Below are 60,948 nucleotides of genomic sequence, written 5' to 3'. Positions count from 1 at the left end.
AATAAATAAAGCAACTAGAGCCTACTCAAACATCACATCTTCTGTCAAGATGGACTGCAGATACATATTTAACAGTCCATGAGGTGGGTGACACATGATGTTTATTTGAATAGACTCATTGCTTTCCTGCAATGAAATCAATTACTTTTAATTTATAAAACAACAAAGAAGACACTACACACTTTCAGTTCCTCCCCTCTTATTTGCCCGTAATCTTACAAATTTCACTTCCCACAGCGATCTTGCTAAATTATCCGAGTTTTCTGATCTTGAGCTTGTTTTCTCATCTTCTCGTTCTTCCAGCACTGAAGTGGTCCTAAGAAAACATTTTCATGATTACGTTTATGTACAGTCAGTTGAGTGCCTGTTTTAGATTACAGGTGCCAAAAATTGTTGTAACTTTGGGTTTCTCTAGACAAATAAATAATATTCTTCTCTAATTTAAACATTCACTTCCCAAGCAATTACTGTTGCAGGCTGAAGGCCTTCTGGGTATTAAAAAGAACTACAAAAGCTAAATAAGCCAGCTATATGGTCTCTGTAGGAATTTGTTTAACTTTGGTAGGAAAATCTAAAATGATATTCTGGTCTCCCTAGCAGTTAGCACATGTGTGCCAGTTGCTAAATAAAGTAGAACAACAGTTATACTAGCTCGTGACTATAAACTTAAAACAAAACTTCAAGCTTATTGATATCCTTCTTACAGTGAATAAACATTGAAAGTTGTTGTATAGCTTCTCACTTTGCTACTTCTAATATTTTTGTTCAAAATACTCAAGTTAAAGCAAGAAGTATTTACAAGCAAGCTCCTTAGGTCTCTAACTGAAACTCCATATACTTCCAGACAATTTATTCTATCCATACTGTGTTTGGTCTGCATTTCCAGATTGAAATATTAGACGCTGTCAATTCTGACAAAATGAATAAATGTGAATGGCTATCTTTGCTGCTTCTTAGAAATGAATCTGTATAAATATAGTTTTAGATGGGTAGCCATGCTGGTCTGGAGTAGAACAGCAAGATTTGAGTCCAGTAGCACCTTGAAGACCAACAACATTTTATGGGATATAAAGCTTTTGAGAGTCAAAGGTACTATCTGATGAACGGAGCTTTGTCTCTTGAAAGCTTATACCCATAAAATCTTGCTGATCTTCAAGGTGCTACTAGTCTTGAATTTTGCTGTATAGATACAAGAAAACATAATGGCTCTGTGTTCAATATATATTTAAAAGGGGACAAGAAAAACAGAAGGGAAAATTTGTGTGTAAGCACATACACCTGCAAGTAAGATATACTGAGATACAAACATTTCAATAGAAATAAGTCAACATAGTGATGCTTACAATCAGGTTGAAAAACAGGGGGGAAAACTAACAAAACCAATGTTGCATCATAAGGTTTTAACTAGATAATTGTCCTGCTTCTGAATTATGTTAGCTGTTAGAATCAGTGTATCAATACAAGATATGCTTTCAGGATACCGAACTAAGAAAGTAATTTATATATTGATTAAATAATACAGGCATGGTATGAAAAATATCTTTACACCTATTTCCTTAAACCTCAAGGAAGCCACAAATAATTCATATTATCAGCCAGAAGCCCCAAAGGGGAAAGTAAGGAAAATTGTGAAAAAAGAAAAGTCATTTCAAGTAATAACTCATCTGGAGACCTCTGCAGGTCAGTTAATGAAATACAAGACTTCTTGAAAAACAGATCCTATCATATTTGCTTATTTGTTTGAAGAACATTAACATTCACTAATTTTTTTCAAAAATTATTTATCACTCTAACAACTATGCTATGATTTAATACCAGCTTTTTTAGCCCATAAATTTACATGCTGTGGCCTAATATTTTCTACATATTAACTCTGTAATCCTTAAAGCAATACTAAAACAGATGAGTAAAGGAGTTCTGAAATCATACCAGGGAAATTCTAACAGGGATGAAGGCTGGGGTGTGGGTGGGGGCAGAGTTAAACAGATCCTAGGACATTGGTTCACACCACAATGTCTCTGAAGGGGTATGTGTGAGGAAACCAGGCTGGCATTTAATAGGTGAGGCCCCCAACTTTCTCAAGCACTGTGAGCTGAACCATAACTGTGATTCTTGAACTGCTGATAGCCACACACCTATAAAACTACTTTGAGGTGTTTGTTTTTCTTCTTTGTCTGTAATCTGATTGAGTTGTTTAGCTGCTGTTCTTTTATGTTGGCGGTTATGTTTCCTGACAGTTGTTAACCATGCCTTGTAAATTACTTACCCTTTATTTCAGAAAGATTTCATCTGTGCTTGGCTTTATTATTGTTTTTCAAATTTTCTGTTACCATTTCATATTGTATCTACTTGATGAAAGTCCTAACTGTTGTTCGTTATTGTATTTTGCTCAGTGAAATGTACTAGCTGTTGATTATATTGTATTTTCACTTTCACTGTGTAATCTGCCTCAGATCTCAGTGAGAAAGGCAGACTATAAATATAATAATCATAATAATCATGATCATCATCATCATAATTCTATTTTAAATCTCCAGCTTAGGCTGTACATTGTAAACATATTTTAGTGTATGTTTTGCATTGCATTACACTTTAATATTTTATTGCATTTTTCTTTTCTTATGTTGTAATCCGTCCTGAGAGCCTTCAGGCTGAGGTAAAAATGGTTCGGTAAATAAGTTGCAAGCCTCCTCGAGAACCTCCCTTAAGTAACAGACGGGCTATGTTTTAAATAGTTGAAAGAAAGGCAACTTCTAGTTCCAGACCAATCGGGAGGAAGAAAACAAACGTCGCACTACACACTGGCAGTCGAGGGAAGACGAGTCGTTTGATCAGTTCAATTATTATAATCTTCTGCGTAATCCAACTTTAATTATACCGACAAACACCAAAAAAGCGATTACTAGCTGGGAGCGGGAGAATTTCTGACCAAATCAAATAACGAAGAACTAAGGGAGATCTTTGAAAGTAGGGGAGGGGTCAGTTTGCATTTCACTCGCATTTTTGACAGACCCGAATACCGGCCGCCATAATCTAACGCGGACCTTTGGACTTCGGACAGAGCAAGTGGCAGCACGAACCGAGACAGTTTGTTGAAATAAGTGCATAAAAGACACCTCGCATGCGCACTGTCTCCCGGGCCCGCGGAGAGGCTGTCCTGAAGGAGGGGACCCCGCGAGGAGGAAGCTCGTCGCGCGCAGAAACCGGGCGGGGCTTTGAGGGGAAAGGTCTGGACGGGAAAGTTTCGTTCTCCGTGTTGCGAGGAATGAGGTCGGTCGGCTGCGTGGGAAGGCGGCAGCGGAAAATGACCGCGATTCTGGGGCGGAGTATTTTTGGTGTAACAAACTGAAGGGGTGGTTGCTGTGGATGCTGGACGGAGGGGCGCGCCTGTACTTCGTGGAGTCGGGCGCTCGCTTCTCTCTGCGCTCCAGAACGGCCCTTTTGTGATTTGAGATGTTAACTTGCGCCCCCTTCAAGAGCCTCCTTGCAAGAGCCTTTATCCTGAGGCTTTGGAATTCTTTGTTTACAAGCAGCGACTGGGAGTTTTAAAACTGTATACTGATTGCGTCTTCACGTGGGTTAGGAGGCGCCCCTTAAGCGCTCTCATCTTGTGGTCGCTTAAAGACTAACTGGCCGTTACTCTAATAGCTTTTCTGTGGACGAGAACTCACTTCAGCTAGCATTCTCCTGAAATTGCAACTATTCTCCAAACTGTAGCGATCAGTTCTGAAAGATGTGAAAGCTTCAAAGGGCAGGCGCTTTGGGTTCACTGATGAACTCTCTTTATCCTCTCTGAATTTCACTCTCCCCAGGCACTGTCTCCAGATCTCCAGAAATCTTATAGTGAACTTGGCAACCTAATATAGTGGGTCCTTACTAGGGTTGCCAGCTCTGGGTTGAGAAATTCCTGGAGATTTGGGGGTGGAGCCTGGGTAGTGCAGGGTTTGTGGGGGGGAAGAGACCTCAGCTGGGTATAATGCCTTAGAGTCCTCTCTCCAAAGCAGTCATTTTCTTCAGGGGAACTGATCTTTGTCACCTGGAGATCAGTTGTAATTCCAGATCTCCAGCAACCACCTGGAGGTTGGCAAGCATGGTCCTTACTAGGCTTTGAATTATATATAGACCATGAATGAGGGAAATACAGGGTAAGATATAACTATTCCAATGCAATAGAATAGAGACCATTAATGATACAAGTAATTGACAGTTTGGCTAGTTTTGCTAAACTAATCAGCCTATGTTAATGGCTGATGGATCGCAAGTCCAAGATGCCAACTCATTACATCTTTGGGCTTCATGAAGTTGGAAGAGAAGAGCATAGATGACAAGATCTGGAGGGAAAATGATAGTAGATAACTGACAATCCATTAAATGAACATGAACTAGGCATGGTTGGATGGGCAATTTATAAACTCTTGAGATGTACAGCTATCTAAACAAGGTATGAATTCTGTACCTCCTTTTCATTTAAAATTATTGCCACCAGCTCCTGTGCTTCTCTCTCCCAGGGGAAGGGCTTGAACTTTCCTCATTACAGTGTTCCCACTGCTTTAAGAATGTTATTCATCGTCCAACTGACTTACATATAAAAAAGAAATTTGTTCCTCTAACAGGCTCTGCTGTAGACATATGATGTAATTAATGCAGGAATCAGATCCTCTTCTTGAAGATCTGCCACCTATTGGTTCTGTATGTAGGCTTTTCTTCAGGGCCTGGACTATGGAACTGGTGGATTTGTGTGTTTGAAAGTCAGTCTTTCCTTCTTTGTGCGGTTTAGGTTGTTCCCCTGACAAAGAGGTTATTTTGCTGCTGTGTGTGTTTGGTCTGTTACCTATCTGGAGTGTATGGCTTTTTGTAACCACTGAGTTATGACCTTAAATATTCTGGAAACAGTACCATGGGCTTTTTCTGGCAGCAGGTTTGTGCATTATGTGTGGGAGGGTATGTGAAATTCCATTAGGGTGGTAGTGCCATAATCACAGATTATGAATAGTGGTGGAGTTCTTAGAGACAGGTAGTGACATTTTTTCTACAGCTGTTATTGTGCATTTGACTTGGCCAGTGGGAGAGCAAAGAATTCTAACTAGAAACACAAATATTATGGCAGGCATTTAGCTGGATTGTAAGATTGTTCTGTTCCTAGTTTATATTCAGAATATATTGATTCAAAATTTAATGGCATTGTCTGATGCTTTAAAAACCGTTTGAGGTACTTGCCTCTATATTTAGAACGATTACATTTTCTAGATGAGTATTTGGTTCCTTGGTCTTGTGATATTTATTGGTTTAATTTTGTTAATTCCTCATTTTGTAGTCTATTAGGAGGTGGGGATGCATTTGTTAAAGTAATAAATATGTTGTCTCCTTCCAGGTTCACCCAACTCTCCAGATATCTATCATGTCCTTTGTCAGCATCCTGCTCCCCATTTTTTCTAACTTCCAAGAGCAAGTGTCAACAAAATGGCTTAGGCACAAAGGAAATATTGCGCCTATTGAGCTACCAGGATGTAGGAAACTCTGTCAGCACGGTTCCACATGACATGATACACAATTCCTCCATGAGTTGCAACATAAAAAACAGACATCAATATATAAAATCCTTTCCAGTATTAGATGGAAACATCCCTTCCTTGTATAGACATGTGTTGGATGGAAATACAAGCAACAGTGAGATCTGTATTCAGAGGTAACTCTTTTGTAATACCCTTATAAGATAATTTTGTATGTGTATATTATTATATTATAATTCTCTTTGGCTTCAAGGCAACCTTAACCAGTTTGTTAATCTGAAAGTTTTCTCAAGCAACTTTTGCTTCCAAAACAGTTTTGAGTTCTTGCATGTATACATCCTATGGAAGATGCTGTACTGTTTAAACGTTCTACATGTTTAGAATAAGTAAACATGAAAACTGTATTACAAGTTGCTTCTCTTACATTCTAATAGGCTTGTAATCATTCCTCAGCTTCTATGGCCATGGATTTTTATCTTCAGGGGATGGATAGATAGTAGACAAGTTACACAGGATTGTTGGATAATTTTCTTTTTCTTTTTAAATTTTATCTGTAAGTCTTTACAACTTCATGAAATTTGCCCTACACTTGATTGCAAACACAAAAACACACAAAAAAGGATAAGGTGAGTCATATCCTTCTAGAGCTTGCATGACGTTGTTTTAATTAATCATGATTCACTGACAAAGGCAAGAAAGTGACTCACTGCTTTTTATGGCTATGTGCTTAAGGACTAGAGAGCAGAAGCCCAAAGAACTTCAATCAGAACTACAAACATGAGCTAAAAGAACTCACGAAGGCAGTGTGCTGGCCCCCTCCCCATGCCCTTTCATTAATTCTTTCTGTTTAATTATTTTCATGCTATTTTTCAAGGGCAACATCTAAATATCAAACATAGTAATTTGAAAATTGTGATGTTGAGGCATTTCCAGTAATGCAAACAAAGCAGTTTCCTTTTTGGATCAGAGATTAGTATTTAAGGAAGGCAAAATTCTGTTGGTTTGTCTTTGCTCTATTTATTCAGAAATAAATGTGCTTAATGATAAAACTATTCTTTAAACAATGTCTAGTCATAGATCCAATTGAAACCAAGTTCTGTATGGAAATAAAGCACTTCGTGCTGTGAAGGCTTGATCATGTAATGTAATGGGCTGTATTCTACCACTCTGCTCAACAGTGCAGTGGTCCAGTGGAAGGAGCTTTCCTTCCACTCTTCTGCTGATCCTCTTGCATTAGAGGCAGGTGGTGCTGTTAGCTCAGCAGGTTTGTAGGACAGAACCTGTTGTTTTCCCAAATTCAACATGGTTAACCTAATGCACATAATCACTTGGGTCCAGCTTAAATTCATGGAACTATAAAATAGGCAAGCCATTTCTCTTTGTATATGGAAATTTGCAAAATTGCAACTAATATCTTAACCTCATTTTCCCCCAGCTAGTCTAACACATAGGTAATTATCATATGCAGAACATTAATTTGTTTTTTAAGGAGCTTAGATGGTTGTAAAAACAAGCTAGTTTTCCTTTGAGTTTTTGGTTTTCTTGTCAGATACTTGGAGTTGCTTGAGAAGGTCAATAAAGGAGGAGGAGAAAATGCGATATGTCGTCACACTCAAAGGAACAAGAAGCTGCTTGTTCGTGAACGCCTACGGATGCTTCTTGATGATGAATTTTTCTTTGAGTTGTCCCCTTTTGCTGGCCTCAATATGCCTTATGGTGATGTTCCTGCTGCAGGATGTCTCACTGGTAGGTTTTGTGTAAAGGAAAATTGCTATTTAATTGCTCCATAAACCAAAGACTTTATGCCTAGCTGTTCTTCAATTCAGACCAATCAATTTATTTATTTTATTGGATTCGGTTTCGTTTTCTCCGCCATGTCGGACGCTCCTCTTCGCTGGCTCGAGAGGAAGCGGCCGAGCACCCTGTCCGGGCGGCTGATCTGCGAAGATTAGCCCCCAAAACTCCCAGTGAGGGAGGCTGGGTCCGGGACGCTGCGGGAAGAGCCCCCTGGAATCAATGCGGGGGGTTAATTGCCCGTTTGTCCCTACGGAGGCCGGCGGACGTGCGCGGCGCCTCGAGTGCTGCCGGGCCATGAGAAACGGCAAAGAGCAGAATTAGGCGAGAGCCTACAAGTAAGCGAATTCCTTCTGTTATTACAAGCGTACGTGAAGGAGAGGTGAGATCTGAAGCCAAGAAGGCTCACTCTTCCCCTTTGCTGAGTCTCAAAATTTGGTTGGCGCCCCCCCCCCCCAAAATGGCAACAAAGAAACAAAGTCCTGCCCTTGGCAAGTCAGTTTCGGCTGCCTTAAAGGGAGAATCGTTGGAGGAAATTGTACGGAGGGCGGTTGGTGAAGCTATAAAACCCTTTGTTGACAAGCTGAATGAAACAGATCAAAGGGTGGGCTTAATTGAGAGCGAAGTGAAAACCATCAAGGAAGCAGCGGGGGGGGGGGCAGAGAAGTCTGCTCGGGAAAGTGCGTCACTCGTGAAGGCTACGAATAAAGAGCTTAAACTGGTGGAGAATCAGTTGATCGGGCTACAAGTGGAACGAACACAGACAATTTTGCGCCTCCAGAATGTGAAAGAGGAGGAAAACGAGGACTTACGGGGTCTTGTCTCGGAACTATTGGCGACACCCGCGAGGGCAACTAAAGAAGAAGTTAAAAGCGCCATTTTGGAAGCCCGTCGGGCTACTTCAAAGTATGCAATGAAGCGTCAGTTGCCGCGCGAGATCATCATCGATTTTTCATCTAAGAGGATCCGGGACACTATCCTATACAATTCATACAATGCGGATTTGGACTTCTTGGGCAACAAAATTAAGATATTGAAAGACGTCCCATTTCTAGTCCGGAAAAGACGTTTTAAGTATAAAAAGTTCGCAGCTCTTCTGAGAGAACGTGGAATAAAGTACAAATGGTTATTTCCGGAAGGAATCTGGTTCACCCATAAAGATCAAGCCTTTAAGATATTATCAGAAGATCAACTAAGGGATTTTGAGGACAGGAACCCAGAATTCCAGTGCACCAAGCAAGACGAAAAGGAGAAGTCTGAGGGGGAGGGGGAGGAAACGAGCAATGCGGCTGCAGTTGCGCAGAGAGAACTCCGTCCGGGACCCAGGAGGGGAAGAAAAATTTAACTTGAAATTAAATTGTAATTTGCATTTAGTAAGGTCAACCACTCCATCAATATAATATAAAGCTTTAACTTTTGAATAATGGCAGTATGAAGGGAAAACAGAAATGTAGTGTTTAGTGTTTAGTGTTTGTAGGGTACCTTCCCCTTTTTTCCACCCCTCCCTCCCTCTTCCTTTTGTCTTTCCTCTTTCCTATCCCTTGTGTTATTGTAGTCTTTTGTAGTTACTGTTTTGTAGGGTATGTATGTATGTAGTAGTTGTATGTTAGATATTGAAAATAAAAAATTATATAAAAAAAAAAAATTTATTTATTTTATTTACTTCAGTTATATCCCACATATCAATCAGCAGCTTGGCCTGTTAGTAATTCCTGTCTGATAGTAGATCAAATTCAGTTCCATACTATGGAAGGTGGAATGAGGGGAGAATTGAGCATTTTTGTTCCATACCATTTTGATATGCAAAAAACAAAAATGTATAGAACTGTGTTTGGTTTAGAACATTTTTAAAAAATCCTAAGAAGACTTGTAAAGCTGCATGTAAAAGTAATAGTTTAAGGTAATAGTGATAATCTATAGTATTATTTTCAGCTTTAAAACGTATATTCCTGTAATGTTTTATTTTGCATCTCATAACAATTTCTGAGGAAAGCTTACTGTCTTTTAACTAAATTAAGGGGAGTGACTGATATGCTCTAGAGGAGAGATGGAGAGAAGACAGCTGTAGACTTTTGATAAAAACTCTAGCATGTTTCTGTGTTTGTGTAATTTTCTGTCTGTCTTTAAGGTGTAATTACAAACTGTTTCCATGTGGATAGGTGAGATTGTTTTAAAACATTCTTATTTATCTTTGTAAGGTCATCTTTGCAGTAGTTTGGTTGCTCTACATTGCAGGACTTGGAAGAATCTGTGGAATTTGGTGTGTCTTCATAGCAAATGATGCAACAGTGAAAGGTGGAACCATTTATCCTGTATCTGTGAAGAAACAGCTACGAGCTCAAGAAATAGCAATGCAAAATAGACTTCCGTCCGTTTATCTCGTAGATAGTGGAGGTGCATTCTTGCCCCTTCAGGTAAAATACAGGTAGTATGGAATTTAGCTCCCTTTATTTCCACATATTTACTCACTGACTTGTTTTTGGTTTTTGGTTGGACTTTCCCCTTCTTGAACTCTCTAGGAAAATACTAGTTGAATAAACAACCTAACTTTAGGTGAGTTGCTAAGGCATTATCATAGTTGGAGAGCTGAATTAAGTACTAAAGTTAAGCACAGAATAAGATTTGTTTTGTGAAATATTGAAACAAACAAAAAGATACAATTATTTACAGGAAAAAATGTTTCCAACATTTAACTGGTGCACGGGGTGATGGTGAAGAGAACCTGAGAGGTGCAGACTGCATTTGAGTACAAGAGCTCTGGCACCTTTTTATTGAAATAAAGTTACTTGGAATGCCATCTTAATCAAAGTGAAAGCCTTTTAAGTTCATTGAGATCACTGATGGACTTAAAAGGGTGTAACTCTTTTTTAGGATTAAGCAGTCATTGACTTGAGGTATGATGTGGTACTCTTGAACAATCTTAATTCTTCGGGTGTTATCATTGTCAATAAACAGAACCAAAGAGCTGGTAGGACTGTTGCTTGGAAAGGATGAATATACCTAAGACACCAGTGCTATTTTGGTAGTGGGTGACTGTTAGTAGATTAATAGTTTGATTGCTATCTTTTTGGGGAGAAATGTGATGATTCAGATCATTCATGATTCCCTGCTTCTATCTGTGATTGCCTAAGTTCTGGGGTTTAGGAGTAAAAGTAGCAAGCTGAAATTCCTGACATAGTAGCATTTAGCTTATATATAATGGTCATTGTTCTAATTACTCAGCCAGGCAAGAACTTATGGGATTAGAAAGTAACTTTAAATCTCAGTTTAGAAATAGTCCGGGAAAGGATAGATTTATTGTAAAACAACGTTAAGTTGTCATTTTTGAGTGAAAAAGTGATGTTTTAAAAGTTGAGTTTCGAATTTAATGTAGTGGTGAAATTCCGTTTCTTTCTGTTTCTTCATTATTAGTCGGAGTTGTTCCCTGACCAATTCCATGGTGGTAGACTTTTCTACAATGAAGCTGTGATGTCTGCAATGAGAATCCCTCAGGTATAATGCAATAGTGTTGGGCAGAGACCAGTATATAAAATATCTTTCCCTAAAATAGCTTCTTGTGCCTATGTTCAGTTAATAGCAAAAAACAAAAAAAGTGGATAGCTACTGAGTGGAACACTTAATGCTTCAGAAGTGTTGGTCATGTTATTGGAGCAGCATCGGCCCGCCTCACAAAATATGGGTGTAGATTAAACTTGCAGCAAAAATGGACAAATCACAATATAGTTTTTGTCCCAGAGATAAGGAGTGCAAAGAGAAGTACAGTGCAATTAAAAGCTAATTCTTAAATCTCTGGTTCTTTGGAGTTTTCCCAAGCAACTCACAGTGTAGTTCTAAGCAGAGTTACACTTGACTAAGGCCATTAACTTCCGTGGACTTAGAATGGTGCAACTGTGCTCAGGATTGCACAATCAATATGATTTTTCAGTAGTGGTGCTTGTTGCTGCTGTGGTCACAGCTTAAATGTTCTACATACTGTTAAGTGTTTCCAGTCTGTAGTTCCCTTTTAACCGGTGTCTTGATATGCCCTCTAGGTAGCAGTTGTGTGTGGTTCTTGTACAGCAGGAGGAGCTTATGTCCCTACCATGGCAGAGGAAACAGCCATTGTAGATAAAATTGGTACAATGTTCCTTGCTGGTCCCCCATTAGTTAAGGCCGCTACAGGAGAAGACATTCTTCCTGAGGAGTTGGGAGGAGCTAGCCTGCATTCCAAGTAGGTACAGTATTGACTGTCTTAGAATTGTAGGTCTTAGTATTGACTGAATCTAGGACTTTCAGGCACAGTTCAGCAGTTTTACAGGTAGTTTTTGTAAAGATAATTTGAATGGCTCTAAAATAACTACCTAAAAATGGAGAAGCCCTCCTTAATTTGCAGCAGCCTCTGCTCTTGAATCTGTTTTCAGGTCAAAAATCATCCTGAACATATAGTATTACTGAATTTTCTGCTAAAAAAGGGGTGGCTTTTACAGCCTTCTCCATTTCTTTTGAGGCACAATTGTTCCTGTATCACTGGTATATTCTGAAAATACTTGGTAAAATTGGCCTGTCCTGCAGGTTCATTTCCTTTCAGGGGAATATAATGACTGGGCTCTGACCTATTTCTCTTGGCTTTGTCCTTCTCACTCCCCCCTCCACTATATGCATGCAGATAATACTTCATTGCATATATGGGTGACTGAGAGAAGAGGGGAAATAGCATGTTCCTTTTTATTAGCGGCATCTCAGAAAGTTCTGCTGTGGATAAACTTGTCAGGGAATGTGGAAAGCTGTCAGTGGAAGGGGGTTGAGCTGAAAAATCCATTGCACAAAGTGAACAATGCCCATTGCATTTTGGATCTCTGCCAGTATGCCTTTCAGCTGGATTTATATGAAAGAGTCACATCTATGGAACAGTCTTCCTGAGGCTATTAGAAGGCCCTCACGTTTTTGTTGTTTTGCAAAGTGTACAAATATAATTGTTCAGGAGGGCATTCTTGTAGAGGAGTAGAACTGTGATATAATGGATCAGCCTAGGAGGTGTCCGCTTTTAGGGATACTTTATTTTTCTTCCAGTTCTTCAGTCCCAGCCTCACTGCATTTTTCTGTCATACTAGGGATCTTTGTAATTTGCTCGTTGTAAATTACAACCTTGTAATTTGCTTGTTGATAGCTTTGTTTTACTAGGAATCTTTGCTGTTAGATTCAAATATTGTTATCGGTCAAAGTTACCATATTTTCTAATCCACTTATTTGGCTGAGTAGTTCTGTCATGCTTGTAATCTGCTTTGAGCCCCAGTGAGAAAAGCAAACTATAAATAAAAAATATATAAATAAAATGTAGAACAATAGAAACATTAATTTCAGTGTCAGATTTCAGTTCTAGTGCTGAACCTGTCTTTTAAAAATCTGCATCAAATCATAGGAGACAGAAATCTCATGTTGCATTTTTGCTAAATCTTTATTTCTCTATTCTTCTATGGTAGCTAAAAAGGAAGAGTCAAAAGATCTAAAGTCAGCATCAGCTCTCCTTTATACACTAAGGCTGCAATTCTAAATATACCCAATCGAGTCCCACTGAACTCAAAGGGACACTGCTGAGGGCTAGACTAGGTGTTATGACTTTTAACAAGTAGAACTTCTAATGATTAGCTACAACAGTTATGTATACTGAGGCTTAAATTAGGTTTTATGATTTTAACAAGTTGAGTCATGGTTCCCCAGACCTAACCCAGGTTCTTTGCAGGCAGTGCCTTTTAGATAGTCACAAAGGATTGTTTCTGCTTAGGATTGCAGGAGGGGAGGGGCCGCTTGCCTTCCCTCCTTTGCTGTTTTCCAAAGTTAAAATAGCCCCAGACGGGCAGTTCAGAAATGGGACAAAGAGTGCCTCCCTAGGCCATTTTGGCTTGGGAAGCCAGCTCAGTAGGAAACACAGGAGCCCCTTGTCTCCCCACACCAGAATTGAGCCCCTGCTGCTCCTGTGTGACTACAGGGAATGTGAGTCAGGTCTGGGAACCTGGATCTGACTCTTTAAATCATAAAGTGTAGTTTCACCCTAAGTAAATAGAACTGCTGTAGCTAATTAATAATAGGTGCCGCTAGATGTGCGTGTCATCCTGTTTTGTTTCTGTTAATCACATTCTAGGGTTAATCAACATGAAAGTATCTGGCTTTCTGATGACTGAGACTGAATCCTGCACTGGGCAGGGGGTTGGACTAGATGGTCTGTATGACCCCTTCCAACTCTATGATTCTATGAATTGAGGTTTAATTTGGTCAAAGGTACATAAGGTACATAAGGGATCATACCAAAAACTGTCTGAAATACCTAGACTCTGGGATATGTGAAATAATAAATGGTGTGAGCGAAGAGGTTTTCTGCGAACACTGTTAAGCATAATTTGAGCCTGCACATCTGAGCATAGAGCTTCTGAAGTAGATGAGACTCTGATGGGCTTGAGCTCTGGTGCATCTGCTGTTAGAAATGAATACCTTGCCTCAATGTGCTGTCCATTACAGTGTTGGTTCCAGATATTGGGATTGGATCCAAGCAGAGCAAAGCTCATAGACTTTGCTTACTCTCCCCTCCTGCTGCAGTCCACTGAGCCCTCCCTTTAAAATTTAGTGGGGTGTCAACAGTAATCATCCACCTTTCTCCTATATTGGAAGTGTGATTAAGATGATGAAAGAGCGTGTTTGAGTTTAACCCTATATCTTTTAATATACCCTTTATGAAGACACTGTTGAAGGCTAGTAATTTTTTTTCTTCTATCAAGTACAAATGGAAGAGAAATCTTGTCATATATTAAGAGGAGTTAGCCATGTTAGTGTGTAGTAGCAAAATTGAAAAGAGTCCAGTAGCACCTTTAAGACTAACCAACTTTACTGTAGCATAAGCTTTCGAGAATCATAGTTCTCTTCGTCAGATGCGTGGAGGGTAAGAAGAAACTGGTCAGATATATAGGTGGAGAGGGGAGGGGGGAGTAGATGCAATCAGTAGCTTGTGATAATGGGATCAATTGGCTTCTGATAATGAAATCAGTTACTTTTGATGATGAGATAACCATTCATAGTCTCTATTCAATCCAAGCCTGACTGAGTCAAATTTACATATGAATTCCAATTCAGCAGCTTCCTGTTGGATTCTGTTTTTGAAAGGCTTCTGTTGAACTACAGTGATCTTTTAAGTCCTTGATGGAATGTCCTGGTAGACTGAAGTGTTCTCCCACTGGTTTCTGGATGTTGCCATTTTTAATGTCAGATTTGTGTCCATTTATTCTTTTGCGCAGAGGTTGGCTGGTTTGTCCAATGTACAGAGCAGATGGACATTGTTGGCACATGAAGGCATATATCATGTTGGAGGACGAGCAGCTGTAAGAGCCAGAGATAGTGTAGTTGACGCCATTGGGTCCTGTAATTGTATTTCCTGGGTAGATATGAGGGCAGAGCTGGCATCTGGGTCTGTTGCAGGGTTTGGTACGATTCATGGTTGTAAGTGAGAAGTCGTTTAAGGTTGGTGGGCTGTCTGTAGGCAAGGAGAGGTCTTCCATCCAGGGCTTGTGAGAGAGAGGCATCCTTTTCCAGGATGGGTTGTAGATCACTGATGATACGTTGGATGGGTTTGAGCTGGGAACTATAGGTGACAACCAGTGGTGTTCTGTTGTTAGTTCCTTTAGGTTTGTCCTGGAGCAGGCTGTTTCTGGGTACTAGTCTGGCCCTGTTGATTTGTTTCCTCACTTCATTTGGTGGGTACTGTAGCCCCAAAAATGCTTGTTGTAAATCTCTTAAGTGGGAGTCCCGATCAAGAGCATTGGAGCAGATACGATTGTAATGTAAGGCTTGGCTGTAGACAATTGACCGAGTGGTATGTTTAGGGTAGTAGCTGGAGGCATATAGATATGAGTATCGGTCGGTGGGTTTCTAGTATAAGGTGATATTTATATATCCATTATGTAGTTGTACAGCGGTGTCCAGGAAGTGTACCTGTTGTGTAGAGTGGTCCAGGCTCAGGTAGGGTGAAAGTTGTTGAAGTCCTGATGAAATCTCTCAAGGGTTTCCTTCCCATGGGTCCAAATGATGAAGCTGTCATCCAAGAATCTTAAGTATAGGAGTGGTTTCAGTGGATGGGAGCTAAGGAAGCGTCGCTCCAAGTCCGCCATGAATATGTTAGCATATTGTGGTGCCATGCGTGTGCCCATGGCTGTGCTATTAACCTGTAGATATAAGCCGTCACCAAATTTGACGTAATTGTGAGTGAGTGAGTGAGCCCATTGATCCCATTATCAGAAGCTACTGATTGCATCTACTCCCCCCTCCCCTTTCCACCTATATATCTGACCAGTTTCTTCTTACCCTCCACGCATCTGATGAAGAGAACTGTGATTCTCAAAAGCTTATGCTACAGTAAAGTTGGTTAGTCTTAAAGGTGCTACTGGACTCTTTTCAATTTTGTCATATATAGTAAGTGTTTCCATAACAGTTTCTGAAACAAAAGTGTATGGTGCCCGAGGCAAGAGTAATCATCTTGTTTTTAGCCATGAGACAGTTGCTGTATAAATATAACAGGTTTTAATCAATTGATTGTTCACATTAATGTTTTACTTACTGTGTTTTTTTTCCTGTACCTTACCTGTTGTCATACGTGTGAAATTTCTTGCTCAGAGTCAGTGGCTGTGTTGACCACTTTGCATCCTCAGAAAAAGAAGCATATGAATGCGTTCGAAATATCTTTGCAACACTGAATTTTGAAATTCCTGCCGAAGATACTCTAGAATATGACAGCCCCTTGTACTGTGCTGATGAGCTGCTAGGACTTGCACCAAAAGATTATAGCTACACTCTAGATATAAAATTGGTAAGAAGAACGTGGATTGCATTGTTGCTTACAGTTAGGCTGCTTACAATAAATCCCATTTAGACCAGTGGGATTTAAGACTGTTGTGTGCATGATTGCTGTTTTCTTTTCTTGAGCTTGTGAGATTGGCTCTAGTTTATAATAATAATAAAACAGTAGCTTAAACAATGGTTGGATTCATGAGTTATACACGTTACCATTTCTTTATGTACAAATCAGCTGAAATCCTTGGGATCACATACTACTTTCATTTCCCCTCCTCCCCTTGTGTACAGTGCCATGATCGAAGGTGTCCTGGTTTAGAAAGCCTTAGTCTAACCACAGAATGTCACGTCATGTGAATTCAGATGCCTCAATAAAGTGGGATTCGTTTCTTACCCACAAACTGGAATTCTATACCAGTACTAAACTGTGGTTTTGAAAAGATGTGGGCAGAATTTAGGTTTGGAGAATCTACTTTGTCTTCTGCTAGAAAATGGATGTCCACCAACTGGACACAAAATGATGGATATCGTGGGCAGAGCCAATGACTTACAGTACCACTTGAGCCAACTACTAGGATAACTTGTGTATACAACTATAAAAGGGGAGGAAGGTAGGGAGTGCCTGCTGGGAAAGAGTCTGTTGCCATTGAGGTAGAGCTGCTACAACATATTTTATGCCCCTCTCCCCTGTGGCAGAGGGTAGAAGCGATGTTAACTTAGGTTTAAATATTTTTGGTTTTCTGGTGTGGGTGTGTGTGGGTGATATTGTAAGCTAGTTTGAGTCAATGTTAAATGGGGAAGAGTAGGTTAAAAGTACACAAATAAGTAAATAAATGTACATCTCTATTACTACAAATAAATGATTCTAATACCAAATGCCCAAAGAGATAAGTGATTGGCATAAGGCAAGAAGCTATTGCATGAGAGTTTTTTTCAAAAAACTTGCACTTTGTAAGGATCAAGTCACACCAGCAATCTGAAGCATAAAATCATATTTACATTGGTCATAGATCAGTCAAATAAATGTGCATAAGGACTACAGTGCATTTGTGAACGCATTCTCATTCTTGCCACTTCTCTAGAAACCAAGTTCATTTCTTTAAAACATTTATTAGCCACTTTTTCTCCAGAAGTGCTCAAGGTGGCTTACAGTGTAAAATATAAACAACATAAATATATTAAAAGTGACAGTTAAAAACAGAGTGAAAACCCAGTCAAAATACATTAAAAAGCTGTCCTAAATAAAACAGTCTTCATCTGCCTTCTTGTGAGTGTGAGCAAGTGTGCCTCCTTGGAGAGATTGTTCCACAATCAAGGGATTCCCACTGAAAAGGCCCTCTCCTATGTACCCCCAACCAAGCTTCTTTGGTTGATGGGACAGTCAGGAAGGCCCCTCCCTGTGACCTTAACATCTGAGCAGGAATGTATGGGGAAAGATTGTCCTTCAGATACCAAGCCATGTAGGGCTTTAAAGGATAGAACCAACACCTTGAATTAGGCTCGGGCATGGTAGCCAGTGTAGTTGCTATAATATGTTCCTGATAGCTGGCCACAATCAGTTGCAGCTTCCAAACCATCTTCAAGGGTACCCTCAAGGAGAGAGCATAGCAGTAGCCCAGACAACATGTAACTAAAGCATGGTTTACTGTGTCTTGATCTGACCGAACCAGGAATGGATGCAGCTGATGCCCCAGCCAAAGCTGGGCAAAAGCACTCTGAGCCACAGCAGCCACCTGGATTTCTAAAATGACCTCTGTGTCAAGCAATACTCTTAAGCTCCAAACCTGACTGTTCAGGGGAAGTGTAACCCTATCCAAGACAGGGGAGATCTCACATCGCTGGTTAGCTTTTCTACTAATCCAGAGAACCTCTGTCTAAGTTTCCAATTATGAGATGGCCAATTTAGATGTGTACAGGAATTTCCATGTTTAGAGATCCAAGCATTTTCAGATATGAGAAGTCTTGATTAAGATCAGGACCACAGCATGCAGGTAGAGTGGTTTAAGCCTCTCTTCCTGAGCTGTTTCCCAACTTTGAAATGACCCTGGGGAGCTGCTATTTATATTGCATTTAATATTGTTTGTCTTGTTGTTTGTAAGCTCTTTTGAGGAGCTTTTAATTGAAATGTAAGTTATGAATGTTTAATCAATAAAAGTGTTTTATACCTAAGAGAATATGCTGTTTTTTTTCCTTTGTCCATACTTAGAGGCTGACTGTAAAGCTCGGTACTGGGCTTGCAGTTGCTATCTAAACACAGTTGTTTTAATCTTTATTGTTCTATATAACTCGTTAACAAGTTTAATAGTATAAAAGGGGTGATGTAATATGATTGTCAGACATCAAGCCACAGTTTATGACTGAAGGAAAGCATGTTCTTTTTTCTTTTAGAAAGCTCTTAATATTGATTTTTTTCTCTTGAAAATGTTTTATAGATTCTGAGCCGAATGATAGATGGCAGCAGGTTCCAGGAATTCAAAGCTAATTATGGAACAACCTTAGTGAATGGATTTGCTTACATAGAAGGGTAAGAGTAAAGCTTAAAACAACTACAACATATTCTTTTTTATAATTGTTTATGATAAATTAAATGTTTACTTGGTAAAGCAAATAGTTATGGAATTCTCTGATCTAGAAAAGCTTTTCATTGTGATCGTGATGAGTTTAGGTGTGGTGTAATGATAAAGATGTCGCTAACTGCCTTTTGCGGCTCTTGGCTGGTTTGATTGCCTGTGTAAATTTGTTCTGTTGTATCTGCTCTAGTTTTGAACCTAAACCATTAACTGGGATTTTAGTTGGATTAGTGTAACTTTGTATTTAGTACTTAAAGTTGAGTTTAAGTAATTATAGCCTGTTCTTGGTTAACTGGTTAAGGAAATACACATTGGTGATTAATGTTTATTTTCATCGTCTATTTGTTTGCTCGCTGTCTAATATTCTGGAACTACTAAGTTAGTCTGCTGTACTGAGTGATTTTAAGCACAATATTTGAGAGGCCTTTCCCAAGCCTCATTTTATTGAAAATGGATGGTGAGGTGGAGTTGGGTTTGAACATTAACAGAGTTCTGAACACACACGTACTGACTTTTGTTCAGTCTTCAAGACTGATACTGCCTTTCCATTCTATTTTATAACTTTACCTCTCTCAAAAATGGAAGTGAGAGTCAAACCAGTATTCATATTTGAAATGCAAGATGACGTCTTGAATGTGAACCCCAACTTCAATCTCCATTTTTCAGTCTTGACGGCTGATACTGTATTGTGGTACATTTTTACCTTTTCTGTGGTTCTTTAGAAAATAGTTGAGAGGTTGAGCTGCTGTTTGAACTTGAGTGGCCAATGAGAGTTAAACAAAAATGACCACAAGAATGCTGAACAATTGAGTTAAATCAGAAGGCCTGTGAGCTAAGCCGGTTGGTAATTACTTTGCAGTCATTAATTAATGTATTAATAGTTGTTACCTTTGAGTGGGGAGAAGACATGTATTTACTACTTTGTGAAACGGAATGGATTTTTTGAGCAATCTTGATTTTTGCTTTCCGGTGGTCTCAGCTCTTATTTCCCCATCCTTTTTCTTTCTTGAATGGAATACAGATCTCACACAATATGAAAACCTTTATACAGTATTGTTGGTTGAAAACCCTGCCAAGCACTTGCAACTCCCCCACTCACCTTTCCACAACATTTTTTTACTCTTTTGTGAGCTTTTCTTAACATTAGTTATAGATGGTGTTTTCCTCTTTTCCAAGGAGAGAGAGAGAGTGTGTATTTATATTCTCTTTGAAACAAAATCTTAGAAAGATGAATAGGTTCATCCCTATATTACACAAATATTCCAGTTCGTGTCACTCTCCCAGTTATTATCCTGCTCTTTCTCCAGTGAACTCACAATGGTGTACGTGATTTCCACCTCCTCCATTTTATCCTTACAAGCATCCTGTGAGATAGGTTAGGCTAAGAGATAGTGACTGGTCCATGATTCATGACTGATCAGGGATATGGATCCAGGTTTCTCCCCAGTCCTGCCATCATCACTGCACTACACTAGCTCTCCTGCAACTGGCCATCTGCTTTCCCTCACTTCTGTCCGGTGACAACACAGTACTGTCCTGCCAGCCTTCATTGCAGTAACACTGCTTCAGACATTTCTTTTAGTACTGTGATATTTTGATGCGGTGGTTTTGTTGTGTGGAGAGCAATTTCCACAGATAGCTCCTTCAGCCCAGTCAGGCCGCTGATTAAGTGCTCATGATGATGTAAGATGAAAGAACCTGAGCAGCCACAGCTTGGGATCAGCTGAGTGGATAACCAGCAGACTATATTCTCTAAGGCAGTCAATAAGGTGCTTACAGTAGCTATAAACTCAAAATTTAAAAACTGGAATAAATATTTAAAGTCATTTTTTATGTGAAAAAGAAGCTTCTAGGGGGCCTAACCTTTTCCCTCAACATTAAGGTTCTCTCTAAACAGAGCAACAAAGTGAATGATTTTGCTAGGTTTAATCAAGCATGCTTCTAACTTGGACTAATTGATTTCCTCTGAGATGAAAATGTGATAGCTGAGATGCTTTTATCCATTACCAAGGAAAGGCAAAACATGCCACTGACAATTTGGATGAATGTATTTTGCTTGCTACAATAAGCAGCTAGAGCAGTGTAGGCTAAGATTAGAAGCTTTAAATTCATCCCTCATCTGTGATCCTTGGTTTATAAAACAGTATGCTTTTGATACTCACAGGATAAATGTGCAGAGCTACTGTGAGCTTTGTTTTGTGCCTTTGAATGGATACAATCAGGCGCACATTATTTGGACAAACAAAGATAACTCACTGAATTATTTTTTCTGATATCTACATCTGAATCCGTTTATTCACATTTTCTACAGTATACACAAAATTTAATTTGGTAGAGGACAAAATGGGACAAAATCCCCAGATACTTAACTTGATAAACTAGCAATGATTGTTTGAAATGTAGATACTTAAATTATCTCAAGATGTGTGGCTTCTTTCTTTGGGTGATCAGATTATTGCTTTTCATTTCAAAGTGTGTGTGGAGGAGACAAGTAGTCATCTGATCACCCATAGCAAGGTGGCATGTGGCTGCAGTCTGTAGCCTTATCACACCGTAAGTTTGGCATACCATCTGCCTACTCAGACATTCACATGGTTAGAACTACTACAGGGTATACTAATAGGAAATGGGTAGTAAACTGCTTTCTGAATTTGGCCTTCTTATGTTTTATTAATGTTAAATATATTAACCAATGCTTTGAACTAGCACTTGAAGCAAATGAGACCAACTAAGTGTAGGACAATGACTTGGTCATATGCATCTTATAATTGGCACTGAAATTTGCCTCAAAGTACAGTAGGATCTCTGAGCTCTTGAGGCAAATGTTGATGTGAACTATTGTTTGCAGTTGGATTTTAGTAGTAGTCATGGTGTGTTGGTTTTGCTTTCTTTGCCCATGAGGATTTATCCTGTTGGTAATTTGATAAAGAAATAAAAGTCCTTTAAAATTATTATTAGGGCACATAATTTTGCAATGTATTATATGTACAATATATCACCTGTATTTGCCATTAATTTTTTGGGAGGATTCAGACAAGAAATTGCTTGTACATTTTAGTTAACATAAATGTTGATAAATATTTCAGGGGGCTTTAAAATGAAAGATGTGCAAGGCATTTGAATGCCTTTTGAAGACAATATGATTAACTCCAGTACAAAGTACTTAATATTTTGATTTAATTTGGTTATATGTGATGTTTCCCTCACTTTTAAACTAGATAACATGTTCATGTTTTTGTTAGACAGCTAGTTGGAATAGTGGCTAATAATGGTGAGCTGACTCACGATGCTTCTTTGAAGGGCTGTCACTTCATACAGCTTTGTAATCAACGAAATATTCCCATCCTGTTCATCCTGAATACAGCCCCACAGGCAGCAGAGCCATCCAGTTTTGCTCAGGTAAGGCAGACTGAACACACTGAAATGGCTCTAAACTGGATGTGCATTTTCAGAAAGCACAGTCTCTGCAACTTATGTGAGCCTCTTGTTTGTATAGCTTTATTTTCTCTATTCTGCACATTTAATTTCGTTTGCTCAGCTAGAAGTAGTTTTGGAGAAGGATGGAGTCTAGCAATGGCACTGAAACTATCACTAATTGATAGCATCCACCTCTCTTCTTCCTTCTTGAATTGCTAGAAAAATAGATCAGTGAGTTAAAACTTTTATACAAGTAAGATCATCAGAGCCTGAAGGGATCTCTGTGTGAGGAAAATAAATCAATACTTTTTTTTCATTTTCATGTAGGCATTGGATCATACAAATAGGTTAAAAGCGCAGGCCTCCATGATGGCTACAGTTGCTTGTGCTGCTGTCCCCAAAATAACCCTTGTGATTGGTGGCTGCTATGGAAATGAAAGCTATGCTATGGTAAGCTTTTTGAGCACGACGGATAATATGTCAGAAGGTTAAGTGCTAGTGGACAAATTTGTGAATTCTCACCCACTCTCCAATATTCAGGTCTAATCTATATTAGTTTAGTTTTTTAAAAAAATATATTGTTTTATTAGTGGAAAAACAAAAAAATAAAAAAGCAAACAAAAAAACTGCTGGCTACTAAAACACTATTGGATAAATGAAAACCTTTCCAACACTAATATCTCTACTATATAAATTTATCTCTCTATGTGTAAAGTGCTAAGTGCAATAAATACAATTAATAAGTCTTAAATACAATAAACACAATTTACATATCAATATATCAGACCACTCTTCCATCCGAGAAGGAAATGTTTAAAGATCATAAATTTTTCAAAAACTTTGAAAATAGACTGTGTCCCTTCAGAAAGGTCCTTCAGTGCCGGCTCGTTAGTCTTGTAAATGAATGACCACCTATTCTTCAATTTCTGAATGGCTGTCCTGGCACTGAAAACTCCCATGTAGCTGCTGAATCAATAAGTACATGGGTCCCAGCGGCATTGCTTGAATCAAAATTAACAACTTCTTGCTTTATTTTTATTCTTTCTTTTTTAGGTGAAGCCAAAAGAGAGACAGAGGACCCCGAAGGATCCCCCACTCATCACAGTCAATTGTCACGTTAAGGTCACATCTGTTTCTTGTAGCCACCCACCAAATACAATGTTACCCAAACTTCAACAAAGGCTGAGACACTTACCAAAGCAAATGAAATCTCATGTGCATAATTTCAGCGCACCTCTAAGACAGTCATATGTAAATATTCCCACCCCACCGGAGACATATACAGATGCACAGCAGCCAAAGATAGCATTTAAAGACACAGTTGGTTTGGGTAACATTGTATTTGGTGCATGGCTACAAGAAACAGACAGGTTTATAATAAGGAAAATCTTTTTATTTATAGAAAGTTGATTGTATGGGTGGATCAATTTATCAGCCCCTGAGGAAGTTGTTGTTGGATGAAACAAGCTTGATAACACAGCTGGCCACTTGTTGGGCTGGGGTTCGTTCGAGGTCCCCTTTCCAGTTTTCTCCGCTCCACCTAGAAGGAAGAAAAAGAGAAAGAAGCATTACGTTTGGTTAAAGCAACTTTATTACACCTACCTTAAGGAGACAGTTGATTGTGACGAGTGGGGGATCCTTCGGGGTCCTCTGCCTCTCTTTTGGCTTCACCTGAAAAAGAAAGAATAAAAACAAAGCAAGAAGTTGTTAATTTTGATTCAAGCAACGTCACTGGGATCCACGTACTTATCGATTTGGCAGCTATGTGGGAGTTTTCAGTGCCGAGACAGCCATTCAGAAATTGAAGAACAGATGACCATTCATTTAAAGGACTAATGAGCTGGCACTGAAGGACCTTTTTGGAGGGACATGGTCTATTTTGAAAGTTCAGCCATATAGGCTTTAAGTATAGATCTCACCAATGAACATTCCTTATGTGGGGGTGTGCTTCCATATAAAGTTGTATTTAGTATTTCATTAAAATCTCCCCCCACTACAAGTCCTGTTTCTCTCTTGCCATATGTAAAAGGTGGTTTCTCACTCCCACTTGTAGAAACTAGATGTTTATAGGGGCTGGTTTGTTTACGCCACCTGGTGCCCAAGGAACCCTGTAAGCTTGTTCAGTCTGCAGCTGCTAATCAGGAGAAAGCTGCAGAACACTATGAAGTAGTGTTTCCATGAGTTCAATTAGCCTCTTCTTTCCTGTCTTTTCAGACTGTTCTGATAATCCAAGAACACGAATATTTAGACGCCAGATATAAGTAGATATTTGGTTAGAGAGACCATTATGTGAAGCTGAGACAGCCATCTCATGAGTGATGGCTTGGTCTACCAAGGCAGCACTTTCATTGTCCGTCTGTTGAACTCATGTACCAAAAGCTTCAGTTGACTCCCGAAGTTGTTGAATCAACTTATCAATTGCCTTATTATTAGCAGAAAGTTGTTTGAGTTGCTCAGATCCAGCTAAACCCCCATTTTTTTCAACAGAGAAATTACTTCTTCCTGAGTTTCCACACCAGCTCCAGGAGAGGAAGGAGGGGCCATCTTTGTATCTTTCCCCTTACAGCTCCTAGTTGAAAATTGTAAGCCTAGTTAGCAGATTACCACTACATGAAAGAAGAGAGGTCCAAATCACTGCATGCCATACAGAAGAGATAAGAGCAGCAGAGTTGTTTCTGATCTTTTCCAGAAGTCCTGTAATCTGTTTTAGTTGCCTGTGTAATGAACATTTCATCTCTGGAATGGCATAGCAAAGAGAGAATCACTGATCTTATTTTAAGTAGTATTTGTACGGGATCCTAGCTTCACTGGGGATACAATGATTGTATTCGCATCCGACTTTATACCTATTCCATTCATTCAATTATGTTGGTGATAGAAAACAGTTATAGTTGTTATTAGATTTCTGTCATTAAAAGCTTACTTATCATACTTATGTCTAAATAATATCTTCAGAAAATCATTAAAAAGCAATATCTGAAATGGCACATTTGGCAAATTGTTTAGAGCATTTGCTCCTCTAATTAATGTGTTTCGTTCCTTATTTAAATGTGATTCTCGTTTACATTTGTAAACACTTATATAGATTACAAATGAACTGATCTTTAAAATCAGTGCTGTGTCTGTACTCAGTCCTGAAAAAAGGAAACCAACATCGGCCATTTATATTGCTATTATATCAGAGAGATCACTCATTCCAGTGGTGCCAGTGCCACATATGGGCATTTTTTTTGGTATTGGAGATGGGAGAGAGGGAGAACCACAAGCAGCCTTTCACTTGGTCACACTAAAAATCTTAATAGGAACCCTCCTAAATTTGTACGAGACTCCGCTAACAGTAGGTTCCCAGTGTGACTTTTGCTTGGGACATAAGACAGAGCTAGTTGGTGTAGATAGCCTGGTGCCAACCAGTTTCCTAGGCAATGGGGGATGGGCTTTCTTCAGATCTTCTGACCCGGAAGTGACAATTTGCTGACTCAGAAATGATGTTTTCACGAACCAAACAAACTGGTTCGTGAACCGGGGCAGGTTTGTGAAAGTTCGTGGTTCGTGAAACACAACAAACCACCCAGTTTGTTTTTTTCAGGTTCATGCCTATCTCTAGTTATGGCACCATAAAGAAAGTTGTTCCTTTATATTTCAAAGCTTTTTAATACTTTCCAATGAGTAGACCGTTTGTTTTGTAAGCTTAACAGAGAAGTTTAATTTCTCAATTTCTTTTGACTCATTTTAGTGTGGGAGATCATTTGATCCAAACTTCCTGTTCCTTTGGCCTAATGCAAGAATTGCTCTTGTGGATTCAAGACATTTCCCCAAACACTCAATGATTTGGGATGACAATTGCACAGGAGCAGGAACAGAGTTTAAACACCTAAAAAAAAAGTAAGTGTATTGTAAACAAATGCCTCTAAATTAAGCTTGAATTAATGTTAAGTGCCATTTGTTTGGATTTCAGGATACTTCTAAATTTCCTAAACAGCTAAAATAATTGTAGGTTCAAGTAGGTAGCCGTGGTGGCCTGAAGTAGAACAGCAGGGATTTGAGTCCAGTGGCACCTTGGAGACCAAGATTTTCAGGGTATAAGCTTTCGAGAGGCAAGCTTTCTTGGTATCTGAAGAAGAGAGCGTTGACTCCCAGAAGCTTATATCCTGAAAATCTTGTTGGTCTCTATGGTGCTACTGGACTCAAATCCTGCTAAAATAGTTCTGAATCACAAAAATTACTGTGCTAGTGATTATATAAAATGGAATGCTATCTAATCAAATAAACTCATTTTCTTTACATGTTAGAGTATTTTTCTCTGCAGGATGTTTGTGTGTTATGCTTCCCAGAAGCACATGGGTTGCCTGTACAGATTCTCTATAAAAGATAGTATTTGTGCTTTTTTTAAAAAAAAGCTTTACAAAATGTTTCATTTCCAGACTAGAAGAAGAAAGCAGTGCATTTTACTCTTCTGCCAGGGTGTGGGATGATGGTGTGATTCTGCCCCAGAATTCTAGGAAGGTAGGTTCCTGTCTAAGAGCATGCCTGTACTTCAGGCGCTTACTCTGTGCAAAACGTGTTCATGTCCTTGGCCTTCCATGCCTCCAATCCAAAATGTTTGTTTATAGTGATTTTCATAATTCCCATGTGGTTTGTTACAAGTGTGATTGCAGTTCATGCAACTCACCAATTTGCAGATGTTGAATTCAGTCAGCACAAATTGTTCTTGCTCCTGATATCTGATACAATGAGCAGAAGTGCTTTAGGTTGTACACCTGGAATTATAGCCTCATTGAACACAGACAGGCTTATTTTCAAGTAAACATGCACAAGATTACGTACACAGTCAGTTTCCTCCATTGGGGAATCATGGATTTAGACCATTTTTTTTCATTGTTCCACCATTCCAATCAATGGATTGTTGAATACTTTTAACCTGTTGTTTTTGGAAGCAAAATGCATGGGCAACGCCAGGAGTAGCAACCAGATCCTTGGCATGTTTATCAGAAGCCACTATTGTTGTGTTCAAGAGGGTTTATTCCAGAAGAAGTATGAACATCTTGCAGTGCAATCCAATTGTTGTTTTTAAATAGTTTTAAGATGTAAAGTTTTATAGGAATGTTTTTACTTGATGTAATCCACCCTGAGCCTGCCTGTACAGGGAGGGTGAAATAAAAGTTGAAATAAATAAATAAATAAATAATGCATATTTACTTGCAAGTAAATACCTCCAGATTTAAGTGTTCATATGACTGAAGCTCATAGAAACAGAGCAGTTTTTAATGGCATACTTCAGAGGAGTAACTAATCTTTAAGAAAATTAGGGCATATGCACACATAGGCCAACTAATTAGAATAAAAAAATTATAGAGTTGGAAGGTATCTCCAGGGTCATCTAGTCCAACCCCCTGCACAATACAGGGAATTCAAAACTAACTCCACACACACCCTCCGTGACCCCTGCTTCATGCCCAGAAGATGGCAAAAACCCTCCAGGATCCCTGGCCAAACTGGCCTGGAGAAAATTTCTTCTTGACCTCAAAGTGGAGATTGGCATTACCCTGGACCTATAAGAAAGAGACACAAGAACTAAGCATTGATATAACCCTTCCTGCCCTCCATCTCATGATCTGCCTAGGTTCACAGAATCAGCATTGCTGTCAGATGACCATCTAGCCTTTGCTTAAGAACCTCCAAAGAAAGAGAGGCCACCACCTCCCGAGGAAGCCTGTTCCACTGAGGGACTGCTCTGACAGGAAGTTCTTAATGTTTAGCCGAAAACTCTTTTGATTTAATTTTGACCCATTGGTTCTGGTCTGACATTCTGGGGCAACAGAAAACAACTCCACACCATCCTCTATATGATAGCCCTTCAAGTACTTGAAGATGGTTATCATATCACCTCTCAATCGTCTCCTGTCCAGGCTAAACATATTGAGCTTCTTCAACCTTTCCTCATAGCACTTGGCCTCCAGACCCCTCAACATCTTCATTGTCCTCTTCTGGAAACATTCCAGCTAGTCTATATCCTTAAACTGTGCCCCAAACTGGACACAATACTCTAGGTGAGGTCTACCTAGAGCAGAGTAAAGCAATACCATCACTTCACGTGATCTGGATATTATACTTCTGTTCAGAGGTTTTTTTCCTGGTTTCTCTTGGCGGTTCTCTCAAGAGGGAAATGAGGAAGAAATGCACGGGTTTCTTTGAAATAATATTATTTTCAAGCACTATTGTCAAGTATTTTCAAGAGGTGCCGGAACTCCATTCCACCGCGTTCCCCCTGAAAAAAAGCCCTGCTTCTGTTGATACAGTCCAAAATTGCATTTGTCTTTTTAGCTACCACATCATATTGTTAACTCCAGTATATGGTCTACTAAGACCCCTAGTTCCTTTTCACACATACTACTGCCAATACAAGTCTCCCTCATCCCGTAATTATACATTTGATTTTTCCTACCTAAATGTAGAACTTTATATTTGTCTCTATTGAAATCCATTTTTGTTTTAGCCCAGTTTTCCAGTCTGACAAGATCATCCTGTATCCTGACTCTGTATTCTAACATATTTGCTACCCCTCCAAATTCAGTATCATCTGCAAATTTAATAAGCATCCCCGCTATTCATCCAAATCATTTATAAAAATGTTTATCAAAACAGGTCCCAGGACTGATCCTTGAGGCACTCCATTTGTTATTCTTCTCCAAGAAGATGGGGAACCATTTGGGAGGAAGACTTAATTTGGATTGTAATCTGTATTTTGCACAGTCAACCACTCCATCAATATCTTACAAAGTTTTAATCTTTTAATAATGGCAGTATGAACGGAAAGCATTATTTGTAGTGTAGTGTTGTTATATGTTGCTGTTTTTTTTTCTTTCCTTCCCCTGCCCCCTTCTTTCCCTCTGTATTGTTAGTTAATGTAGGTAATAAAAAAATAAAAAAAATTCAAAAAAAAAAAAGATGGGGAACCATTTAACAAGCACTTTTTGGGTATGATCTGTCAACCAGCTGCAGATCTACCTAACAGTAATATGGTCCAAACCACATTTTACCAACTTTCATCAAAAATATTATGTGGAACCTTATCAAAGGCCTTACTGGAAATCAAGATAAATTATGTCTACAGAATTCCCCTGATCCAGCAAGGTAGTAACTTTCTCAAAAAAAGAGATAAGGCTAGTCTGACATGTCTTGTTCTTGAGAAACTCTTGCTGGCTCTTAGTAATCACAGCCATCCTTTCTAAATGCTCATTATTTGTTCTAAAAGTTTTCCAGGTATAGACGTCAAGCTGACAGATCAGTAGTTACCCAGATCCTCCTTTCTCCCCTTCTTGAAGATGGGGACAACATTTGCCCACCTCCACCTCACCTGTTCTCCAAGAATTTTCAAAAATAATGGACAGAGGCTCAGAAATTACATCTGTGAGTTCTATTAGTACACTTGGTTGTAATTCATCTGGCGCGGAGGACTTAATTTCATTTAAAGAAACTAGGTGTTTATATAGTACCCCTATACTAGCCCTAGGCTGCAACTCCCTTCCCTCATCTTGTGTTCTATTTTTGCCATGTTGAGCACCATTTCCCTTGCAGGAGAAGACTGAGGAAAAGTAGGAATTAAGCAGTTCTACCCTCTCTTCATCGCCAGTTACAATTTCAATTTCCTGTCCCTGCAGTGAGCCTACCATGTCCTTGCTCTGTTTCTGACTTTGAACATAAGCAAAGAACCCTTTGTTATTTTTAGCATTTTTTGCTAGCCTAAGCTCATACTGAGCTTTAACTTTTCTAACACTCTCCCTGCAGGAACTGGTTATTTATTTATATTCATCCTTGGTTAGAAGGCCGTTCCTTTATTCCCAAAATGAGTCTTTTTTAATTTCTCAATTCATTAGAAAGCTGTTTATGGAACCACTTTGCCTTCTTTAGGCTCCTCCCATTTTTCCTTCTCATAGAAATCCGTTGTGATTTTGCCTTCAATATTTTGCTTTTCAGAAACTTCTACCTGTCTTGAACTCCCTTCTTCTCAAGTATATCTGACCATAAGATTCTACCCAGCATAACTTTGTCTTTTGAAACTTGCTTCCCTGAAGTCCAACCTATATGTCTGACTATGTACAGCTTTTCCCTTCCCCAAGACTGTAAATTCCAAAATTACATGGTCACTGGGTGCCCCATAGCAACCATTTCCCGCCCAAACGGTCATGTGACTTAATGGCGAGCAACAGCCCCTTCCCTCAGTTCTCTTCTTGCCATCACTTGGAGAAGGACTTTTGCTTTCGAGCTCCGTTACTTTCACTTATGTCTGATCTTTTCCAGTTTAATTAGACTTGGACTGGCTTTTGACTTTGATTTCGCACTCCAATTTTGTCTATGGCTGTCTTTGGTGTGTTCTGACTCGGTTTGTTGATGACATATTTGAGGTATGGACTTATGTCCTCAGTATGGCCTCCAAGACATTTTTCAAGTGCCACTCCAAGTGTAGTGCAAAGATGACCCACACAGATGAGCATGATCTCTACCTCATGTGTTTGGGTGAGGGACAATGTTACGGCGTGTAAAATCTGTAAAAATTTCATCCTGAAGGTGAGGCATGAGAAGTCTCAGCGGCTGAAAGCAGCACTGTGGGGGAAAGTGCTTGCTGAGAGATCTGTGGCGAAGGCTCCTTCTGATAAGGAGTGCTCATCAGAGTCGACTCCGACAGCAGTTAAGACTTCAGCTACTACTGAGCGACTCTTGAGAGCTGGATCCGTAATGTCTGTGAAATTGACTCCGCATTCGGATCCCACTGGGAAAAAGCCACGCTCTCCAAAGCGTTCCTTGGATCGGAGAGCTGCATTGGAACCGCCAGACAAAAAGCTGAAGAAGAATCATTCGGCTCAGTCAACTTCGACTGTCTTATCACTGTCACTCTCCATGCCCTGAAGCTTTGGATGACGTGGTTCTGATTACTCCTTGAACCCTATCTCCCCACTTACACTCATTCGAACGTTCTGTTTCCAAGAGTGAACTACCAGAACCGAGGATGGTTCCGTTGGCGGAGTAAACTTGGGGCACTACGTGTGGAACCAAGGCGGAGCAGTCTCTACGCAGGGATCTGACTCCTTTGGCTGACCCTGTTCCTCCTCGGATCCAACATGAGTCTTTGAGAGCATCATCACCATCTTGATCCCATCGCAGTCAGAATGGATCCAAGCTGAAAAGACTTTTGGAATTGAGGCAGTCATTGGCTGTACAGCACCACCATGTCTGTTGTATCCTAGCGCCATATCATTGTCAGTGGCAAGAAGCTCCTTCGGTTTATGAGATGTCGGATCTGAGGCCTTCCGCTTCGACAGGCCGGGGTTGGTTGCCCCCTCTGTTTCCATCACAGCTGCAGTCTACCTACGATTATGATGAGGAAGATGAAGAAATGGGTCAGTCTGAAGTCAGATCTGAGACAGTGTTGGATCTGTCACCTGACAATACTGTTGGCCTGCGTTCTGGATTGCCTTATGAAGATCTGCACATTTTTTCTGAGCAGATGACAAGAATGGCAAAGGCTTTAGACATTGACATGTCTTCTGCTGGTCCTAAAACAAAAGATAAATTACTCCGTCATATTTACAATGATCCTTCTGTAACAGTAGCTTTCCCTATTTTGGAGGGTCTGGAAGAGATTGTGCATAAAGTGTGGAAGGTGCCTGCAGAACTTCCAGCAGCATCAAAAAGAATTGAGCAGATGTACAAGATTAAGCAGGACATTTGGCAATCTCTGAGTAAGCACCCTCCTCCTCCTTCACTGGTTGCAGAAGAAGTCCAATGGCATATATCTGAGTCACATTTCATTCCACCAGACGAGGGGAAGAAGATCGATAGTATGGGACGGAGGCAGTATTTGTGTCTGCCTATTGCAAGCAATCAATTATGGCTGGATACCAGTTATACTAGTGGGAGAAATTGTCCTCATGCATAACTGACCTCCATGAAGACAAAAAGGCGTTTGTTTCCCTACTTCAGATAGGCTATTTGCCTCTCTAAGCAACAAATGAATGTCAGGAGCCATGCAGTTGACACTTCAGCTAGGGGAATGGCTGGAGCTGTACTTATTAGAAGACATTATTGATTGAGATCAACAGCTCTTCCTCCAGAAACCAGAACCAGGATTGAAGGTTCGTCTTTTGAAAGCAATTCTCTGTTCTTTATCACAACAGACGAGGCCCTTAAGAAGAAAAAAGAAAATAGGCAGACAGCCAAATCTTTGGGGATCACCTCTGCTGAAACGGCCACTTATAAACCAAAGTACTTTCCTTGGCATATCCCTTATCAGTACTATGGCAGGCAGCAACAATGCCAGTACTACCAACAGCAAGTGACGCCGCATCTTCAGTTTCCTACCTCACAGCAGTCTCACAGGCACAGACAATAAAATCCTCAGCCTTCTCAGCCTTCTCCCCATCAGAAGGATTCGCCAAGTGCTGCAAAACAGTTCTAATGGGATCAATGAACTCTAACCTGAACTTTTCAGAGAGAAAAGTTCAGGGCACCTTTTCTCCCTGACTGGAAGTCAATTATATCTGACTTTTATATCTTAACTATTGTTAATTGTGGTTATGGGTTAGAGTTCGTGGAGCTGCCTGATTGCATTTGGCCATCGGTGGCTGTCAAAAATACAATGGTTGAGTTAGAAGCTGAGATTCAGACTCTCCTGGTAAGGATGCTATTTAGGAGGTACAGGACAGCAAAGTGTTTTTTTCTCATGGTTCTTTTTCCTAAGAAAGAAAGGGACCTTCGTCCTATTTTAGATTTAAGGGGCTTGAATGCCTTCCTTAAAGTGTCGAATTCAAGATGGTCACCCTATTATCTGTGTTACCTTTGCTGAAACATGGAAATTGGTTTGCTGTCCTCAATCTCAAGGACGCATACTTTCACATTGCCATTTGGAAAGAGCATCACAAGTACCTGAGCTGTCTTTATCACAACAGGGTTTCCATTATAAGATGCTCCCCTTTGGTTTATCTACTGCGCCACAGGTGTTCATCAAATGCGTGGCACCTGTTGTGCCATTTCTCAGGGAGCAAGGATGTGCCATCTTCCCATATTTGGATGACTGGCTTATAGTGGCAAGTACACAGGAACAGTTTGTCCTAGATATGGATCTTGTACACACTTGTGCATGTTTAGGACTACTGATAAATGTTGGTAAGTCCGAACTTGAGCCCAGTCGGATCATTTCCTATATTGGAGCAGTCTTAGATTCTAATATGGCAAGGACCACAAGAAAGAGGAAGATCAGTTAAATCTATGATCGTAGATTTTTCTAAGAATCCATTTCAAACTGTTTGCAAAATACAGTGCCTATTGGGGCATATGAGAGCAACTATGTCTGTGGTTCTTTTTATCAGACTCAACATGAGAACATTGCAGAACTGGTTTGTTAGGAAGTATAAACCTTCAGTACATTCCCCGTCTGTAAAGTTTTCAGTGCCAAGATGTATAGTTAGGACTTTGACATGGTGGACAGATGATGATAATTTATTTAAATTTGCTTATGTGCATCATGATGTTACTATAACAACTGATGCTTCATTGCAAGGTTGGGGCGCCCACTGTAATTCATTTTTGTCCATAATGTGTGGTCTGAAAGGGAACAGATGTTACATATCAACTTGTTGGAATTAAGAGCTATACGCTTTGCGCTTGTCTCGTTTGCAGCTTTTCTATGCAACCAAAATATATTGGTTCATACAGACAACACCATGGCGATGTACTACATGAACCAACAAAGTGGCACTGCATCCCTGATGATCTTCAAGGAGTCTATGATTATTTGGGAGTGGGCAATCTCAAACAATGTGTCCATTCAGGCTATACATATTGCACGTTCAGACAACGCAAAGGCAGATGTACTCAACAGAGTGTTAGTGTCGAATCACGAGTGATCCATGAATGACACCTATCTACTTCCCATATTCGATCTGTGGGGTACACCAAAGATCTTTGCAACATCAGACAATGCCAAAGCTGGGGTGTTTTGCTCCAGGGGAGGAAGCAACTCTCTTCCATTGGGCATAGATCCAGAGGAGTTGGCCGTGTTAGTCTGTAGTAGCAAAATCAAAAAGAGTCCAGTAGCACCTTTAAGACTAACCAACTTTATTGTAGCATAAGCTTTCGAGAATCACAGTTCTCTTCGTCAGATGCACGTCAGATGCTTCGTCTTCCATTGGGGACGCCTTCCAAATTGCATGGATAAATAGGCTGCATTACATGTTCCCCTCCAATTCCCCTTATTGGGACAAAACCAATTGTATCCTGTTAACACCATTTGGGCCCAGACAAGTGTGGTTACCCAAACTTCTTGAGCTGTCCAAACAGACATATGTCAGGTTGCCCCAAAAGCCAGATGTCATTCTTTGTGGGACACTATTCCACCATGAGCCGGACACTCTGCACTTGACAGTGTGGCGAATTTGCCCCCATCTTTAAATTTTTTTGTGCAGGTGCAGTAAGTCCTCCTGAATGCTAGGAGACCATCGACTAGGTGGACTTATGAGGCCAAGTGGACAAGGTTCAATGCCTGGGCAGAGGGTAAAGGGGTTGTTGCTATGGCTTGCCCCTTGAATTTGATTTTTGACTACCTCTGTGAGTTAAAGGCTTGGGGTCTCATGGTGACATCACTGAAAGTGCACTTGGTGGATATTTCTGCTTTTCATAAGCAGATTGAGGGGGAAACTGTTTTTTTCCCATTTGAAATCCCGCCAGTTCCTTAAAGGAAAGTTTAATCGTTACCCGCCAATATCACCTCCAGTTCCTCAGTGGTCCTTATCACTTGTGTTGGCACGTCTTATGTTGCCTTCCTTTGAACCTTTGGCTACGTGTTCCTTAGATCTACTGTCTTACAAGGTAGCATTTTTTGTAGCCCTCTCCTCAGCTAGGAAGGTAAGCGAATTGGCAGCACTTAGGTCTAACTCGCCATTTTTGAAGTTCCATGTCAATAAGGTGGTACTTAGGCCAAGTCTTTAATTTTTGCCAAAGGTCTTGTTGATGTATCATTTGACGCAGGATATTGCCTTGCATGTGTTATTTCCTAACCCTGTGTCTAAAGGAGAAAGAGCTCTGCACACATTAGATTTGAAAAGAGCATTAGCATTTTATTTAGACAGAACAAAAGCTTTTCGTGCAAGTCCCCACCTCTTTGTATGTTTTGGAGGCTCAGAAAAAGTAAAAAAGGCTTCGTCTCAAACAGTGTCACGGTGGATTGTGTCGGCCATTGAGAAGGCATACAGCCTGACTGGGGTACAGTGTCCCTTCAGCTTGAGGGTTCATTCAACTAGGTCACAAGCAGCTTCCTCCGCTTTCTTCAGAGGTGTACCGGTTGCACACATTTGTAAAACAATGATATGGTTCTCTGCTGATACATTTGTGAAACATTATGCTGTTGATGTCAATGCAACTCAGGATGTAGCAGTTGCAAGGGCTGTTCTGCAATCCTTGTTTTCCTAAAAATGGAACATACAGTATGTTGTGAATATATTGATAACTGTGCACCTTGGCTATTGATATTTATAATGGTTGTGTCAATTCTTAAATTATATGATGCTCTTATAGAGTGTTAGTTGTTGAGCTCATTGATGTTCGTTGTATCTTTAATGGTTCATACATCTTGACTTTTTGGCTTTCCAACATATTGAGTTTACTGTTAATATTGTGGTTTTAAAGTTTGTTTGGGTTTCTATGTTGCACTTGCTGGTTGCAGTGCGCATTGTTTGTTACCATAATAAAATTGAGTTGGAGATTCATCCTGCCCCCTTATTGTGTGTAGCTTGGTACTCTCCCATGTGGGACTGCACAGAAGAATGATGATGAAAACAGGGTTGTATGTACCTGTAACAATTGTTCATTGAGTTCTTCTGTGCAGGCACACATACCCTCCCTCCTACCCCAGTGTGAACTCTCTGGATAAGTCCAGTTGTGAGTCGCGGCGGCTTAGGAGAACTGAGGGAAGGGGCTGTTGCTCGCCGTTAAGTCACATGACAGTTTGGGCAGGAAATGGTTGCTATGTGGCTCATGAGCAATGACCCTAATGTGCTCTAAGAAGCATTGAAGAATTCTCTGGTGGCAGGCCTGCACATGCGCAGTCCCATGCATGCCTGCACCGAAGAACTTGATGAACAATAGTTACAGGTATGTACAACCCTGTATTTCCTAGCATATGTGCCCTTCCTTGCGGATATTTAGTGTCCTCATCTCCAGTTACAGGCTCTGAGTTTTTGACTCTCCCCCATAGGATTTAGTTTAAAGCCCTCCTTATCTCATTTGCAAGGCTCTTACCAAACCTACCCCTGTGAGATGCAAACCATCTCATGATAGAACAACTTCATCACAAAAGTGTAAGCCATGGTCCAGAAAACCAAACCTTTCCTGTGGTACCATCTATGTAGTCAGTCATTTATTTGTAGTATTCTTTCCCTTCCTAAACCATGGCCTTCGACAGGAAGAACTGACAAAAACTCCTGTGCTCCCAGGTCCCTAACCTTTTACCCAGAGCCACATAGTCTCTTTTAATGTGTTCTGGGCTGTGCCTGGCAGTATCATTTGTTCCCACGTGGATGAGTAAGAAAGGATAATAATAATAATAATAAGAAGAAGAAGGATAATAGTTGATGGATTTTCCCACCTTTTCTGTCACATCCTACATGTGTCACCTGGTAGACAGCATACCTCTCGAGATGAGAAATCCGGTCAACACACTTTACCCCTCTACTCTTCTCAGTAGGGAATCCCCAATTACTAGCACACATCTTCTCCTATAATGGAGAACAGAAGCTCGAGTTCTCTCATCCACAGGGGCATGAGAAATTTCTTTCGAGCTTTGAGGAGGGAGTAGCCCTTGTTCCAGTGGTCCAGAATCAATATCTATGGGGGGATCCCGGAAACAATTGCTTAGCAACAGAGGCTTGGAATGTCTTCTGATTTTCCTGCTCCTGTGGGTTACATTCTTCCATGTGCCTGCTTCCTGTGTTGGGTGCTCCTCCATATGCTGAGATACCTTTCCCTTCTCTTGTTGCTCTCTCGCTCGAGTGCTTCATGCGTTCTGTCCATGAACTCTTCACCTTCCCTTATAAAATGGAGCGTAGGCAAGTGTGCCTCAAGTCCCTGTATCTTCTCCTTCAGTAGGGTTACCCACTTGCTACAAGCGTAATTGCTGTTACGTTCAGGTAAGAATACGAACATGCCACAGACTGTGCATATCACTGCCTCAGCTCTCATCAGCCATGCTGCTACAATCCATTGTAGAACTGGTTCAGTTTTTCTTGTACTTCCCTGATAACTCCCCTGTCAAACTGCAACACAAGACTACTTGTGAAAGGCTTGCAAAAGCAAAAAGCTTAACACATATAGGCTGTAAGAGCTACTCAGCTTCTTACAGCACGCCCCCCCCCACAGGGCAAGAGCCCTTGTGCCGTTGCCCTTATGCTTGTGCCTCTGACGAGGAGGAGCCTTATACAATTCAAGGCTCACCCAGCAGAGGGCAGGGCTAGCAGCCAGCCCCAGGCAAAGCAGACCCTCCCCAAACAGCAATAATCATCTTCTGCAGGAAAAGAGACAAACAGAAACAAGACTTAAAAACAGACGCCACTCTCCAGCAGGCTATATACACTCGCACACCCTCAAACATTATTTTCCCATGCAGGAATATCCCCAGCTGTTAAGGAAGGCAACAACAACCACCACCACCACTCACCACTCCAGCAGCTGTCTTTCCTACTCCTTCTCAGAGCCCAGCCTCTTTCCCTCTTTTTACTGAATCATTAAATTGCCACCCTCTTTGCTACTGTACACACATGCATGCTTTATATGCTTAACTACTTGCAGCCTTGTTTGTTTCTTGTCAGTTCTACCATCATATCACCTGTTCTTACTTAACCCCTGTAAGTCTTATGGTGACTTTCTGAGAATTTCCTTTGAGTATCTTCAAGTAATCCCGTATTGGTTATCTATAGTCTTCTGCTTTGACAGTTAATTCCTTGGATCCAAAGTTCCTACTCCTAGAGTTGCATGCAGAAGGCCTGCAGTAGATGGGAGGGTGAGTTGAGGTGGGAGGACATGTCATTCTCCCTCTACCCTTTCGCACATTCTTTGGGTCATGCAGCAGGACTTTGGGATCAGAGAGTATTTTTTGCCTGTTACTTAAAAGAGATCAAAGACACACTATTTTTCAGATGGTATTTTTAGACGGAACTTGCTGTTTCCTTACACTGACCTTAAATAGAAGAAAACAGAAGAAAATAAGCCTTATGTCATTTGTGTCATGATGGGAAATATGAGAAAAGTATTAAAGCACATTAAGGCTGCATTAATATTCAAATTGTTCTAGAGCCTAATAGAAAACACCAGTAGTGTAAAAAAAGGTTTACATGTTCATTTGTTTCAAGAACTAAATTTTGAGATTGAAGCATTATTCAACAGCTGTGTGGTGTTATTTATGTAATACTTGTTCTTTTGGCAGATCATTGCCCAGTGCTTAAGAGTTATGAAACAGAAGAAATATCAGATCCTATCTCTGCAACAGTATCCTTTACCTGTCATAAGGATGTAAGCAGGAGTGGCTGTTTATAAAGAACTTAGTATAATATCAATAAAGTGTGCCCTGAAATCCAATTTATGCAATGTACTGTACTTTCCGTTTCATTGTTTTTTAATTTGTATAATCCAGTTTTATTTCGTTATTCATGGTATACACTATAGTTGCAAAATAGTAGGAAGAGAAAGCCTTTATGAATCTGTAATCCACTCTGAGTCTCAACAAAGTGGAGGATGCATAAATACATTTTAAAAATAGTTTCTTATAATTCACAAGTCATTGTCCAAGTTTCTCTCTTAGAATGATGACTTAAAAGTGTGTTTGGCACTGTGAAGTATTGATGCTCCTAAGTGCTATTGAATGAGACACAACACAGACAGTTCCAAAAATATTTATTTTATATTATACAAGGTTCACAAAAGCATATTTTAAATTTTACGGATGTGTCCTTTTTTGAAGTGTTAACTTGATTCTCAGTGTGTTAACACTTCAAAAAAAGAGCACATTCTTTCTTACTAAAACTAATTTTACAAATCATTGCCATTCTTAATTCAGTTTAGAGCTGCATCCATTACTCTAAAAGGCAGGTTTTAGTGATGATGTACCAAAGGCCATCATCATGCTTTTTTGAACAGCCCATGAAAAGTAACTGGGATGTTTATGTCTACTTCAGCCCTGGCAACTTCACTCATGTCCTTTGCACTCAAGATCAAAAGGTAGGCTGGCTTAGGTCCACTGCCAGGGCTAATGACAATGCTCAAGATAACACCTGAATAAAAAATAAATATGAATTACCCAGATGAAGCAGCAGCAGGATAAACCTCCAAAACTAAGTCAGCTGCAAATAGTTAATTGATTAAAATTGTGACACTTCCATCACTGAAGATCTGGTGGATACAAGCCACCTTTCTCACTGCGTATCTTTGTACTGTGTCTGACATTCAGAGACCCTACCTCACCCACAGAATAATTTAATGGACTTGAATATAGACATTACCATCATCTTCTTCCAGGCCATCTGGTTGAGAAACAAAGATTGGTTCAGAAGGGTATGCATCTGTTTCTTGCCACACCCATGTCTCTTTAGTTTTAACATTCATCTTACAAAGCTGGAAAAAATATGGGGACATTATTCTTCAGTGTTGATTAGAAGTTAACAAAATCTACGCAGTCAAAAACTGCAGTATTATCTCTGTTGCTATTGTAAAGTCACCTCAGATAACTTTTATTCATAATTTCCACATTGTGTTGATTAACAGAATGTGATGTGAGATTATATTGCACAAATACCTTTGAATGATAAAGTGATAGTTAAAAACCACTTTGTGCTTCACCATATTAACAGATATTATGAAAAGTGAACCTTAGGTAAAATCATCTTTTCTTATTGGCAAGAGTAATAGCCTGAATACGCATTGTTCTGGAAAGAAATGATAGTTTCCCTGTAGGCTGGAACTGAGAAAACACATAGCAGCAGACAGAACTCGATGTATATAACCTAACCTGCATTGTACTGCATGCTCATGAATTGATAGCTATGCGTCTTTGAAATGAAATGTCTTCATTTTTATGAACAGCAAAAGAAAAAAGTATATCTATCTACTGGATTGGACTTTTATACACATTGATACTTAGATATGCTAGGACTGGAAATAATTGCAGAGTATATTTCAAGTTTGAGTTAAACCCCAGACTGCTTTTTGATTAGGCATGAATTTGAACCCACTTGATTATTCAAATTGCTGCTGCGCACTGGTGGCCTAGAAAACTGTTCTGTCACACATTTATATCCTTGCTACTCCTGGCCCTGCAAATGATTGTCGATTTGCATCCATCTTTTTACCTTTGCACTTAGTCCAGTGCAGTCAAGAGAATGTAATGCTTACCCTGTCCGGAACAAAGTGGTTCAATCCAAGGCCATACGCATATGTGTAGAGCTTCCCTGAATATTTTGTGTAGTTTATTTGTGGAAACTCGAAAGCTATAAAACAACAGACACGTTTATAGAGATTATTGAATCATTTGCTTTTTACTAAGCTATTTTTGTTGCCTCTGGCTAAGATTGATCTTACCTTGACGAGGTCCTGAAAAAATAACTTCAGGTTCCAGCCAGATTGTGTCATCACTGCGCAGAATGGCAGTAGCAGTTGTATTAGGCAATGTGATTAAGTTTTTGCCTGTGTCAGCCTAGGACAATAAAAGAGGCAGGTAGTACTAAAGCTTCCAGTATGTTACTTCCTTCCAGTATTTTTTACCATTTCTGAACATTACACCATTCTCCTAATATTCTGCCCCTACTGTAGTGTAACCAAAAAACTGAACCCATGATCAGACTATGGCTGCCTACATGTACGCTGCGAACAAAGCAGAGGCTTGTTTGTAAATGGGCATATATCTGACTTGTTGCCAAGCTCCTTCTACCACCGCCCCCTCCAGAGTGCAACTGAAATCTTCCTGGTCTTCAAACTCCATTTTGCTAAGAGCCAAGCTACAAGTGACGCCTGACACAGGTTGGACACTTGTCAGCTTCCCTCAAGTTTTGATGGGAAATGTAGGCATCCTGGTTTTACAGCTTGGCTCTCCATTACAGCTGCAAGATATAAATTCAGACACCTGAATGTGGATGTTTTGCAGGTTTCTTCCCCACAAACCAGCATTTTAAACCACCATTTAATCAGCAAGTCTCTTCTCATAGACACACTCCTGTACAAACGGAGAGGAGCTCATTCAGTAGTAAGGATGATTCCTGCTGTGGACTGCAGGCCTTGTGCCCAATCCCATGCTATTACCAAAGGCTCCCAAACCTTAGGAATGGCTTTTCAAGTGCTGCAGATAGAAGGGCTTGCCAGAGACAACTTCGGGAGTGCCTAGCAGAGGTGCAATTTAAATTTTTTAATTTAAACGATGGCTTAGCCAGTGTGCTATGCTAGTTCTCAATTATTTCCCAACGACAATGGAAAGCTAGAAGAAAGTAAAACTCAGGCCATTCATATGGAGTTTTCAAAAGTTACTCAAGCCCTGGTATTCTCACAGACATGAAGGTATAACTGACAGCTACCTTCTCAATATTGAGGGGAAGGACATAACGCCGAACTTCAGGTTGGGGAGCTTTTTGAGCATTTTTTTTCACTTCTTCCCAGTTCTCCCGTAAATTGGCTAAGTATAAGTAATTGTAAACAAACTCATACCTGCACAAAGACACAATTAACATTAAAATAAAGCTGGTGGGATCTGTTATTGATCATCACTGCATCCTGGAAGCAAATAAGGATAGATCAGATTTCTTTGAAAATCTTGGTTATCTTAACTCCTATGACAAAGAAATAAGCAGATACAGATACCTGAAGTAGAACAGTCAAATGTCTGCCACACTGGCAAGCTTCTAAATTTAATAGCATGAGGTTAAGATAAAGCAGTAGCAGAATTAGATTAAGCAAAACTAGCCAGCTTTTTGGGAGACTTATGAATGGATCTCTAATGGATTGTCTTAAGTGATAGCTGGGGAGGGTAACCCTTTTCCCTTCTTTGCTATTTCCCCAACCAAATAGCTGCTGCTATTTGCTCTGTAAGGCGAAACATATATTTTCCTTTGTGTTTTCCCCACAAGGCGAACAGCTGAATGGGGCCAATGGAACTTTAGGTTGCAAAAACAAACTTGTGCATTTACATGGTTCTTTCTTGCACTCTGGTGCCAAACTTTGAATGGGAGGCTCCCATACTTACTCTTATCTTTAAGAAACCTGTCCCATTAATGGTTCTTCCCTTGATTTATCTAGTTTGATCTTGAATCCTGCACCTTTAATCCTAAATGGAGTGTCCATTTAGTCTTCCCCTTTTTCGCAGCAAAATTATTTCTCTGTACTATAAAAGAAAGCTGGCTTTAGGAGTGATCTTCATGCAATGAGTGGATTGATTACTCTCATGACTGGATGTTCCTTTAAACTGGCCTCTTTGTAATAATGGAATCTAAAGATTGAATATACATGTTAATAGCCTTATGTATATGTATGTATGTCCGATGAAGTGAGCTCTGACACACAGTGCTCATGCTTGAATAAATTTTGTTGGTCTCTAAAGTAAAAAAAAATCTGTAAAAAAAAGTGCTACTGGAATCTTTCTGTTTCCTTTGAATTGGACTCCTTCAGAGAACTGAATTCAGCATTCTTAGTGCCAATCCCTTACCCTTTCCATGTGCATAAGTCCACAACCAGAAATCCATTATCTTCATAGGTGTTAATATGATGAAAGAGGTTAAATGGTGATGTCCTGTATTTGATGTTGAGGTATTTCCCTTTTTTCTTGTCAGCTACGTGCATCCAGACCTAAAAATAAAATAGCCACACTGTTCACCATTGTAGAACAAATAGTCAGCTACCCTTCTATATACTTTTAAAGAATGGTGACTAAATCTTTCTGGGGAGTAGACATTCCCCCAGCGTAGGGCTGTAGCTCAATGGCAGAGCAACTGCTTGCATGTAGAAGATCTAGATTCAATCCTCAGTTAAAAGATCCAGGTAGAAGTAGGCGATATGAAAGACCTCTACCTGATATCATGGAGATGCCAATTAAAGTAGATAATATTGACCTTAATAAATCAAAGATCTGACTCAAAATGGCAGCTTCATGTGTCCTATGCCAGAGCAAGCCACTGTGGTGTTGTGGTCAGAGTGTCAGACTAGGATTTGGGAGACCAAGGTTTGAATCTTGTCTGCCATGAAAGCTTGCTGGGTGACTTTGAGCTACTCACACGGTCTCAGCCTAACAATAACCAGTGTTGTTGTGAGGATAAAAATGGAGGATAGGAGAATGATGTCACCTTTGGGGAGAATTGTGGGGTATAAATGAAGTAAATAATTCTAATCCCCAATATGATTTCCTCCCTTTAAGATTTGCCCATGAGACTCTGCTTGTAGAGGCTAGATTAATAACCACCAGAAAGAACAGGACCTATGTTAGCATAGTGAACCTCACTTTTCCTAGAGACATGCCTGTATTTATTGACCACCTCAGTGCAAGATGATTTTTTTAATTGTTGAGATTTAGTACAGGAAGTTTAAACCTGACTTTTGTATTACTGCTGACTGAGAATTGTGAGATGCTTTATGATGTTTTAGAGGATGCTGAAGTAGTTGCAGAGCTTTATTGCTGTACTGTTCTGATAAAAATAATGGTGCTTTGAGATCTTAGTATAAAATGATGGAAAGTAAATATGAATAACTTCACTTACTCCCATGTTCTCATTAGACTCAAAACAGTCCATATAGTTGGCTCCCCAAAGACTCCAGGAAGAAAGAAACTTCAACAGATTAATTTTCACTGGTGTTTCCACAAACACAATGTAATTGGGAGTCAGCCCAAAACTGTTCAGAAACATAATTGAGGGTGGTACATATCAGATAAACAACATTATGTATATATAAAAGGACAGTATACAAACATCAGCTGTAGGTTTTTTGGATCATTGCTTATTTCTTTTGATCTTCAGTTCTAGTTGCTGCTTTTCTGTCAACAAGAAGTAAGGGGTGATGCAAGATACTAGCACCTGTAATGAGTGAGAAATTCAAATTCTTTTGAAGTCCGGTGTGGGGGGAGGATAAGATTCATCCAGAAGTTTAAAACTATCACAGCAATTTTGCAGTGAAGGTTGCAAGAGAATGTGACTTTAGATCAGCACCCAAATACCTTAGAAGATTAAAATGTTCACTCTCTACTAGTTTCTGAATGCTGTTGTTTTTCATGTCAGATTTTGGGCCATGTGTTCTTTTGAGTATGGATATACCTTTTCCCCCCCAATAAGGAGAACAGAAGGACATTTTTGATACACAGTGGCAGATACTATATTGGAGGATGAGCAAACACATGAGACCGAGATGGTAAAGTTGATGTTATTAGATCCTGTGACTGTATTGCTTAAGTGTATATGAGGACAAAGTTGAGTCATATGTCAACATCCTTAGATAAGATGGTGTGTTACGCTTACATTGCCTGTCTATCCACAGTTGAGAGTGGTCCTCAGCCATTCTGAACAGATTTGATGACTCTTTTGATTGAATCTTGTTTTAAACTAGCCACTCTTTTTACACGTTCACTTCTAAAGTGCCAGTGGACTCCGTAATACTTTATTTTTATCACTGTTTTGTGTAGCTCTAATAGCCATCTGTTAATGTGATAAATAATTAATAAATAATAAATTATTTTAATAATAATTAATAAATAATAAATAATTAGGATTTACCTGTGAACATAAGATGGTTTGAATCTGTCACTGCAAGGAAATTGAACAACCACTTCGCATTTGGTTATTGGATCTTTCTTGTCTGAAAGAAGATTGAATATAAGGGAAAAATCCATCCAAGGAATTTCTCTTGTACAAGCCAATCAAAGAGAACTGTATACAAAAACAACTAGTCTGTCTTCAACTCATCATAGTTTTTCTGAAAATTAGGGTTCTTGTAATTAAGAAAATTCCTTTCACCATTTCTTTTAAAAAATCTTTGCAAATTTCAACCAATATGTAAGATATGGCAAAGCTATCCAGAAGTCCCACATAAAGATAGCACATTTAAATGGTACGTAGAAAAAAAATACTTTCATATTCTGAACCATGTTGATGTCCCTTGGAAATGAACTGACCTGCTTTCAAGGGAGGAATCCGCACAATATTGTAGGCAAGTGAAAAATTCTTTCCAAAACAGTTGCCAATATTGAAAACTGTCCCATCATTTTCAATGTGAGGATGTGCTGTTACCCCGTTGACTGAAATGTATTTGCTGACATCCACCTAAGGAATGAGACAAAATGGTGATTTGATTGGGAAAAGTCTATACTCTGACAGGAAACTGCTTCTTGTAATGTTAGTTGCATCCTGTACATTCTTGTGTAATTCCTAATGTTTAAATTGAGCAACTACATCTGGTGTTCTCCAATCTGAACCACTGCAGGCACACTTTGCTAGATTTATAGGGGAAATAATCTTAAATGGAACAATCTTCTCTCAGATATTAAGGCAAGCAGGATTTGCTAATATAAGCTTGATTAACTTCCTGAATAATTTGTGGGGAAATGAGGACATCCCCATAATCTGAAAAGATCTGATTTCAATTATGATCAGTGTGGCCAAAGCCATAATCACAAAATCATGGAAATCCAAAGTCCAAGGAAAGTCCGCTCACAATACAGCCTTGGATTAATAAATTATGGGATTAATAAATTTCTCACAATGGAGAAAATCACAGACCGCATCTCAACCGCTGAGAACCAGAACTTCCAATCCAATTTCTATGAGAAATGGTGGCCTTTTCTGGACTATATGGAAAAGCAAAACAAATACTTGAAGTCAATACCTGACAATCTCAAAATCAAAAAGAGTCCAGTAGCACCTTTAAGACTAACCAATTTTATTGTAGCATAAGCTTTTGAGAATCAAGTTCTCTTCGTCAGATTCCTGATCCTCTGTATCAGGCATCTGACGAAGAGAACTTGATTCTTGAAAGCTTATGCTACAATAAAATTGGTTAGTCTTAAAGGTGCTACTGGATTTTTTTTGATTTTACTACCACAGACTAACACGGCTTCCTCTGCATCTATGACAATCTCAAAGTTATAGCAGTTTATTAAATTTTATGTTCTTCCGTTGTCTTTACCATATATATTGTAAATACTGCCAAGGCAATTGATACACTGTTTCGAGTACATTTTTATATTCATACTGTTTATATAGTTATATATATATAACTATTTTATGTTGTTAAAAAAATTTAAAAATAATTAAAAAAAACTTCCTGGATAAGTGGTTACATATTGTTAACTACAATGGCTTCTTCAGAGGGTAATGGGAATGGGAAAAAGAATTTTTTAAGCTGGTTTTCCAAGTAGAAAATATTTGAAAAAACTGACATTATACATAAATAGTTTGTTTGCTACACAATCTACAGAAATAAACCAGGGAAATCAGGGGAAATGTTAGTCTTTGGAATTAAAGAGTGAGGGTTCAGACTAATCAACAACAAATATAAAATGAGAAGATTTTAAAGCTAGTTCAGTCCAAACCTGGTAGTTTGAGTTGTTTTAGTTGGTACTGAGGTGGTGTGTATGCCATGAGAGCATGGACAAATTACAACACTCTTTAGGAGGGATGCAGGCAGTGTCTCCAAAGCACTATGAAGTGGCTTTAATATTTGCTGTTATAGGACAATCCTGTCCTTCAGCTGACAAGAGATTATTGTTCTCCTTATAGAGAAGTTCTGGATGACACAAATGTGATTTACACACATTCTTCTGTGCTCTCTCTCCAATTAGAGTTCCTCGATGTCTCCACATACAAAGAGAATATTGAGAGTGAGTAATAAGGTCCTCCCCCTCCCCCTGGGAGACAATAGGGACCTGGCAACTAGGGGTGTGCAATTTGGGTTTCCAATTTGCGTAAAATACCCGAATTGGACTGGATTTGCAAAGATTCAGGATTTCTGAATCGGGCCCAGCACACGGGGCCCAATTCGGAACCTCCAAATCAAAGCTTCAGGTCAAGGGGTTTAAATGCCCCTTTCCATGCTGCTGTGAAGCAGCAGGGAAAGGGGAATTTAAACCCCAGAATCAGCTGTTTGGCAGGGAAATACCCACTAAGCAGCTGATCCAAGCTGGCTGGGGTTTAAATGCCCCTTTCCCTGCTGCTGCAAAGCAGCAGGGAAAGGAACATTTAAACCCCAGCATCAGCTGTTTGGCGGGGACGGTGAGGGGGCTGGAAACTTTCCCCCTCACTTTGGTATGCTCCAAATCTTTACGGAGCACACCGAAGTGATTTAAATACCGGCATCCAAAGCGGCATAGGGTTTTGAGTGTTTTCGAAACTTTTTTTCTAGTGCGAATTTTTTCCTGGTGCACACCTTCTACCAACCCTACAGAGTGTGGTCTCTGTTTAGAAAAAAATGTAGAGAACAGTGATGTGTTTATTTTGCCATAAATATATGCTATATATATTGGCTTCCCAACATATGCACTCAGTAAAATAGCAAGGCTGTACTCAACATATAACTATGTCCATACTTTTTCATACACAACAATTATCTCCTAGGATGAAAAAAGGCATGGAAGAAAGGGCTCAGAGGACCCCTGGGCTAGCTGCCAGGACCAAGGGCTTCTGGCAGGGCCTACTGCCGCTGAACTCTATCCCCGCTTACTGACTAGCATTCCACCCACCTATGGTCCCAGGCCAGCTGCAAGCACTACACAGTGGTGGTGGTGGAGACTGCTGTCAAGTTGTAGCCAACTTATGGCGAACCCTGCTGGAGTTTTCAAGGCAAATGACTAACAGGTGGTTTGCCATTGCCTGCCTCTGCATAGCAATCCTGGTTTTCCTTGGTGGTCTTTTATCCAATTACTAGCCAAAGCTTTTGTGATCTGATGAGACTGGGCTGGCCTGAGCAATCCAGGTGAAAGCCACTGCAATGTGTTACCGTGGAAATGATTGTAGGTGTTGCAGGCAGCTGTGAGCATGGGCAGTGAGATGTCTTGCAAGTGAGATGGGTGAGAGCCTGGGTAAGGGACTGGTGGTAGGCAAAAGAAGGGAGGAGGCCTCAAAATCTGGGACTGGTCTTTGCATCCAATACCAGCTCCAGAAAGATGATAGAAACACTGATTGATAGAAACATTGATAGAAACACTGTAACATTATTGTCTGCAGTTATTGTTGAAATGCTGCATCTAAAACTTAGTTTACCATGTCACAATATATACAGTTACAACTGTCCTGTAAAACCTAGTTGCTAGCAGACTGCATTGTGTACTGGCCTAAGCCCCCGAGTGTTACAATCCACATATTTACCATTGAATTCTGAGGAAATGTTCTTGGTAGAACATTTATTGGAGTAGCCCAACATTTGAACTAACTGCTATAAGGATATAGGACTGGGATCCTGCTGCAGACCTCATATGCAAGAAAGTCATTCTTTAGGCAAAATATTATGCCCTTTTTAGATATTTTGTTGTATTTTCCTAGCATGAGTCACCAATGTTCATTTCTATTTCTTATTTATCTCTGGCTTTTATCTGACAACATTTTACCTTTTTAATTGTTTCCAAATTCTCTGGGTCAATCCTTGTTATGAAGTTGGTTTCAGTACAGGCATAAAAATCTTCACCCACAGGATACACATTGACTAGGGCATTGTCAGTGACCTCTACACCTTTGAAGTATGAAAAAAACCTGGAGAAGAGATTCAACACGAAACTAAGTTTTTTCCTCCTGAACCACATAGTAGGAAAATGAATTTAACAGTATACTTGTTACCTGGAAAATATATTCTTGCATGGATCTGGGTAAGCATATGTGCCAAATTCTGTTATTACGATTCTTTTCTCTGTCATTGCTCTTACATAGGCATCAGTACGGATAAACCTGTGAAGAAAGCAAGATCAGAAGAGCTGTCAATATATGCAGTTGGTCCTGATCAAATTTATCCAGCTGCAACATGGTGGCTGCTCTCTCAAAGCTGCTCACACACCAATTTTGACTAATGCAGGCAACTTCCACCCTTATGGCTAGGATAGATCATGTTATGATTTTGCACTGTGCTGGTAACATATTAGGGTTGCCAGGTTCCCTTACCCTGCTGGCAGGAGGAAGGGGACTGGCACTCACCTTCTCTTTGTTCCTTGTGTGCTCCTCATTATTGTGCGATGGTGCACTTCTGAGTGGACCAATTTAGGCCCCAAATGGTAGGACTCTTGGGGCAGCGCAATGATGTCACTCCCGGGACATCATACCACCCAGGAAGCATGCCCCGGAAGCCCATTCCCCCCCTCCCCCTCAGCCAGATGAGTGGTGGCAGCGGGCGGAGGGTGGGAACGGGATCCCCTGTCCCCACTGGGGGACATGAGATTCCTATATAACATACCCTTCCAACATGACCTCAGTGGTCTAGGAGCTACTGCAGCACATCTCTATGTTGTTATTCTCTGATACAAGAACACACATGAGAAAAAATAATGACATCTTTTTATATCAGCACATCCTCTTCCCAAGAGGAGTAACATTAGCATGAGGTCTTGGACTTCTGAAACACTAGAGCAATGCAGGAAGGAAATATGCCATGTGCTGCTGGGATAACAGCAGAAGGGACCTTAAGTATGTCACGAGTTTGGTGCATAATCATGAAATGCATTCTCCTAACCATATGAGTGGAAGTCACCTATGCCTTCAGAAATGGCATGGGATCAGCCACATGAGAGCAACAGCCATGTCACTGCCAGTCCTAGAGCAGAAGAGGCACTACAGTGAGTAACAAAGATAAAAAATGAAAAAGGAAGAGGAAGTGGCACAGGAATAAATAATCCCACCATTAAATACTGGAAGTTACCCCCCTCCCCAACAAGTACCTTTGTTGCTTGAACAGATATTATTATTCAGTACTTATATGGCATTTGTTTAAGTGCTTTACCACCACAATTACCACTCTTACCCCAAACCCTAAAATAGAGTTTTGATTTACAGAGTGGCCAAAAAAATTAACCAAGTTTTGAACTGAATTGAATTGAATTACTGTAAAGGCCAATTTGATTTAAATAAGGAGATAAGGGTGCCTAAGTCGCTGAAGTATACCATGTTGTCATTCATTGGCAACACTGGAAGACATGAAGTACACTTTGCCTGCTGAGCACTGACCTCCTGTAATAAGTGACGTGGCCCTCCTTAAAGTCAAACTTGTGAAGTAGTGCTTGCCCATCAAATAGATGATAAAATGGTTCTGAGCCAACCTCAAATAATCCAGGCCCGCATCTGAGGAGACTGCCTTTGAGCCAGATTGGAATCCTGCCTATCGCAAAGGGAGCAGAAAGAAAAGGTTCTCCAGTCAAACATTCAGAAATATCAGATGGTGGAGTTGGGCTGTCTGAAATAAGTACATTCTTCGATAGTATAGAAGAAACATCAATTGCTGGGGAGGGGGTGTAAAGGAGACCTAATTCTTTAGGGCTGGGCTGGCATACTAACAATAGTAGCTGAGAAAAAGCTGTGAAGCTGAAAGAGGAGTAATCTTCCCTTTCCATCATCTTCCTGTCTCCAGTCCATAGTCCATCTCAGCTGCTTTTAATGTGATCTCATTCATGCTATAGCAACACAGGATTGAAGAACATTGATAAAATCACCAGTTTGGGTATTATGGCTGGGAGCGTCTTGCCTCCATCAACAGTGGCTGAAGTACCTTTAAAAGGTACGCAATTGTAAGTGATTTCGTTTGTTCTATTTTTACAACTTGCAATTGGACAAGGGGAGATTTTCAGTTTTCTGCCACAGACATCAAAACGTCTTGGGCTGTTTCTGGGAAGGGAGGAAGCTGAGAAAAGAGTTCTCCACAAACCTCTAGGTGCAGCCTGTAAGACCCAGTGGTTGCAATAAATGATACCCAGAATGGAAGTAAAGCTCTGTAGTTGTTACTACACAAAGGGGCAAATTCAATTTTCCATCTGGAAGATACTTCTAAAAATAACTAGTGAATTTCCACACTGGAAAATAATAAGGGATTTAGAGAGGAAGGATTTGATCTTGACATGTAAGATTTGTTAACATTGTATAATGCATGTCCATTGAACAGCATTCCAAATGACCAGATTTTCAAAGGTAAGCACATTTATATTATATTTAAGAATTGCTTCACTTAGGTGCCTCTGAAATAAGGAAATCCTGTAGCTTGTTTACCGGAGAAATTTCCTCAGGTAAACATTTTGGAACCAAAATATTGTCCAGATGTTAGGGGAGGTTAAAATTCTGGTTCTGTGGGTGATACCTGAAAGATGGTATTCCCAGGAATGTGTTGCTTTGTAGCGGTATTCAAGCTTTAGGTTTGACTTTAGTGAGATTTAAGTGGCTGAACAGATCACAGGATTCCAGTTAACAGAAATTAATTATGTGTTAGAATGTGGGTGAAATGAGGTGCATTACTACCATTTTTTTAAAAAAATGTCAACTGCAATATTATGCTTTTATTTAAATACATTTTTCAGAAATTAAAGAGTGGCCTGGTGTTTCTCATTCTTTCCTCCCTCCAATATTGCTACACTTCTAAGTCAAACTATTTATTTATTTTATTTATAACCTACCTTTTTCGCTGAGACCCAAGGTAGATTACACGGTGTGAGACAGTGAATAGAAGTGCTCACGAAGGCAAGTGAGAAAGCAAAGCAAAAAAGGAAGTACTAGCAATTCACTCACCTTTGACATGAGCTGTAATTGGTGAGGACAGTTCCTCGACAGTCTCAAAGAGCTTCTTGTATCCACCAGCTGGATGTTCAACTCTGAAAGGTGTCAAGACGGTCAGGTGCAAACATTTGAATAATTGGGAGAAAAGAAGACCAAAACAAGCTTTAAGCTGGCCAGAAATTGTCTTGACTTAAAAAAAAAACACATAACCTTGAGTCAGATAGTGAGCATGTATACTTAGAAGTAAATACCATTGTCTTCAGTGGGACTTAAACTCCCTATTAAATATGTTTAGGATTGCAGCTAGAATATATCATCTTCTTCCCACTGCTTGGAAACAGTGATCAGATCTCTTTCAAACAAATGTGATCAGTTGTGTTTCCAGAGATATGCTACATGCTTACTAACAAGAACAGACATTAGCTAAAGGAAAAGCCAGTAGCCACCCACAACATCCCTACCACCAAGTACAGTCTCTTTCCCCGTACTCAAATCACATTATATAAGAACTAAATATACAAATTAGCTGTCTTCACAAGTGCTAATCACCATCTTCCAGGAAGATTGCTACCATCATAGTGTGAACCTTCTTACTCTCCGGACCCTCATCCCAAGAAAACTAGTTACAGCAATTTGGAGAACCATACGTCCCACTAAGATTGCCCAGTGGGGCTTTAGACACAGGATTCTTGAATAATAACTCCCTATGCCACACAGAAAACCACTTGGGACACCACAGAGTTTCAAACGTGGTGTGTGAAATGGCATAGGATCCCACTGTTAAAAGAACAAAATATCCCACTATGCGCACACACATTTTGAGAGCACCTGAACTGGAACTGATTTCTACTTCTATTATAGAGTCATAGAACTGGAAGGGACCCCATGGGCCATCTAGTCCAACTCCCTGCACAATGCTGGAAATTCACAGCTACCATCCCACTCCCCTAGTGACCTTCTGCTCAGTGCCCAGAGGAAGGCAAAATCTCTCCAGGATCCCTGGCCAATCTTGCCTAGAGGAACATTCCTTCCTAACCCCAAAGCAGTAATTTGCATTACCCTGGTCACATAAGAAAGGGCCATGAGATCCCTTCTTGCCTTCCTCCCTCTCACAATCTGCCCTTTCACATTGAGTCATAGAAACAGAAAGAAGAGCAAGTTGCAGTTCTAAGAGAATCCATCAGAAACTGCTTTCTCAGTTTTGATGTTCTTCTAAAATTCTGAGTAATCTCATCACAATCTTGTACAAGTCCCATATTCAGCAGCTTGTGAAGATGTAGTCCTGATTTGTTCCTGAAACATTAGCCAGCTGCAATAAGTAAGTGCCGTTATTGCCTTTCATCGGCTGGTATTTAATCTCAGTGCTGGGAAAGCCTAGAGGATACTCACCGGCTGTACATTTTCTCCTCAATAAAAGATGTGAACCTTCCTGAGCCAAGCGCAAACGAAGGCAGTCAGAGATGCGGACTGGGTATTTATATGAATGCTAGGTCTTCCTGAAGGGAGCAATGGCTTTAAGAAAACACAGAAGCCAATCAGCTTGCTCCCAGTGAACAGAAGCATCTTTCACCACTCAAATCCTCCTGAAGCTTTATGAGATTTTGTCCTGCTGTTCAAAGGTCCTTGAATGTTTTCCAGAGACCTAAATCCTCAAGCAGAAATGGATTACAAAGAAACAAGGACAAGAAGAGCAGACTATAGTCACACAGCCTGTAACGTGCTTGCTCCTTGGCACCATTACCCCATTGCCCAAATTTTCAGTTTAGAGGAATTAGCCCCAGGCATACTGCTGACTCCAAATTAGTATAAGGCTTCTCCGTGCAATGGGTATGAAGTATTACCACTTTCTCTTCATTGGAGAGGCTATGATGAACATGACAAGCAGAAAACTTCCGCAGAAACTACACAGCAGTTTTTTGACTGATAATTTGTGCTAGTTTTATCTCCACTGAAAGAATTTCTTGTGTATCAAACTATTTTATTTCCCAGCTTTCATACTAAACAAGGCATATTTTGTTTAACCCAACTGTTGGTGGAAAGGGCATGTAGTCTTTAAAGTTATATAGAACTCTTTATCTGGTTGCCATGTTACTCCAAATACAAATACTGCCAATTCTAAATGCATAGACTTGCAATTAAACATTGCTAATTACAAATGACTTTTAGTTCTAGGATCACTGCTTTATTCTCCTAAGCAAAGATATTTAGTATTATCAGATGTTGTTTTCAATACCTTAGCCAGCAGCAATCACACAATACTTTTGCAAAGCTTGTCTGCTTAATAAATATGTCAGATAAATTTTAATGGATGTAAGTTGTTAATGACAGAGTAAAGCAACTATCTAGTTTATTTACATATCAGGAATGTAGGGAGAAGGTAAAACAAATAGGAAATAAGTGTCTTTAGGGTATTCTGATAAAACTCTGATTAGGCAAGTACACAACCACCTCCGTGGTTATTGTCTTGATTACACAAAAGCAGGCAAACTTTACAGATCAATGCAAAGAACCATTGCCAAATAGTTATCCAAGAGACAAGGCTAAGATGGTGCGACCCCATACATTCCAGGACTTGTTCCCTGCCTAAGTAAGTTTAGTTACTGCAAACAGACCATTTACATTGCATATCCCAGTGCTGTGTGCATTGCCTTCAACCAAAGCATAACCACAACCACTGCTATAGAGAACAGAAATAAGTTATTTTGTTAATTAGGGAACCAATCATGCTGTCTTCCTCAGTGCGTGCATGTGCACACTCACACACACTTCACAGATTCTGGATAAAATAGCAAAGCGATCTAAATTCTTGGATGTTTATAGAAAAGTCTGATTTATAATAGAATGCTGGTCATGAAACAAAGTAATAACAATTTGCTATCCCTCGTAGAAGATAGAATGCAATGTTGCTACTTTTACTGAGATTGAAATCTCACAGGAGATGGCTAAGGATAGGTTCCCCAAAGGGATATGGAGCCTAGAAGTAAGGATAGAGAGTAAGCCGTGGCTGGACAAGAGGAATTTAAAGAAGAGAGAGGAGGTTAGACGGAAAGGGAGACAGGGAACTAGACTTCTAGATACCATAGCCTTAATCTTATCAAACCTGTCTTGAGGAAGGAAAGCTCTATTGACATTGGAATTGAGGCAGTTTCCAATAAGCTGAACCAATTGTGAAGGCACAAGTTCGGATTTTTTCCAATTCATCACAAGTCCCAGATCTTCACAAGTAGAGGGAAAGGGAGATGTGCTGGGAGAGAAGCAGTAACTAGCCAGTCATCTAAATAAGGATATATAGAGCAACCCCATGTCCTAAAGTGGGCAATAATGACCTCTAAACATTTAGTAAAGACTTCTAGAGGCTGTAGCAAGCCTGAACGGTAAAACAGTCAGTGTAGCACGAGTGCAGCCCTGGACATCTAAGGGCATCACAGACCTTTTATTGCTCAATCTCGGGTGGCTGAACGCCAGTGTGATTCCAGGGGGAACACAGGAATCCACTGAATTTATTGTTGTAGGAGAAGGACACGAGACACGTCTTCCCCGGCTGCAGCTAATGCTTTGTAACTTTAAGTGTTTTAAAGTATTTTAAAATATTTTTAGTAGGAGTTTTATTCTTTATCTCACTTTGGTGAGAGACCTTGAATGGCACGAAGTGTCTGGCATGTCTTTTAATTATTTATTATTTTAATTATTTATTGTTGCTATTTTATTAGCGTGAAGCCGACTGTTAGTAATCTTAATGAGGTAGAGCCAGGAGTGGCCGCTTATGATTAGCAGCCTTGAAACCTTGAAGACTTTTAGCCCCCCTAATAACGTGTCTTTTTGGGGAGTCTACTCTTATATAGAGAAATAGATTAGGTTTTGACAGTTTTCTGTTCCTCCTGGCGTTCCTTATTCCTGTTATTGTCTCATTAGAGGACTTATGGTGCCTGGAAAACACCCAAGAGAAACGGATGATGCTCTGTGTGCTCCAGCTTTAAAACAATCCAGGCTACATGATTTCTTCCCTATCTCTGATGGTGTGAGTGGGAATTATATTTGCTACATTGAGACAACTAACCGTTTTACTCCATTGGAGTTGGTCAGGGAATGAGAGAACACTGTTTTTCTATCAACAGGTTCATGAAAAGCTGAGATAGCTGGTAAGTTTACTTTAACAGAGGAAAAGGAGAGCCCTGACCTCCTCAACCCTAACAAGAATTCCAAAACTACAGGTGAATGGCATGAGACAGGGTTGCTCCCCTTAGCCGTTACCCACAAAGAAAATTTTCCCACTTGCAAGCATAAGATTGCCTAGTAGATAGTCTTTTGGCATTAAGCAGAACTTCTGCCACCTCTGTCGAGAGGGGACCTATTGTCGAATGAGCCATGCTGTCAGTTTGAATCTGCCTATCACATGGTGGAATACCCATTTCCACGATAGGAGATCTGGCTCCTGTGGAAGACAACAGAAAGTCTGGTTGGACATCTGAAGCAGTCAGTGAAACCACGGCTGCCTTGGCCAGAAGGGTGTCACTAGAATTGCAGTTGTCCCTTCCGCCTGCATCTTGCCACAAACCCTGGATATCAGAGGTATGGGGGGAAACATGTAAAAGAAGCGTCCTGACCATGCAACTTGGAACGTGTCCCCCAGTGAGGTAGGCTTGAGCCCCCTTCCCCCCCGTGAGCAAAACAGGGGGGGCCTTTCTGTTTTCTTTTGAGGCAATCAAGTCTACTTCTGGTTGACCTCAGTCCTGAAAAATGGGGCCAAGGTACTGACTGTTGAATGACCATTCGTGTGTGTTTGTGTCCACTCTGCTCAGTCTGTCTGCAATGACATTTTCTGGTCCAGGTATGTGAACTGCCTGCAAGTGTACATCGTGGCTGACAGTCCACTCCCATAACACTATGGCCTCATGGCATAGAGACCGTGAAGTTGTTCCCCCTTGTCTGTTGATGTAGCACATTGCTATGAAATTGTCTGTAAGCACAGTAACATGTTTTCCTCTGACTCTATCTGAAAAGGAGATTAAGGCATTAAAAACTGCCTTCAGTTCAAATACATTAATGTAGAGATCAAGTTCCTCATTCTCCCAAATGCCCCGAGCAGTAAGATCTCCACAATGTGCCCCCATCTCAGGGAGGAAGCATCTGTGGTCACGGTAACATCAGAGCGAGTGACACCAAACTGAATGCCCTGAAATAAGTTTGCATTTATTATCCACCAGTGCAAAGTCTTAAGCACTGCTCTGGGGATTGAGAATTTCCTGTCCTGGGAATGGAAACCTGGTTGGTAATGGGAATTAAGCCATAATTGTAATCCCATTATGCGCAGTCTAGCTAGTGGGATCACAGCTGTTGTTGATGCCATGAGACCTAGCAATGTCTGAATTCTCTTAGCAGACTGGAACCTATGTCTAAGGCATGTTCTGATCACATCTTTCAGCTTACAAGCCCTCTCTGGTGGTAAAAATGCCCTATTAAGGGAACCATCCAGGATGGACCTATGAAAGAAATACTCCTAGTAGGAGCAACCTTGGACTTCTTGTAATTTATAATGAGACCTAATTCTGAGCAGGTCCGCAAAGTCAAATCCACTTGTCGAAGTAGATCTGATAATAACCAATAACCAGAATGCTGACAATAACCAATCGTCCAGGTATGGGTATATGGAACAACCCAGGGTCCTTAAGTGCACCACCACCACAGCCACGCACTTCATAAATACCCATGGGTAGTTGCATCTACTGAATTCCTGCCTGCATTGATCTGATGGTGGGTGAGAAGCAGTGCTTCCTCTCTGATAACCTTCACCAGAGGTTTTTAATCCTCTGGAAATGACTCATGAAAGGCAGCCACCTTGCCCCATTGGAATATTTGATAAGCGCCCATCATGGCTGTATAGTTGGCGATTTTAATGCCTAAGGCCGCAGAGGCATAGATCTTCCTACCTATGGAGTCCAACTTCTTCCCCTCCTTGTTTGACAGGGTGGTATGTGAGCCCTGTCGCTGTCTTGACTGCATTTCCTCAGTCATAAGGGAAGAGGGAGGGGGTGAACTGACAGGAAGGGACACAACTTATCCTTAATCTTGTAGAGAGTCTGTCTTCTTTGACACTGGTGCGTTGGAGGCAAGTTTTTCGCAGAGAGATGTCATCAGATCCGCCAACCCCTCGATAACCAGGAAGGTGATGCTGGGTGAATTACCAGAGCAAATATACTGCAAGATCTTATCTCTAGGCTTAGGGTTAGTTGGCAAAGACTTGGTCTCCAAAGCCTTTGCCATACGCATGAGCTGCTCCGAATACAAGTGAAAATAATCATTTGCTGAAACCTCCTTGGTATCACCAAGAGCCTCGTCATGCGACGATTCCAAGCGGCCACTCGGGCTGCCCTCACCTTGGTCCGGATCTTGGAACTGGAAAGCCATCACTGACCCATGGGTGGAGTGGGATCTCCTGCCATTGCCTGAGCAAGCACTTGCTGAGAAGGACTCTGTATGAAAGGGATACCCTACATCGATTCCGTAGTGGCTGGGAAAGTGCTGGTGGTACCATGGGGACCACCCATGCGAACAGCATCTACTGGAGTGCTCTGAGTGACAGCTCTTCCTAGACATGCGCTCCCTCAGGATCTCTCCTCCTCCCTCCGAGGAAGCTGATGGGGATCCGAATCCGGGCAATGGGGTTTTAGGCGGGATCACAGGCTCTGCAGGAGTGGGCTGAGATCTTTTAGGAGCCTTCGCCAGTTCCTTTGATCAGTCCTTTGACTTGGCTCTCTTCTTCCTGGGTGGTTCACTCGAAGTCAGAGCCAAAGGGTTGGACGGTTCCAACTGAGCCTGTGGAGGGGTAGCCAAATCCCTCAGTTCCGAATACTAGTTCTGAGAGTCTGCCGGTTCCGATCGAGATGGTGAAGCCAAGTCCGAGCCATGCTTCCGGCTCTGGGCAGAGTCCAGATGAAGAAAAAGCAGAGAACAAGGTCGAAGAACAGAAAAGAAGAACTCGAATGCTAACACTACAGTCAGTCTCTCCTAGCTGGCGGTGAAAGAGGAACTGAGGGTGGAGGGCACCGCACCTCCCCGATATAGGCTGTTTAGGCGGGAAAAAGCCATGGCTCTGCACGGAGAGGCAGCATGCACCCTCCAGAGAAATTTTAAAGCTACAGAACCTCCGATCGGTAGGCCTGCACATGAGCAGTCCCCATGTGGGACTGCACCAGAAGACCAACAATGAAGAAGGAATTATTAAGGGGAGCAGTTGTATTTATTATGATACTGAGGTGGAGTTGGATATGATCAGTTCAGATTCCTGACACCTAAGGCTCTTGTCATGGAATGTAGGGGGTGGTGGAATAAACAATCTGACCCTGAATGTATAAGATTTCTGAGTAGCTCAGAGATATTACTATTCCAAGTGACTTGGGCATTGGAGTCAGCCCCCTCCCCCACATTGGATGGTTTTGTTATATTTAATTCTCCCGTGATTAAGATTCATAATAAGGGAAGAGGTTCTGGGGATTACCCAATTTTGCAAAATTACCCAATTTTGCACTGGTCTTGCTGTTGAAAGGTCCTTCCTTGGGATCTTTGTTGTGTCTACTTTCCCTCTCAAGAAAATGGTAGGGAGAATAATGATTCAAGTTGGGATAAATTATCTGCATTACTGGAAAAGCTAATGGTACAATTTCCAAAGATGCAGGTTATCATGGGAGGGGATTTTAATGCTGGGTTGGTATAGTAAATAATAAATTGATCAAAGGAGGGAATAGGAAGGAAGGTTTTATATTTGAAGAGGGGGTGCAACAGTATCCTGTTCTTAATAAAGCTGGTAGGAAGTTTTTGGAGTTATTGTCACTGTTCTATTCTGTACTTGTTGAATGGTCCAGGTTTTGACATTTCAGGGGGAACTTTTACGTTTGTTTCTGCCTATAGCCTGCCTGATAGATTATGTGGTGATTTCTATGGATTTTGTTAGAAAAATTCTCTTTTTTGAGGTGTTAGATATAATCTATAGAGACCATAACCCGTTGGCAGTCACTTTTGACTGTAGAGCTGAATTATCTAGGTTATCTGGTAATCTCAACAGTAATGTTTTAATTCATAAGAGACCTAAATGGTCTTCCCATATGCAGAATTCAATTGCTGAAGTCCTGAAAAATGAGGATGCAATGCAGGAACCTATGGGTTCCAAACAAAAAGATTTTGTTGTGATTATTACGAAAAAATTGTCCAGCGTTTAAAATCTTTATTATCGTGTAAGGTAAAAATGTGTCAGATCTGTGGCTAAATAATAGTTGTAATCCAGACTACCTTCTGCAATCAGACAAGAGTCCGTTGTTTTCAAAAGATTTACTGAAAAAGGCAACCATTATAGTCCACTGGCCCAGATGCAATATCTGGGCTGGTACACATGCATTGTTACGAATGATAGGCAAAGAACAAGGTACAGAGTATCAAACCCCAGCAGGCCCAGCCTCCCCCCATAGTTCTCAAAACAAGCCGCTTGAAGCTGAGAAAGTGAAAGTTGCCCAAGGCTGGAAAAGCCATAGTTCTCAAAACATTCTCCTTCTGTGAGATAACTGCGAGGGAGTGTCTTGGCACCTGTGAAAGAAGCACTCAGAATACTAAAAGAATTAAAATGGAGTCTCTTTGGTTATACATAGAACCTGAACCTGACATTTCTGCCCCCTCTAAAATGCTCCTCCCCCCCGGTTTATGCGGATAACGGGTATGGAACGCCTTAATTAATCTAGGAGCATGGACATGTACAGAGTGCACCCATTCATCAAACCCAGAGTCAAAGTCCTTCCATCTGATGAGATAAAATAACTGGTTTCTTTTAATTTTAGAGTCCAAAATTTGCTGCACTTCATAATGGGTTTGATCATCAATCAATGTTGGAATAGGAGGGGCATGGGTGTGCCATTGATTTGCTGGGGGAACTTTTTTCAAAAGGCTGACATGGAATGTATCATGCACATGGCGCAGATTTTTTGGTAAATCCAAGGCTACAGTCACTTTATTGATGACTTTACGAACAGGAAAAGTTCCCAGAAATTTCAAAGCTAATTTCCGACTGGTTTGAGTAACTTTTAAATTCTTTGTAGACAGATAAACTAAATCTCCTGGTTGTAAATC

General features: G+C 40.4%; 2 protein-coding genes across 4 annotated transcripts; one reads left to right on the top strand and one right to left on the bottom strand.

Moving 5' to 3' along the window:
- Nucleotides 1–3,203: 3,203 nt before the first annotated feature.
- Nucleotides 3,204–38,722, top strand: LOC129330189 (methylcrotonoyl-CoA carboxylase beta chain, mitochondrial-like). Of its 2 annotated transcripts, XM_054980175.1 has the most exons (13): nucleotides 3,204–3,270; nucleotides 5,372–5,686; nucleotides 7,060–7,256; nucleotides 9,540–9,718; nucleotides 10,716–10,796; nucleotides 11,336–11,514; nucleotides 15,939–16,131; nucleotides 18,548–18,639; nucleotides 21,928–22,084; nucleotides 22,430–22,552; nucleotides 25,836–25,984; nucleotides 26,524–26,605; nucleotides 38,571–38,722. In XM_054980175.1, the coding sequence occupies exons 1-13, from the start codon at nucleotides 3,266–3,268 to the stop codon at nucleotides 38,658–38,660; spliced, it is 1,842 nt and encodes a 613-aa protein (XP_054836150.1). In that variant the 5' UTR covers nucleotides 3,204–3,265; the 3' UTR covers nucleotides 38,661–38,722. The 2 variants fall into 2 exon arrangements, with proteins under 2 accessions (XP_054836150.1, XP_054836151.1); XM_054980176.1 differs by lacking the exons at nucleotides 3,204–3,270; nucleotides 7,060–7,256 and having other exon boundaries at nucleotides 5,517–5,686.
- A 300-nt stretch (nucleotides 38,723–39,022) lies between these two features.
- RPE65 (retinoid isomerohydrolase RPE65) lies at nucleotides 39,023–53,260 on the bottom strand. Of its 2 annotated transcripts, XM_054980179.1 has the most exons (13): nucleotides 53,227–53,260; nucleotides 51,850–51,932; nucleotides 50,305–50,455; nucleotides 48,705–48,846; nucleotides 45,279–45,426; nucleotides 44,881–44,962; nucleotides 43,873–44,005; nucleotides 42,828–42,967; nucleotides 41,704–41,833; nucleotides 40,718–40,832; nucleotides 40,532–40,626; nucleotides 39,643–39,754; nucleotides 39,023–39,414 (listed from the first exon to the last, which is right to left on the bottom strand). In XM_054980179.1, the coding sequence occupies exons 1-13, from the start codon at nucleotides 53,235–53,237 to the stop codon at nucleotides 39,263–39,265; spliced, it is 1,494 nt and encodes a 497-aa protein (XP_054836154.1). In that variant the 5' UTR covers nucleotides 53,238–53,260; the 3' UTR covers nucleotides 39,023–39,262. The 2 variants fall into 2 exon arrangements, with proteins under 2 accessions (XP_054836154.1, XP_054836152.1); XM_054980177.1 differs by lacking the exons at nucleotides 50,305–50,455; nucleotides 51,850–51,932; nucleotides 53,227–53,260 and adding an exon at nucleotides 48,931–49,022.
- Nucleotides 53,261–60,948: the final 7,688 nt, after the last annotated feature.

The sequence above is a fragment of the Eublepharis macularius genome, chromosome 5, assembly GCF_028583425.1.
Source record: "Eublepharis macularius isolate TG4126 chromosome 5, MPM_Emac_v1.0, whole genome shotgun sequence".
Classification (NCBI taxonomy): domain Eukaryota; kingdom Metazoa; phylum Chordata; class Lepidosauria; order Squamata; family Eublepharidae; genus Eublepharis; species Eublepharis macularius.
This window is presented reverse-complemented; position numbering and strand designations above follow the sequence as displayed.

Excerpts from the sequence above, each read along its gene's own strand:
- RPE65 (XM_054980179.1), bottom strand. Across the intron at positions 48,847-50,304 it reads CACGTCACTTATTACAGGAG|GTTTTTTTCATACTTCAAAG; the intron begins GTCAGTGCTCAG and ends TCTCTTCTCCAG. Across the intron at positions 44,963-45,278 it reads GATTCCTCCCTTGAAAGCAG|ACAAGAAAGATCCAATAACC; the intron begins GTCAGTTCATTT and ends ATCTTCTTTCAG.
- LOC129330189 (XM_054980175.1), top strand. Across the intron at positions 7,257-9,539 it reads TGCTGCAGGATGTCTCACTG|GACTTGGAAGAATCTGTGGA; the intron begins GTAGGTTTTGTG and ends TCTACATTGCAG. Across the intron at positions 25,985-26,523 it reads TTTAAACACCTAAAAAAAAA|ACTAGAAGAAGAAAGCAGTG; the intron begins GTAAGTGTATTG and ends TTTCATTTCCAG.